Consider the following 72089-nt stretch of genomic DNA (forward strand, 5'->3'; position numbering starts at 1 on the left):
GCGAAGCCCCAGAACAAAGAGAAAGAAAGCTGGAAGCCCTGCATACAGGCAAGAAACCCAATATAAAAGGAAATGTATACAGTAGCCAACCTCTAACAACGAAAGTACCACAGAAACAACAGGATTCGAACCCACAGCCAGTGAAGCAAGAGTTAGAGAACGGAACCACTAGGCCACGGCAACTGAGAGTGAGTGAAAAGGAGCTCAAGGAAGCTCAAGACACAGCCCATCGACCTACAAGAGGTGAAAAGGCCCCAAAAACGCCAAAGGAACACATCCAACTTCACAAGGCACTAGTCGCGAAGTCACCGGCCGGACCTGCCCCGCCGGAGCCCGGACACAAATGTGGGAAAGTGTGCTCCCCCGTAGAAAAAAACCAGACTGGAACGGCGCACGTGACCTGAGGGGGAAACGGAGCACCGCCAACAGCCCACCGCCCTGCTGTACTTAACACAAGCACGGGCAGAAACGAGGGAAGCGAGGAACGGCACCAGGAACTGCCCTTGTACCGGACACCAACAGAAAGGTAAGGCCATGACCCGCGAGGGCCCAACACAACACATAGCCCCTCACAGAAACCTGCGCGTGACCGAGAGCTGCCTGCATCCAGCCTGCGACGACACAGAGGCTTAACGCGACCTTAACCTACAGCATCAGGTATTCCAAGGCTAAGACAACGGCCTGCTAAGTCTCCCCCCCCCAGACATGACATGCAGACTCACCGGAGCCATAAGAGGGGGCGCGGCTGCGAGAAACAAGGGCACCTTGTGTGTGCTTAACACCCAGGCACCCTCCTTCGTAGCACTTGTGGGAGGGAAATGGGAGGGTCCCGAAAAAGACAACCAGGAAGCGGAGGCGCACCCGGGGACTGTAGAATGGACCGCTAGGCGCCCCCCCCCACACACAGCAACGGGTGACACGGGGAAGTAGTCCGGGGGTGACACGGGGAAGTAGCCCGGGAGCGGGGAACACAGAAGAAGCAACACAAGGCCCCGGGCACCATCAGAACACAAAAGCACACTGCCCACACGGATGAGGGGTCAAGAAAAGGGCCGCTAGGCATAGCCCCAGATCACCTCGCCCGTCCCCCTGTAAACCCTCGTCTCGCTAAGGCAGAGCCTAACCAGCCCTGAAAGACACCGGGGGAAGGAAGGAGGAGTGTCCCAGAGTCCTAGGGCCCGCTAGAGCAGGGCCACCAACCATGGGCCCATATACCTGCTACAGCAGGAACCACTCACTTGAAAAAGCGCATCTGGAGAGTCAGCGCAGAACCAAAAAAACAGGCTGTGGGTTGGGCCGGTCTTCCTCTTATAGAGGCCAAGGGTGACATGGGTCGGCCATGTTGGGAAGGGATGGGAGGCATGGGAGGCTAACTTTTGCTTTGGAGGGTTCTGGTGTGGAGCTGAAGCTCACTTCGTTATTCAAGTGGCGAGGAAGACTTACGAGGAGGTAATAAACAATAGGAAGGTGGAGAAATACTACCTGAATTACAACATGAGCAGCGGAGGTGGTGCTGATTGACACTGTGTCACTGAGTCATGCTGAGGTGGTGGTGCAGCACAGGTGCTGAGGTGATGCTGGGTTGAGGTGATGCTCTGCTGATGCTGAGGTGATGCTGCATGGGTGCTGAGTTGATGCTGAAGTGGTGGTGGTGCACTGATGCAGAAATGGTGCTGTGCTGATGTTTATGTTGTGCTGTGCTGGTGCTGAGGTGGTGCTGCACTGATGCTGAGTTGGTGGTGAACTGATGAGGAGGTGATGCTGAGGTGATGATGAGGTGGTGCTGAATGATGCTGAGGTAGTGCTGAGTAGGGTTGAGGTAAGGCTGAGTAGGGCTGAGTGGTGCTGAGTGAGGCTGAGGTGGTGGTGCTGCGCTGGATCTGAGGTAGTGCTGAGCTGGTTCTCAGGTGGTGCTGGATGATGAGTTGGTGCTGTGCTGAGGTAATGCTGCGCTGATGTTGAAGTTGTGATGCATTGGCGCTGAGTTGCTGCTAAGGTGGGTGTCGTGTAGTCAGTGGTTACAGAACACAAGTTTGCCACTAACCTCGGAAAGCAGCCTTCGGGAGCGATGGAGCGTGATTTATCCCCCCTCGACCCTGAGGCGCAGACCCTCACAGAGCAATAACTACACTGCTGCGCGGGAAAGCCCCCCGGGGAAAAGGGAAGTTGATAAAATAAGAAAAGGTTGCTGCGATATCTTCTGATCCTGCGTCTAGGAGGAATTCTGTGTCTCAGCAAGGGACCTCCCGAGAAGGAACTATAGAGGGACGAGAAGCAACAGAGAGGTCAGTACGCGCTGCCCACCCCCTGTCTTATTCAAAGCTCTAAGGTATGTTGTTCTCCTGACACGCGCGACTTACTAAGGATTGCAGCAGCAGCAGCTATAGGAAATCAAGTTCAAAGGAAATGTACTGCAGACCCAAAGTTGAGCGCGAACTAAAATCTCAGGACAGTGCTGTAGTATAGTTCTTTTCCCCCCAACCTGTTACATCACAGTAGGAAAGGAATTGCAATACAGCTTCCAAGATCACTGTTCAGTTGAACTCTGAAAGGCAGCAGGCTTCTGGGCATAAAGGAAGGACCATGCGCAGGTCTACAAACAAACGAGTGCAGCAAGACAGCAGGAGACAAAGCAGAAGAGGAGTTCTCTGGCGGGTCACGGGTCACGGAAACAGAGGGAAGCAAGCCAGAATCCTTGTACACACTCTACTCACAGTACGGCTTCAATCCGAGAGGCGCCTCAAACACCCCTAGGCGCCGAGCGAGCTATCGGGATACAGAAAGGTAGCGACCTTGGAAACGCGACGTGGAATCTACAACTTGTCAAGGTTTTACCGGTCCACAGGTGCTGAGCTTCGTCGTCGAGCAAAATCCAGCGGGGAATACCATCCGCTACGAGTCCGTTGGGAATTCATTGACAAGCACTGAACCCTGGGAAAGGGAAGTGCTTTATCAGATTCCGACTACACCGCCGAGTACTACTTCCGGTCCTTGTCTGAGGGCATGCTGGGAGTTGTAGTGTTCGGTGCTGTTGCGTGCCGCTACTACCCCTTACGCGCCCTGCATAGCCAAACGCGCTCTGGACTCTGGACGCGCTGAGGGATGAATGCTTGGTGCGCGCCTCGCCCTGGCCTTTCCCTGCAGCAATCGCGACAGAGCCCCCTCTCGAAGACTGCCGTCTCGGCGGTCGGCCTGGCTTCCCGGGATTTTGAGCATGAAATCGTGTCACTAACAGGGGGCAATGTAGATTACTAGCAGGTTCCCAGGTTCGATCTTCCACCCCGTAACCTACCCAGTCGATCAGGTACTGCACCCGCCCTCTGACTAAGCGAGAGTCCAGTATGGCTCTCACTTCGTATTCTTCCTGACCCTCTACTTCAATAGGGGCTGGGTGAGAGGGAATTCTCATAGTGCTAGGACATGGTTTCAGTAAGGAGACGTGACTGCTTTGGGTTCCTGTGGCCAAGATCTCTCTTGGCACCTCGCTTAGGACCGCGCTGGTCGCGCGCTTGTTTGCTCTGTATTTTTAAAAAAACCTTCGTTTTTGGATTTTGTTTCTTTTACTTTTTAGCCTGCTTCCCTGCCTCTAAACCATTTCTGGCCCTTACTTGCACTCTAACTTTGGTGAACTCCACCGCTGTTGGGCGGATCCGGGTTACCGGGAGGGTTTGGGCTGAGCGCCATCTTGGAGTGGGGAGTAGTGCGAGCGCCATCTTTGAGCGTCCAGGTCACCTGGGACGCCGAGACGACGCTATTTAGGGCGAGCCAGCTGCAAGGTGAGCCTGCTTTGGGTTCCTGTGGCCAAGATCTCTCTTGGCACCTCGCTTAGGACCGCGCTGGTCGCGCGCTTGTTTGCTCTGTATTTTTAAAAAAACCTTCGTTTTTGGATTTTGTTTCTTTTACTTTTTAGCCTGCTTCCCTGCCTCTAAACCATTTCTGGCCCTTACTTGCACTCTAACTTTGGTGAACTCCACCGCTGTTGGGCGGATCCGGGTTACCGGGAGGGTTTGGGCTGAGCGCCATCTTGGAGTGGGGAGTAGTGCGAGCGCCATCTTTGAGCGTCCAGGTCACCTGGGACGCCGAGACGACGCTATTTAGGGCGAGCCAGCTGCAAGGTGAGCCTGCTTTGGGTTCCTGTGGCCAAGATCTCTCTTGGCACCTCGCTTAGGACCGCGCTGGTCGCGCGCTTGTTTGCTCTGTATTTTTAAAAAAAACCTTCGTTTTTGGATTTTGTTTCTTTTACTTTTTAGCCTGCTTCCCTGCCTCTAAACCATTTCTGGCCCTTACTTGCACTCTAACTTTGGTGAACTCCACCGCTGTTGGGCGGATCCGGGTTACCGGGAGGGTTTGGGCTGAGCGCCATCTTGGAGTGGGGAGTAGTGCGAGCGCCATCTTTGAGCGTCCAGGTCACCTGGGACGCCGAGACGACGCTATTTAAAGCTCGCCAGACTAGCGCAGCGGTGACGCGCAGCGGTTGCGCCATCCCTGCGCCTGAGTCGTGCCAGAGTCCTGCCCGTCTGCGCTCGTCAGCGTCTCGGAGGCGGCCGAGGCGGGACTCTGGCATCTTGGGTAGGTGTGTAGGATGATTAGGTATAGTGCGGCCGCTTTATGTGCGCTCCGTCCCCCCAAGAGCGGTTGTAATTGTCTTTTCCCTGGTGGTCGACACCTGGCTAAAGGGTGCCCTGGATGTTCTTGGCGTCCCATATCATCTCCATCTCGCGCTCCTCTCTCCCTCCACTTGGAATGTCAGTGTGCCTTGTTAAATACCAGATCCTTGGCGCGTCATTCCATGGAAATTTGGGACCTCCTTACGCTCTCGAAAATCTCCTGTCTTTTTTTGACAGAGACTTGGTTGGGGGCTGGCTCGGAACCTGACATCGCTAGTGCCCTTCCCCCCAACTTCACCATCTTAAGGAGGGATAGAACTGGAGGCAGAGGTGGTGGGGTGGCCTTAGTTGTTGACAAGTCCCTTGTCTGCACCTCTTATCCTGTAGATAATATCGCTGGTTGTGAAGCTCTGGGCTTTAGTCTCCAGCTGTCGGCTTCACATACCTGCACAGGAATTTTGATCTATAGACCTCCAGGGCCTCTAGGCTCGTTTTTCGAGGATTTACAGGTGGCACTGTCAGTGCCCTGTGTGCGCTCGGCACACTGTGTACTGCTGGGCGACTTAAATCTGCACATGGACTCGACAACTGACGCCGATGCATCTAAATTACGGGACATTACCGAGATGCTCGGACTGACCTCTTTCATCGATAGTCCAACGCAAGTGAAAGGGCATACGTTGGATTTAATCTTTTCCACTGTGCCAATTAAGGTGTCCTCCCCTTTGCCGGTTCTATGGTCCGACCATTATTTAATTAATTTCGTGTTGTTAGCTGAGCACCAGACGAGTCAAAGAGCTCATAAGGACGGGTCTCGTCAAGCTAGAGCCTTTCACCTGGTGTCAGCTGATATGCTCGCTGACGCACTCCATGCACATCCTTGCATTACGACTGGGAACTTAGAAGTCGACCTGCCGCTAGTCCAGGACTGGCTTCGGACAAGATTCGAGGAGCTTGCCCCTCGGAAACCGGTCAGGACAGCCCCCTGCCAGGATTCCGCTCCTTGGTTCACTGCTACTCTGCGAAAAGCGCGCCAGGACTGCAAAAGATCTGAAAGGCTCTGGCGGCGCAGATATGCGCCTGAGGAGAAACTGAAGTACAGGGGTGCGATAAAATCCTATCACAGACAGATTGCCGAAGCTAAAAAGATCTACTTCGAGCATAGAATAGACCAGGCTGATAACACGAGCCGGGAACTATTCCGAATAGTGAAGGAATTCGTAGAGCCGGTGGCGGCTGCTAGGGTTCACTCCCATACTGAGGAGTGGATCAAGCAGCTTGCTGACTTCTTTGTGGACATGATCCGTAGGATTCAGGACTCTTTCGATCGGGTGGGGTCCCTGGAAGTGGCTGCAGCTGTGGAAAGTGATCTGAAGGTCCTTCCATCCGCTGCAGCCGAGCTGGCGCCCACTCTTTCGACGTTCCCCCCGCTATCCTGCGAGTCATCTCTGGAACTGCTTTCCCGGCTGAAATCTGGATCCCCCTTGGATGCGTGTCCAGCTAAATGCCTGAGCTCGGTGGCACCAGCTATTAACAACTTGCTGAACCCCTTGCTCAACATGTCTCTGAGTTCTGGAGTGGTCCCTAAAGAATGGAAGCATGCTCTTATTCTCCCGCTCATTAAGAAACCTCTGCTCGAACCTTTACAGTGGGCCAACTATAGACCAATCTCCCTCCTCCCTGCTCTGGCGAAGGTGGCGGAGAAACATGTTCAGCATACTCTTACCACCTTTATAGAGAATAACAAACTGCTGCATGACTCCCAATCTGGTTTCCGTGCCAATTACAGTACGGAGACAGCTCTTGTGGAGGTGACCGACGCCATCAGGGAAACGCTTGATCTTGGGGGAAAGGCTATGTTGGTCTTGCTGGACCTGTCGGCGGCATTCGACACCGTCCCACACGCCGGCCTCCTCCTAAGACTCAGGGAGGTAGGTCTGCGGGGGACGGTGTTGGACTGGTTTCAATCCTTCTTAACCGACCGTCGGCAGGTGATCTGGGCTCCTCCGTTCTCCGCGGAAATGCCTTCGCTAGAGTTGGGGGTGCCTCAAGGATCCATTCTGAGCCCCACCATATTTAACATTTATGTGGCCCCTTTGGCGAAGGTCGCTGAGGCATTTGGAGCCCGGGTCATCTCATACGCTGATGACACCCAGCTCCTGTTTACCTGCAGGAAGGGAGAGGTTTTTAATGGCGACAGAATCAGAGACTGCCTGAGTGCTGTTTTTGCATGGTTTCAGCACCAGAACCTGAAATGTAACTCGGATAAGTCCGAGTTGCTCTTTTTTGGCTGCGCTGAGGACCCTGGCTGGAAATCGTGGTGGCCTTCCGACATGTTCCCCCCTGAGAAACCATCTGCCCAAGTAAAAAATCTGGGTGTGGTATTTGACGACAGTCTTTCTTTTCGTCCCCACATCACGGGCCTGGCGGGGAAATGTTTCGGTATCTTGAAGATGGTGAGGAAATTTCTCCCACTGCTTTCCCTTCAATATCGCAAGAACATCGTGCAAGCACTTGTGGGCTCGCGTTTAGACTACGCTAACGCACTTTTCTCTGGTCTGCCTAAATATCTGGTATCCAGATTGCAAGTTGTCCAAAACTCGGCGGCCAGAGCCATCTTTGGCCTTCCACGGAGAGCCAGTGCCTCTCTACTGCGCGGTAGGCTGCATTGGCTGTCTATCCCTAGCAGAATTAGTTTCAAGGTCCTCACGTTGGCGTTTAAAGCCCTCCACTGCATTGGCCCAGCTTACCTCAGGAAGCGGATTGCTCTCTACGTTCCCCGGAGGAGTTTGAGATCTGCTGACCTGGCTAAAGTAGAGGTACCAGTGATCAAACGCGTGCGGATGGGAGGCCGGTCTTTCCAGTTTATGGCGGCCAGTTTGTGGAATGAGCTCCCTCTGTCACTCCGCAAGGCTAACAATCTTCTGGCCTTTAGAAAGGAGCTCAAGACGCTCCTCTTCTCCGCCTAACCAGTGGGCCTACAGTGTTTCTGCCGCTGGGTTTTTCTTGGTTGTGTTCAGGACTCTCTGCCAAAGCGCCGGGACACCCGTTCTGGGTAGCCGTGCGCTCAAGAAATATAGTTCTAACATAACATAACATAACAAATACTGGGTGTAAATGCCAGGCACGGGGAAGTGCCAGTCGTAGAGCGACTGGGTTAATGATTTCCTCCACTTCGTACGGCCCTATGTATTTGGGTGACAGCTTACCCCCTCCCTTCAGATGTAGGTTCTTAATAGACAGCCAAACCCTGTCTCCTATTTGATAAGGTGGCTCAGGACTTCTGTTCTTGTCTGCGAAGCGCTTGTGGGCGTCTTGAGCCTTCTGTAATTGGTTCTTTGCTTCTGTCAGCACTGTTCGAAGATGAGCATGATGTTCTTGAATGGTAGGATGTTTGGTAACCACAGGCCAATCGAATGGAAGCATGTTTGGATGAAACCCTGACAGACAGAAGAAGGGTGAACAACCCAGGGTGGCGTGTTCAGCGTTGTTGTATGCGAACTCCGCTGTCCAAATCAGGGGGTACCAGTCTAATGTGTTTTGTAAGGTAAAACACCGCAGGTATTGCTCCAAAGATTGATTTAATCGTTCTGTTTTGCCGTCGGTTTGTGGGTGGTAACTGGTGGACAACCACGCATCTATCTTCATGGTGGAGCAAAGTGCCTTCCAAAAACGCGAAGTAAACTGAGTGCCCCGGTCAGTGATGAGAACTCTGGGAAGTCCATGGGCACGGACAACATGTTGTAAGAAAGTGACCGCCAGTTCAGAAGACGTTGGAAGTTTCTTCAGCGGAATGAAGTGACCCATCTTAGTCAGGTGGTCTATGAGTACAAGAATGACGGTGTACCCTTCGCAGGGAGGCAGTTCTACAATAAAGTCCATAGAGACTGTGTGCCACGGAAGAGGAGGAATAGGAATGGGTCGCAAAAGGCCTGCGGGTTTCGAGTGACACGCTTTGCTTTGAGCACAAACTGAACAGGTACGTATGTATTCTTGCGTGTCTTTATGCAGTGAGGGCCACCAAAAGGATCTTTTCAATGTCGCTATCGTCTTCTGTTCTCCCAGATGCCCTCCGAGGGTGGAATCATGAACCCAAGCCAATGCCTGGTTTTGAAGGGTGACCAAGGGAACATACAAGGCATGCTTGTGATATGCCAGATGTTCGTGGAGTAGTCGATTTTCGGGGTCTTCGTCCATCCATTGTTGAAGATTCACGTTGGCCAAGGCTGTTTTGATGTCTTCAAGAAAGGTCTGTGACAGGTAAGTGGCACCGAGCATCTCAGAAAAGGCCTGGTGGGGTAAGATAGTAGGAGGTTCCGTTACTTCTGTTGGCCCCTCTGCTGTTTCGTCTTGCCGAGATAAAGCATCCGCCTTACCGTTCTGAAGACCGGGTTTGAATTTGATGACGAAGTCATAATCAGAAAAGAAAAGAGACCATCAAAGTTGTCGGGGCGTTAAGGCTTTGGCTGTTTTGAGGAATAACAAGTTTCTGTGATCCGTATACATTTCTACAGTGTGGTGAGCTCCCAGAAGATAATGCATCCACTCTTCGCAGGCCCTCTTGATAGCTAGGAGTTCCTTGTCCGTGATTGAGTAGTTTACCTCACTAGGGGTGAGTTTTTTCGAATAGAAGGCTACCGGGTGAAGTTGTCCTGTTGTCGGATGACGCTGCGACAATACCCCACCCAAGGCATGTTGTGAGGCATCTGTTTCGAGAATGAAGGGCAATCGGGAATCCGGATGACGCAGGATGGGTGCCTGAGTGAATCTTTGTTTCAAATCTTCAAATGCTTGGTCTGCTTCTTCGTTCCACACGAAGGGAGTATTCTTCCGCAAAAGACGGGTTATGGGGTGAATTACTTTGGAGAAGTCTTTAATGAACCGTCTGTAGTAATTTGTAAAACCAAGGAAACTCTGCACGGATTTCACATTGAGAGATGCCTTCCATTGGGTTATTGCTGAGACCTTTGCCATATCCATTTGGAAGCCCCGGGCGTTAATGATGTACCCCAAAAAAGCTACTTCGGGCACATGAAAAATACATTTCTCTAACTTGGCGTAGAGAGAGTGTTGTTGAAGGCGTTCCAGCACAGTTCTCACATGCACGACATGTTCTGAGAGGTTTGAGGAATAGATGAGAATATCATCTATATAGACGATGCATATAGAATCCAGTAAGCCACGCAAAACCTCGTCCATAAAAAACTGGAATGCTGCTGGGGCGTTGCACAGTCCGAAGGGCATCACTTGGTACTCGAACAACCCATACTTGGTCCGAAAAGCGGTTTTCCATTCATCTCCTGTTCTGACTCTTACCAAGTGATATGCCCCTCGAAGATCCAGTTTGGTATAGACTTGAGCCCCCTTCAATTGATCGAGTAACACTGGTATCAATGGTAACGGATACCTATTTTTCACGGTGATTTTGTTGAGGGCTCTATAGTCGATGCATGTTCTCAACTCGTCACAGTCCTTTTTAGTTATAAAAAAGAGTGGGGACGAGGCAGGGGATGAGGAGTGTCGTATGAATCCTGATGCTAGGTTATCATCCAGATATTTTTTGAGATACAAATTTTCGGGTTCGGTAAGGGCGTAAACTCGACTACAGGGAATGTCAGCTCCTGGCAATAAATCTATGCGGCAATCGTACGGCCGATGAGGTGGTAGTCGGGTGGCCTTTTGTTTGTCAAAGACGGTCTGAAACGCCAGGTACTCCTCTGGAAGTGGGGCTGAGTAACACGGGGCCACTGTTTCCACCCCTGATGCTAGGTACTCAGCTTGAGTATGTTGATGAGTCTCACCAGACGTAGTAGGTTTCGTGCAATGATTTCCACAGAAGTCAGAGGACAAGGAAATAGTACGATGAGCCCATCGTATAACAGGATCGTGCAGCGTTAACCATGGCATGCCCAAGATCAATCGAAAATGAGGGGCGTCGATGAGATCGAAGCTTATGGTTTCGAAATGTTCCTCGGTGATCTTCATCTCCAAGGGAATAGTCTGATAACGGACAGGCCCCGAAGTCAACGCCTTCCGATCTACCGCCCTTACCAAGGTAGGAGTCGTTTTCTGAACATAGGAGACTCCTATATTTCTTGCGTATTGCTGATCCATGAAATTTCCAGTAGCTCCTGAATCGAGCAGAGCAGGTACTCGTAAGGGCGACTCAGACGTGACCCACAGCGTGACGTCCACGTTCATGTGGGCAACCGATGGTTGTATGGTGTTAGCCAAAACAAAAGGGATCGTACTCTTTTCAGAACCCAAGACGGAGATCCCGTCCTGACTTGGGTTTAGGAGTTTTCCGCTTCTTGTTGGATGGAGGCTTGTGACTTGAAGGCAGGCCCTCTCTCCGGACCCTTGGTTCGGGCCCTACACTCTCTTATAAAGTGTCCTCCTTTTCCACAATACAGGCATAATTTTTGTAGTCTTCGTATTTCTCTTTCTTCTGGGGTCAATGGACCCCGGAGTCCTCCAATTTGCATGGGTTCTGACCCGTCTGTGCCTTTGGGACGTTCTTCTGCTGACGGCCGAAGTCGAGGTAAAACCACACGAGATTCTCCTCTACCTTTATCCCCTTTTCTCTCTTGTAGCCTATGGTCCAGTTGTACTGTTAGTTCGATTAGCTCTTCACACGTTGGGGGCAGCTGGACTACTTGAGATAGGACATCCTTTAATTCTCCCCGAAGCCCCTGATAGAACAACGAGGTACGCTTTTCTTGGGGCCATGTCGTTTCCACCAAGAGCCGGTTAAAGGTAGTGATATAAGTGAGGAGATCCTGGGACCCCTGTCGTAGTGTCATGAGTTCGTGATCTAAGGAAAGCATATGAGTTTTTCGATCAAACAATTTTCTCAATTCACCACAGAAATCCTGGAAATTGTGAAGCACAGGATCGTTCCGTTCCATTAAGGGTATTGTCCAGTTTGAGGCGTTCCCTCCCATATAGGACATCATAAACGACGTTTTGGCAGTGTCTTCTTGAAACACCACTGGTTTACACAAAAAATGGAGTCGGCACTGATGTATGAATGTTTCGAATTTCTTAGGATCCCCATAGAAACGTTCTGGTGCGGCTAGGGGGATTCCAGGGTTTTGAATTACATGGACTGTTGGGATGGGGCTAACACTGGCTGGAGAAGCTGCTGGTGAAGTAAACGTGCCTGTACCCTTGGGCCCCTCCCCTCGGGAGGAAATGGGCGGGGGTAGAGTCCAATCTTTAATATAGGAACCTCTCCCTGTTGTTGCGGGGGTGCTAGTTCTGGAGAGCCCCGCCACTTCTCTACGTAGTGTTCCCATTTCGCCCCTAAGCTCTTGAGTCTCCCTACGGGATATCTGTACTTCTTGCTGAAGAGCGTTGAGGCTCTCCAGCAGTGAGGACATGACTGTGGCCGTGTCCATCGCTCAGGCAGGCTCGTTCCTTGGGCTTGTCAATCTGTCGTGTTGTCAGTGGTTACAGAACACAAGTTTGCCACTAACCTCGGAAAGCAGCCTTCGGGAGCAATGGAGCGTGATTTATCCCCCCTCGACCCTGAGGCGCAGACCCTCACAGAGCAATAACTACACTGCTGCGCGGGAAAGCCCCCCGGGGAAAAGGGAAGTGGATAAAATAAGAAAAGGTTGCTGCGATATCTTCTGATCCTGCGTCTAGGAGGAATTCTGTGTCTCAGCAAGGGACCTCCCGAGAAGGAACTATAGAGGGACGAGAAGCAACAGAGAGGTCAGTACGCGCTGCCCACCCCCTGTCTTATTCAAACCTCTAAGGTATGTTGTTCTCCTGACACGCGCGACTTACTAAGGATTGCAGCAGCAGCAGCTATGGGAAATCAAGTTCAAAGGAAATGTACTGCAGACCCAAAGTTGAGCGCAAACTAAAATCTCAGGACAGTGCTGTAGTATAGTTCTTTTTCCCCCAACCTGTTACGTCACAGTAGGTAAGGAATTGCAATACAGCTTCCAAGATCACTGTTCAGTTGAACTCTGTAAGGCAGCAGGCTTCTGGGCATAAAGGAAGGACCATGCGCAGGTCTACAAACAAACGAGTGCAGCAAGACAGCAGGAGACAAAGCAGAAGAGGAGTTCTCTGGCGGGTCACGGGTCACGGAAACAGAGGGAAGCAAGCCAGAATCCTTGTACACACTCTACTCATAGTACGGCTTCAATCCGAGAGGCGCCTCAAACACCCCTAGGCGCCGAGCGAGCTATCGGGATACAGAAAGGTAGCGACCTTGGAAACGCGACGTGGAATCTACAACTTGTCAAGGTTTTACCGGTCCACAGGTGCTGAGCTTCGTCGTCGAGCAAAATCCAGCGGGGAATACCATCCGCTACGAGTCTGTTGGGAATTCATTGACAAGCACTGAACCCTGGGAAAGGGAAGTGCTTTATCAGATTCCGACTACACCGCCGAGTACTACTTCCGGTCCTTGTCTGAGGGCATGCTGGGAGTTGTAGTGTTCGGTGCTGTTGCGTGCCGCTACTACCCCTTACGCGCCCTGCATAGCCAAACGCGCTCTGGACTCTGGACGCGCTGAGGGACGAATGCTTGGTGCGCGCCTCGCCCTGGCCTTTCCCTGCAGCAATCGCGACAGTGGGGCTGCTTTGGTGCTGAGCTGGTGGTGATGCACTGATGCGGAGATAGTGCTGTGCTAATGCTGAGGTAGTGCTGCCCTGGTGCTGCATGCTAAGGTGGTTCTGCTAAACTGGTGCTCGTGTGGTGCTGAGCTGGTGTTCAGTTGATGTTAAGTGATGCTGATGTGGTGTTGTGTTGAAGTGGTAGTGCACTGATGTAGATATGGTGCTATGCAAATGCAGAGGTGGTGCTGTGCTAATGCTTAATTGGTGGTGCGCTGATGAGGAGGTGGTGCGGAGTGATATTGAGGTGGTGCTGAGCGATATTGAGGTAGTGCTGAGTGATGCTGCAGTGGTGCTGAGTGATGATGAGTGGTGTTGCGTTATGCTGAGGTGGTGGTGCTGCGCTGGTGCTGAGGAGGTGCTGAGTGTTGCTGAGTTGGTGCTGCACTGATGCTGGTGCTGAAGTGGTGCTGTGTGGGTCCTGAGTTGCTGAACTCTTTTTGCAACTTTAATATCTCCTCTAATCTTTACTTTGCAGTACATGCTGTTCTTTGATGACAATTATAAATTCACTGTTCTATTAGGATTTTAATTTATAAGCTGCAAGTAACAGAGGAGCAGTAACCCATTGACCTATTTACATTTTATGCACTTTGTAATCCACATGATACACTTTCTTCGCAGCTGGCATATTAACCCTCTGGCTACCTTGCAATGAGTTAAAACTTCTTCCATTAGACAACTCTGATCTCTCCAGCAAGAACATCAAGCACCAGAGTTATCTTGCCATTTTTATTTTCTCGAAATTGCAGGCAGGAGGCCAGGAATGTGTGGAGTGCTTTTAAAAGCAAAATAAACTCGAAACATTGCCCCTCAGAGGTCAGTATCCAATTGCACTGCACTTGTGCTGATCCTGTGTTCTTGTTCTGCTTTTATTTAATGTAATACATTCAAATGCACATCATAAAAGGGAAATTTTTCCATAAGGCAACATGTTGGCCTCAGCGCAAAACAGATTAGGAGAAACTTCCAACTCCTCAGCCAGCAGCTAAGAATGCTGCAATAAAATGTAAGAAGTTACGTCTGAGCACCCACATTGTAACAAGAGGTTGAAAACATAATAAAATAGTCCCCCCCACAAACAGATCAACAGAACAAAGTGTAATGATATTGTACTAAGTCCCTACTCCTTGGAGGACAAGCATTGGCATAGCCAATAGGTCTCATCTTTGGGACCTTATATGTGTTGAGTTATCCAGCACAAAATCCTTGGTGCAACAACATCAACTGTTGCATGGCTAAACACTTATAAGGTCCCCAAGGTGAGAACTATTGTCTATGCCAATGCTTGTTCTTCAAGCCTACAGCAAAAGCTCCTGAATAGACTTACACCAAACTTGGCATAAAAGGGAACTTCACTCAGAAAACGTGCTTTTATTAGTTTGGTGAAAATCACTTCAGTAGTTTTTCAGAAATAACCGTTTGAAAAAGGTGCTGGTTGGTCTTGAAATGGTTAACACTTTTGAATATCTCAGACATTTAGAGTAGCGCAGTGATTCATGAATATTATCAATTAGAAATTAATTTTTGGACAAATGTGATTAGCTTATAATGATCTCTCCGTATCTCTAAATTGGTTAAGATTTAGGATTTGTTTTCCATGGAAAAGACAAGGCACAATTAAAAGTGCCAAACCCCAGGGTGGTGGTGGTGGGGGAGAGGGTGGAGACACAGAGGCTTGAAAAACTTAAGTAATAGAACAGGATAAAAAACATAGAAAATACACATGCACACATATAAATACTGTTCAGACTGAAAAAACAGCTAAATTTGTCTCTACGCATGCTATCAGAAACCCGCAGCTTTGTATTCCGCTTTGCGCATTTACACTCATCAAGTGTCATCAGCAGCACAGTTTCACTGAAGGCAATCTACTGAAGACACTGTCCGACATCAACTGACCTCAGAAGGAAATAGCTACTTACATCTAACGTCCTCTTACAATGACATTACAATAAACACAAACCTATTGCCTCACTAATCTTTTTCCAAATTGTGTTAATGTATACATGTCCCTCAAAAATATTTAATTTTTGCAGTCTGATAAAATTAAAATACAAACAGGCCAAACATTGCACTACATAAAAAACACAACAAAAAAGATATTTGAATAATTAAATAATCAAGAAATAGTTTCAGCTCTGCTCAAAATAGCATTTTACAACTGCCCACTGGAGCATGGGACAAAAGGCGGAACTAGGGGGTGAGAGCAAGAAGGGGATGAGTCTTAAAGGGCGGATGGGGAATTGAAGAAGGGTTGGGAAGAGGAGGGAGATGGGAGCTAAACCAAAGACAATATTGAGGTGCAGCTAAGGAACAGTGTGAGGACAAAAGAGAGAGAGAGAGAGAGAGAGAAAGAGAGAGGAAAGACACATTTTCAAATACTAGACTTAGAAAGACACCCTACAACTGCTATGTTTTGTTGGATTCAAAATCGGCAAATTGTGCATAAGACAAGACATTTTAATGCAAACTTTGCAGCACAAATGATTAGATGCCGGTACAATAGAAAGACATGAAACAATTAAGCATTTGAAAAGATTAACATAGACATTAAATATTTGTGATCTTTATCTTTACACATTTATTATCACGTTTTTTTTTTATCAGAATGTAATTTACCACCAATATTCTGGTGAGCTAAAGTATAACATGGCACACCTTACACAGAATTAAAAGAATATTACACAGGGGGAGGTATCGCCGATCTAAACGCTCACACATACTTAACCTTAATTTCAGATGTTGCAGTTTCTACTAATTGCACAAAATGTGATGTAAAAGGAAACAAAGATGTCCCTTATTTCGGTTTAACATAACACAACATCTAGGAATCAGAGGGATCTGCAGTGTGCCTGTGGTCTGTATCACAGTACAGAGGGGAAATTTCAGTCAAATAGATGAATGAAGCAAAACACCTCTTCTCTGCCTCACTCCCCGTGTGTAACATTCCATATGAAGTTAAAGAATGGAAAACCAGCCCTCGGGGACTCTTACCTTAAATCTAAGTAACCACTTAATGCATTAATGAAGCAAATAAAAGGCAAGGAAAAAAAGCATTGAAAGGTTAGTTGAAACTTCAGAAAATGGAGAGGTAAAAATAAAATAAAAACAAAGTTACGCATTTAGCACTGACAATAATAATGTGTCGGTAGAAGAGTGCGAAAAGCAGAATGTATTAAGACAGAAGAAAAGATTTCCAGATGGGTGGGAGGGGCGAATAGGCATCAAAGTCAAAAGAAACGCGTGGCAGCAAAAGTGAACACGACTGCCATCTGTTTCCAATTAACGCAACTGCGAGACAGGCAAATGTAAACAAGTGTGGGTGCGATAATTGGAAACAGATTGCTTCGCTACTCGCTCCCGCAAGGTGGATGCCGTACATGCACAAGGGCTCATTGGAAACAGTACAGTACATGCACGAGTTTTTGAAAAAGTACATACCGATTCCAAGAGGTCATCTCCTAAGCAGCGCTTGCGCGCTGCGTTAGGCTCGACCTAAAAAAGGAGGGACAAAGAGGCAGGATTGGCGACTAGTAAGCAAGGATTTTTAAAGGACATTGAAACAAACAAATGAGAAGCAAGGAATGGCATTTGCCCCACAGAGATATATGTGTACTAAAATATGCAAGAGGTTGTAGGATTACGCTCGAACTAAATGTATACTAAAGTATACAAGAGGTCGTAGGCTTACGCTCAACCTAAAAAGGGATTATTGGTTTTAGCTTAAATCACTTATTGGTACTGCAAAATACAAGTCCTGTATCCCATCGCTGAACACCAATGAAACATTGAGTTATTAGTTGAGGTCTGTCATGGCAATAACTTGCAGATTAAATTTACAACATGGCATCTTTGACTAACATTAGTTTGACCCAGTGGGAGCATTGTACATTGCCTTGTCTCCGATGCCCCACTGCGTTCAACTGAGAGAATGTCGAAGGGAATGGGAAAATTATAAGAGAGACAAGAAGAATAAAACTTGCACGAGGCGTTCCTTCACACTGGACAAGTGCATTTTTCAAGACACCTTTAGTAAACCTTCTGAACTCTGAAGCTATCTTGAATTGCTAAAAAAAGAATATTACCAAGTGTTTTGCTCAGTGGTCATAAACAACAATCCTAAGCCTTTCAGCTGTAAGATTTATTTCTAGTAATCTCCTGTCTACCTTAACATCATTCAGGGCCAGATGCACGACCATTTTTAGTGTTTGCAAATGGTGAATCTGGCCGTTTGGTTTTAAGATGTACCAACCCTATTTTACGAATAGGGTTTTCGAGTCAGTATTGGGAAGGGGCATGCCAGGGCATCCCACTTCCTGATAGCGAGTCACAGGGGCATGTATGAATGTTTTGCGACCGAAATGCGGTCGCAAAACATTCATATTTTACTGACTCCGTAAAGGTGGTGTTAACCCATTCGCCTGCTATTAAAAAATTAAAAGTTAACTTTTCATTTTTATTTTTTAAATGCATCCTGTTTCCTTTAAAATAGATATATTTAAAAAGCAATCACATACATGGTGGTTTGCTGACCACAGCAGGCCACCATACCTGTGATTACAGGTCATTTTCAATCGGTCACAAATTGTGACCTTCCCCATGAATATTGATGAGATAGGTCGTTTGCGACCCCATTGGGAATCGCTAAATTACATTGGTGCATCGCATTTTGCGAATCCCAAATTGTGAGTTGCAAAAAAAAAATCACAATTAGAGACCAGGCACAGCCGATGTGCTTAACTAGCGACGGTGCGGGCGAGTGGGTGGGCCAAAGGGGTCGCAGGTGGGAAAGAAAACGTACCTGCAACTGGTTGTGTTGCGCTCTTCTGCTCCTCTTCTCCAGGTGGCACAGGCTCCCATAATGCCCTGTGGCCAATCCTGAAGCTGCTCTCACGCATGTGAGCAGCTTCAGGATTGGCCCGAGAGCCCTCTATTTGCACTCCAGGACAGACTGGGAGTCTGTGCCTGCTTTCTCCAACCTAGCTGCTTTGCTGGTTTAGAGAGAGCTTTCACTGCGCATGACGGTTTGGCCAGCCTGAGACTGTCATGCGCAGTGAAGGGAGTGCATCTACCACTCCCCTCAGTGCCTGTCACCCCCCAGGTCCTGCCCCTAGGACTCGGCAGGAAAGCAAAACAAGTGTTTATTATCATTTTATTTTTTCCTTTCCTGCTGTTTTTCCATAGCGGAGGATCTGCCGCTGTTAGAGACTCACAAAATGAAATGGCCCCAAATTCTTAAGCACTCATGCTCTCTCTTTTGAGTCTTTTGGGTTTTTTTAAAGAGAGGAATAACTTTGTCTCTCAGTTTTGGCTCTGATGGCTTGAGAGGAATGTTCCTCGTGTCTCTCAAACACTGAATGTCTTACAATTTACTTTGCAGTATTTTTGAGAACATGCAGTTTTTAGTTTAGAGGATAAATGTATTGATTAATGGTATCCACAATGTATCTGTGCTTTCCAAGCAGTTTCAGTTTGCCATATCGTCAGAACATTTAAAAAGAAGTGCTTCATCTGAAACTCGTGGAATGTCATGTTATTCTTGGCTGTTTGGGAATGTTTTTTCACTTATCTCGAACTTCGCTTTCTTTCTCATTCAGGATCTGGATTGCAGGAACTGCTTGAGAATTTCTCCCAACGTGACGGCTTGGCTCAGGATTCTGGGTGCTGGATTCAAATGCTGGTTTCAGGTAATTTTAGGATTCCTCAGGAACTCTTGCCTTAATGGTTGCACCATTGCCTAGCAAGTGTGTGGCTGTTAAGACATGGTAGTTATAGGCCAGGGATCCAAGGTGGCCTCTGGAATTTCCAAATCTTGTACAACTATTTCTAGAAGTTTCCACATTCACAAGGTGGTTTCTAGCTAACAGAGTGCTTTTGTAAATACACACAGGTGTATTTACTATTCATGAAGCTCAATGTTGTTTTTAGGTTTACTCACAGCTCTCTTTCAATGCTTTCCCGTTCAACTCTTTTGTTCAGCATCATGCAGACCTTTGGTGTTTGGAACCATGAACCTGCTTCTCCATGCCCTCACTTTTGAGGTCCAAATATGGTTGCATTGAGGATGGGCGTTCAACACATAAGACCCAAATGGCTTTTCGTGAATGGGTTTGGTGAGCTTCAGCAGCCCAATTGTGACTTTAATTAAGTGGGCTAAATATTCGCTCAAGCAGTGTCAGCCCGTGCAGTTAAGCTCAGTGTGGATGTGGCGGGGTGGGGGGCTGGAAATCGACATATGACAGGATAGTGAACATAAAATAAATATATAAATGAATAAAACCACTTACCTTGTGCTCGCTGAATTGCCGAGTCAGTTGTGAGGGCTTAGGATGTGTGTGGGATGTGTATTATGATAATTCTAGTGACCTCCCACATCAAACACTAAAATACAGGTTTAGGCAGTTCTTGTACCTCCCACAAACTCAGAGACAGAAGCCTGGTAGAACAAAGCTTAGCCCCTCAGTGACCAGTCAGTCAATACACAAAAATGTTTTGCCATTCTGTTTCTCTCCTTTGAAGTGCGCCCTGAACCTTATATGTAAATCCTATCAGATCTATCATACCAGCTTTGACACTGTAATGTCAAAAAGAGGCCCACTGTGATTGTGGCCTCCCTGGCTGGTATGACAAAAGAGGGCCTTGCCCAAATGTCAGCTAACATTTGCCTGTGATAGGGGAGGCCTATTTGAAGTGCACCTCAAGTGTCATATGAAAACACCAGCAGACCTGTCAAGCAGGTCATGACATTCAATCTGGATCTGACACTGTGATGGTGGCTGGTTTGGCTGCGGGGACAAGGGTGCAGTCAGGGGTTGTCAGAAATGCATCGGGTGCGTACACTGACAGGCTGAAGCAGTGCGAGTACGGCTGCTCAGACAACATGGGAACTTCAGTTCCCAGCAGAACTTGCGTTGAAGACGTCATACGCAAGGTAGTGCGCGACATCAGGAAACCCGGATATAGCTGGGAAGACCTCAGACGGGGCTGCCGTTTATTCGTTTTCCTGACATTGATGGCATATTTTTCCTGGTCCAGTAAGGGTGCTGGATGCACCGTATCTTTTCTTTAATTCTCGAGGTAAGGTCTGTTCATTCTTTGAATTACACTGAACTTTGGCATGTTTGATCTGATCACTGAGTAACTCCCCTCGTTGGCGAGTCCGGGTTCTCGGAGGACTCATGTGGGGGAATAAGTGATTTTGCATGACTTTCATGAAGTGAGTGCTTCGTTGCGCAACATTCTATCTCGTATTTCTTTTGCGAGAATAACGTTCTTGATCTTCCCCGTTGGCGAGTCCGTTTATATTACTCATGTGGGGAAGAGTTTATATGATGGAATTTCTTACCTGACATTCAAAGAGGTAAATGGAGAGTGATGGTAACTCTCAAAGTGCTACTGCATCTCCTATCTGTTTGAGATACAACCATAACATTTTGTGCAGTACTGTTTGCGAAAGAAGGTGCTCATTGGCTCGTATTGTTTGGAGTGGTGAAACCAATCATTTCAGAGCGTAATCCTTTTATTCATCATCATCATCATGGGTCTTTATTTCGGCAGTATTTCAGCCATAAAAGATACAAATAAAAACATAAGTACAGAAAAAACATACAGCATTGAAACAGTAACTATAATTTCAGAACTGATAAGAACCACTATTTGAGATTAAAAAACTCCTTTTAATCCACATAGCATGCAGATACTTAGAAAGGGCAAACACAATGTGTCCTGCAGTGTCAGATTTAAATATTCTCAGTGCATCTGAGCATTTCCGAAAGCCCAAGTTTTTACAGATTGGGGACCGCGCCTTGCTTCACAGCCACAACCGCCACGCAGCGCCACGCAGCAGTACTTACCTGGCTCCTGGGCTCTGTGGTAGAGTCCCCTTGACCCCTTTGCATCGTCGCTGGCAGTCTCCCTCGCCGCCTCTCGCTCCATCGAGGCCGCTGTAGGGGGGGACTACAGCCCCCAGCATTCAACTTCGGACCCGCCCACTTCCGGCGGAAAGCGCGCCTGGAGGCGCTACTTGAACCGAGGCTCCCCCCGCGTCGCGGGACACGCGCGGGCGTCGCCGGGCTGAGCCCGGGCAGAGGGCGGGCCGTCTGTGGCCGTCCGGGGCTGGACGAGGCTGGGCTGGGCCACGGACCTTGGCCCATACTTTTAAGGCTCTGGACTAGCAAGTAAGATATTATATAGTCTAGCGGTGTATGTTTGTAGCCTCAACTGGGTGTATTGTTTGCATGACAGTGTATACTACCTGGTGAAGTCATTGTTGCTTAACTTATCTATAGCTAGTAGCAGCAGTCCACTTCATGTCTAAGCCTAGGTCTGTAAAACTATCCGCCACAAATGATATTAGGACAATGGATAACTATCTTGTCAAAGTGGTAAACAAGATTAATAAAGACAGGAGACATTCATTTGGCAGATCGAGTCCAGAAACGTCACCAACAAGGTTAACCTTGTCCACTACTCCAATGCTCCCTTTAGATAGTGGCTGTGTTAACACTAACAATGTAGATGTAAATAATGACCTGGCCATTTTAGTAAGCCCTGAAGAGCGTGTAACCCCAAATGACCCTGGTCCCAGCCAGAGCACGGCCACCTGTCTAAAGGACATTTCTACCCCGTCTCCTGTGCGGAGAACGGTGCGTGCATGCAGGAAGGTTCCGGTCAAGAGGGTGGTGACCCGAAAGCCTAAAAAACAAGGTCCAGCCCCGCTAAGCAGGGGGGATACCCCAGAGTCAGAGCCCATTAATAATGCTGAGGGAAGCACTCTTCACCCAGCACACATAGAATACTTGGCATCTATCCTACAGTCCAAACTAGAGGCTCTGATTAGCCCACTGTTGGAGAAGCTAGATTTAGTTTCACTAGAGGTTACCAGATTGAAAGGTCTCCTAGATTCTCATTTGATTCCGCCTTCCTCCCTGTCGTCCCCTCAACCAGGTCCATCGGGCTCCACGGGCCATAGTTTATTGGAACCCGTATTATACACCACTGTTAATACCAGGGAGGGCGGTCCTGGGGGCAGTAGTCAGGCACCTCGGGCTGTAAATGCTTTGATTACCAACTCACCTATACAACCATCAGTGGGGACCCTACCTGCACTAGCACCTACCTCACGACAATCATACATAGCACAAAAAAGCCACCAGAAGAACTTAGTAGAGGGGGAAGTTGCTGGGATCATTAAACCCAGGAGGAATAATGTAGTCAATAATGTTGTCAACCTCCCACCACAGTGTGTCCCATACACAGTGGTATTAACTAACGTGCCCGAGGTCGACTCCTGCATGGCTAACCCTAGGCTGGAAACCCATGATGCTCTGAAAAATAAAACACTTGCTTGGCTGAATAAGAATTGTGGTTTTCCGCTGGCTTTCTCAAATGACTTAATATCCACTCGTAGAGTAGGTTGGATCGGTAATGGTAGGAAAAACATAAGAGGGGATTGCATCATTGTTAACTTCAAATATCCACAACATGTTGCTACTGTCCTCCTAAGAGCTGCCTCTCTACCCATCCAGGATAACTTAGTTTGTGCTAGACCTCTTGGATATTTTTATAGCCATTTGACCAGCACCCAACTACGATTACCCCAACAGCCAGAGCATCATGGATATGGTCCGACAAGGGGAATGGCTAGTCGTCTTTCTAATCTGCCTGTGAATGCATCTGTGTACCATAATGGTGGGGATTCTTATGGTCATCAACCAGTGAACAGGCAGATGGACAACATTCTTTCCCTTTATAATCGCTACACTGCTTTGTCCTCATTAGAGGAAAATGATTGACTTTCCGACGTCACGACGAAGCCTACCCAGTTACCAGCCTCATTTCTCAAAATAGCCACCTGGAACATTGCTGGTATAAAGAACAAAATTGGGAACCCGGAATGGCTATTGACACTTAAGGACTTTGATATCATTGCTTTACAAGAGACCTGGGATTTGACGAATAGTTTTTCCATGGATGGCTATAGCCACTTTTGTATCCCAGCCACCAGTAGCATGGCAGGACGACCCAAGGGGGGCCTTTTGAGCTTATTTAAATTGGACATAAAAGGTAAACTTTCTCAATGTTCATCTGGCTCGGAAAACTGTCTGATTGTGGAACTTGTTTCGCTAGAAAAGGCCAAGATCCTTTTTATTAATTTTTATAATTCTCATGCCAACGATTGTACCAGTCAAAACTTAGAAGTACTGGACAAATTCCTGTCAGTCTATAGTACCAATGTACATACTTTTGAATTAATATTATTAGGGGATTTTAATATACACCCATGTTCCCTACCATGCATTAGTCAGGATGTTGATGCTCCCCCCCTCTCCTCCTTAATGCATTTAGAACATACTAGGCGAGGTGAACTTCTTGAAATCTTCCTAGCAAGATGGAATCTATATGAATCAGGCTGTGGGGATGGGAAAAATAGATCCCCTACTTTTAAGGGAAAAGACAGGGGTACCATTATAGATTATATTTTTTTGACTTCTTTTTTGTTAAATAATGTGATTAAATATTATACAGAGGTATCAGTTTTTAGCGACAATAATCCTGTTCTTTTAGAATTGATGCTCGCAGACGTAATCTCCCTAAAATCAGTTAAAGATAGAGGGGGAGTAAATCTTATGGTTAAAGACCAAAATCGTAGGTTGAAATGGACAAAAATAGTCCCTGAAACTTTTTTACAGGAGGTTCTGTCTAGGACCGAGGACGAAGTTGCAATATGTTTAACAAATAGATCCCAGTGCAACAAGGTCATAGCGGCCTTTGATAACATTTGCATAGAAATTGATCGTAGCCTCCAGAATAAATCCAGCTCGAAGGTGTTAGTGGGTAAAAGATGGTTCGACAAGAAATGCTCTAAGGCTCACGGTGACCTACTTAAAGCCCTGAAAGCCACTCCCAAAATCCGTGCGGAGATAGTGAGTGCAAGGACTGTTTATAAAAAAACAATTCTAGAAAGAAAGAAAGAGGGTTTTGAAAGATAATGCTTTAGCGCAACTTTTAGAACCAGAAACACTAAAAAACAGTGGTCTATTCTGGAAAACAATAAATCAGCCCCTCTTTTTAGAGGACTCAAATACTCCTCTAGAGGCAAATATTCCTGATGAGGGCTGGATTAAACACGTTAGTGAGATATATACAGAACCCAATAGCACTGTTATTATCGCCGCCCCCACAGAAGCGGAGGATGGGGAACTGAGTACTGCTAAGGCCTCTGTTTCCTTTGTACCAGCAGAAGTGGAACAGGCAATAGATTTGACCCCGAAAAACAAAGCCCCAGGCCCTGATGGGGTTCCACGGGACGTTTTTAAACATGCACCTAAGTTTTGGTCTAAAATTTTATGTAATGTTTTTAACGTCCTTACAACTGACAAAATCCCGCACTCATGGGAAAAATCCATTATTATACCGGTCTTCAAAAAGGGAAACAGGCAAGACCCATCCTGTTATAGACCGATTTCTTTGATCGATTCATCGGTGAAAATACTGGGTAGGGTCATTTTATCAAGACTGAATGATTGGTTAAATGAGAAAGGGGTTTTGTCTAATGTTCAGTACGGTTTTAGACCGAAAAGAAGCACAATTGATCAAGGTCTCAATCTGCACTTACTGGTTGAAAAATACACGAGGGCTAGGGAGGGGTCCATGTACCTGGGGTTCATGGACCTCTCGTCCGCCTTCGACCTTGTAAATCGTTCTAAGCTGTGGAATATTTTGCTTAACATAAGCTTGGACAGGGCTCTTGTCTGTCTTTTAGCTGACCTTCATTCTGATCTAATAGCTGCGGTTAGAGTTACCTCGGAAGGGCATTGTACAAGTAACTTTAAGTCAGAAAGAGGGGTGAGGCAGGGGTGCATTTTGGCACCCCTCCTCTTTACTGTTTATATAAATGCCCTGGAACCTTCTCTAAAAGAGGCAACTCTTGATGTTCCGCGTATAGGTGAACTTGGTATTCCAGTTCTCCTATACGCGGACGATGCTGTTTTGCTCTCTCGAACAGGTGTGGGTCTTCAACGGCTACTGGATGCTTTTGAAGTCTTTATGGGTACTCTGGACCTAAAGATCAATGTTAAAAAGTCCCAAATCATGATAATGGGCAAGGGAAAAAATAACAAGTTAATAAAAACATTTACATGTGGGAAACAAGAGCTCTGTAGAGTAGCCACTTTCCCCTATTTAGGGATAACCTTTGATGAGAGAGGTACCTGGGGTCCCCATATAAAAAATAGAAATATTGCTCTCGCCAGATCTTCTTCTGCCCTCCAGAGTTTTTCTAAAAAATTGGGAGCAAGACCAATAGTTACTCTGCTAAAAATTTATAAAGCCAAAAGCCTGGCCATTGATACATATGGCAGTGCTATTTGGGGCTATTGTTCTATGGAAAGTATGCAGATTACCGAAAATAAATTTTTAAGATCAGTCCTTTCCGTTCCCCAGTCAACTTCTACATACATTGTTCATTCTGAACTTGGCATGGGATACATCTCAGACCTGATTAAAGTGGCCCCTGTTCTGGCCTGGCTTAGGATCTGGCTGAATCAAGAAATTCCCCTTAACCATACCATCCTAAAAGACTGTTTGAAGCTAGACAGGGTAAGTAAAATACCGTGGCTGGCCCATATTAAAAACAGCCTTTTTAAGGTAGGGAGACCAGATCTCTTTTTATCCCCGTCCACAATAACTGTAAAAGACATAGTCCTGATTAAAGGATTGATGGGAGATATGTTACGACTAGACAGGGAACAAGTAGAACTTGAGAAACCTACGGTAAGGTCGGGTATTATCCTGTGTACTCATGTTGGCCCGGAACCATACTTAACCATTGTTAACTTGCCTTACCATCGCTTCCTCTTAACTCGTTTTCGGTTGAACCTGATCCATTTATCTTTGGGTCACTTTCCGACTTGGTGTTCTCCCAATAACGCTTTGCCGTGTAAGTGTGACAATTTCTCGATTCAGAACACATTGCATTTTTTGATGTTCTGTGATCACTTCACGGCCTTAAGAAGGAAATATTTAATTCCGATCCTCAAGGAGGCTGGGTTCATACAGGTCAAACCAGCACTGTTGTTTCTCCAGCTATTACAGACCCCAAGGATAATATCCCATGTTGCTAATTTTCTAGTGGGGGCTATTAGGGTTAAGAAAAGGTTGTTGTCTGACAATCCTGTGTATTTGGGTCCCTAAACAAGATGAACCGTATATTGCCCTTTGATAATGGTTACTCCATGAACATTTTTTATATTGATGATTTTATGTGTATAGCTTGTTTTATCTTAACTGACCTCTTCTTAATGCTTCTTAGGATTGGATTTTATAGCAAGTATATTTTTTTGTATTATTCATATGTAAATAGTAAATGTATGTATATATATTATGAATTTACTCTGTACTAATTACATTTTTGATCGAGTGTATATATATTGTTCCTCTGTCTTTTTATGATATTGATTTATCGAAATAAAGTATTATGACTGACTGACAGATTGGTACAATCCAGTGCTTCCGAGCTCTGCTATAGAGAGGGCAGAAAAATAAAATATGGCATTCATTCTCTTTGTCCGCACCACAGCCTGAACACTGTGTGACCCTGGACAATGACCATTTACTGGTAAGGCTCGCTATTGGAAGGGAACCGAACCTCCATTGTATATAAAGCTTCCTGGCCATAGCAGGGTAGATCACATACAAGTAGTCTTCAAAGAAATATGCAGATTTAATCTCTAAGAATGATTTTATCATAGTGCCATTCTGCGAGTCGTGCAGCCATACACTGCTGCAACGTAATCTATAGCGCTCCGTGAGTGATTTCCCTGTGATCTCACTACAGGCCTTTGCCGGATTATGCCACAAGTCTGCAAGGCCCATTATCAATAGTTCTTGTTTGACATAAATGAGCCAGGGAATATGCACTGCCTTGCTTGAGCTCAGAATTTCTTGTAATTCGATTCTGTACTGCAGGAGTTCAGGGGTTATCCATAGCCTTCTCCAGAACCTGAGGGGTTTAATGGATAATTCCTCCTGGATAGGGAGTAAACCCATATCGAGCCTTAGCGGTAGAAGGGGTGTACTTTGGGGAAGCAGCAACAACTGTCGCAGAAATCTATTCTCTACTTTGGTGATTTCAGGCCTGAGTGCATGCCCCCATAGTTCCCCTCCATACAGTGCCGCTGCTCTCGCCCTAGATTTATATATTTCAAGCCCTGGGCTTATAGGCCTAAATGTAGAGGCATTAGTCATTTTTAGAATTCCCCCCACAAGTTGGGTCAATTTGAGTTGGGATTTGGCAAGATGAGGACCCCAGGAGAGGCTTTCGCTTAGTGTAACACCTAAATATTGAAAAGTCTGGACTCTCTCTAATCTAACCGAATCCAGAACAGGTGGTGGTCTTGTGTGTAATGAGGGATTAAATATCATAAATTTAGTCTTGTCTACGTTAATCTGTAAACCATGATCACAGCAAAAGTTGTTAAAACCGTTCAATATGTGCTGTATCCCCATGGGTGACTTGGATAGTAGAAGAGTGTCGTCGGCAAACATTATAGCCGCAACTTTCTTGCCTGCCAACCTAGGTGCATCATTATTTGGCACTGTATCCAAGTATGATATCTGCCCGTTTACATATAAACAGAACAAAGTGGGGGCCAGGACGCACCCTTGCCTGACTCCCCTATTCACCGGAAACCTAGCAGACAATACTCCTCCTCTCGCACACCTAACTTGTGCAAAAGTCTGGGTGTGCAACCTGACCAGTATCCCCAGTAGAGTATTAGGAACTCCCATATCCCGAAGGACAGCCCATAGTTTCCCCCTGGGCACAGTATCAAAAGCTGATCGGAGGTCTACAAACACCATGTAGAGGCTGCCACCCTCTAATAGCACAGTCTTCCAATACAGCATAACTAGACGGAAGATCTGATCCATGGTGGATGTCTTGCTCCTAAAACCAGCCTGATATGGGGAAAGAATATCATTCTCATTGATCCACTCCTGCAAACGATCTAAAATGAGTCGTGCGAATATTTTTTGGGGGACATCGATGAGACTTATGGGCCTGTAGTTAACGGGGAGCAGAGGAGAGCCCTTTTTATAGATTGGTATAATCTCTGCTCCCACCCACGAGCCCGGAACCTCTGCACCATGCAATATGGTATTAAATATAGCACATAAATATGGTGCCCATATCTTCGGTTGTTCTTTGAACATATCCCCGGGGAGTTTATCAATACCTGGTGCTTTACCCATCGTCAGTTTTCCAAGGGCATTAGAAACATCCTCTAGGGAGAATTCCAAAACCTCGGCGTCCCCAGATATAGGTATATGCAGGGGCAAAAGATCTAAGTCAGAGGTTGCTGCATATAGGGATTTAAAGTGTGATTCCCACACCCCCGCATCTAGATTGACTTCAATCGCATTGCGGGGTTCTGCACACCCTAAGTTCACGATGGCCCAAAATCTCCGTGCTTCGTTATTAGCAAGCGCGGAGGCTAAATTCTGCCATCTCTCCCAATCCCAATCTATTTTTGCCTGTTTCATTACTTCTTTATAGGAAAACCTAAGAGCACGGATGATTGACCTATCAGTGCCATCTTTAATTACATTTATCAGATCGGTTTTTGACCTCCTGCAAGTGCCATTATACCAAGAAGAAGGAAGGGGGACCCTGGTCTTGTTGGATGAAACAATCGGGTTAAAAATACCTGCTAGAGTGTCCACCAAATCCTGGTGAACAGTAAGCAGGTTTACAGATGCGCCTGGGCGCAACCTTTGAGCCCAGAAGTCACTTGCCTTTGTAAGAAGGGGGAGGATTAGTGTGTATAGACTGGAGAGTGCATCCCTCCTCTCACGCAAATTCCCCCACTTAACCCGCCTCCTGTTATTAGTGGTGACAAGGCCAGGGTCATCAGTCAGTTTATTATGGCTTTTTTGGGTGTGGGGGAATTCCATCTTCATCTTCAGGGCGTTATGGTCGCTGTCCATTCTATTCAATACCTCCAGATCCACTATCTTTGGCCACATCCTGGTCTCGACCATAACATAGTCTAAGTGGGATTCATGATCTTTTTTATTGTAGGTACACTTGGAGGGAATATCTGAGGGCTTCCGGCCATTTACTGCCCTGACCGAATTGTGAAAAGTTAGAGTCATAATCTGCATGGCCAAAGGAGACCATGCCTTTGCGTATGGGGACTTACAAGGTGGGATTCCCCAAAACTCATCTTCTCCCATCAATGCCCCCTCATTCAACCCTTGCAGGGGCTCATAGTGACAATTAAAATCTCCTGCAATCACATACTGAATGTCGCGACTTAAGGAGTCGAGAAAGACTGATAATTCTCCAATGGTGCTAGACTCCTTTGCCAGAGAGGTCGGTCGAGAATAAACGTTTACTACTGCCAATTTATATAGAGTGGGCCATGTCATAAGGACGCATAGGATATCGTCCGAGTTAGTCTGGATCGATTCCGCCTTGCAACCCAGGTGAACTCCGACCCACGTTGTCAGGCCACCAGAGGGGTGCCCTTTACCTCCCCAACGGGCCATGGTGTTAAAGGCCACGAACCCCAATCTGTGAGCTTCCTCCCTGGCCCAGGTCTCCTGGAATAGGATCACATCAGAAGTGTCGACAAAGGTACCCCATTCTGGGCAGGCTAACTTGCTTTTCAAGCCCGCCACGTTCCATGATGTTATTACCATGTGCTCAGAGTGACACTGGGTATGTGGTAGGGGGTCTGATGGATAGGTTGGGCACCCCTGCTGAAATATTTCAATAGACCGTGATAAAGCAACACTAGTACTTTCTGGATTGGCTGGGGGTGCTGCTCACTAGGGATCCAGCTAGTGATCTCTGGGGGGGAACTAGTACTGGTCCCTACTGAAAGAATGGGGGTCCCCAGTATGCAAGAGGGCGAGTTAATTTCCATTGTTGCCTCATTTGGCTCGAGAGCCAGATTGTCACCCACAGTATTTCCCTGAGTTGCTAGATTATGCCTGTCCAGTCAGTCAACCTGATCTAGGTACAGTGGCGGCTGGTGACATTTGAAAGAGGTGGGGCGTAACATTGTCATACTGCACTGCGGCGAGCGAGCGTAGCGAGCGAGCTCGAACAACCTATGGGGGGTTTGGGGGGCTTACACCCCCCAAGAAAATTTTGAAAAAAGAGTGGACAAACGGTGCATTTTTAAGCAAATTTGAGGAAGCATGAAGGTTAATAAAGCAATTAGTGCTGGGGCTAATAAACAGATCGGTCACTGCACCTCCCCTCCCCTCACTTCACACAGCTTTGCTCTTGTACCTTCACCCAGCTCCACAGAGACCCATGCTCACTATATGTGTACACACACCTTTCTACTGGGGATTGCGAAGTAGACAGACAAATGCACAACTAACAAGCAGACACATCTCAGTCTTGAAACTTTAAAGCAGAGACACCCAAACGGATCTTATAATAGGAATTATAATGCAGACAAATAGTCAGACACTAAGCCCCCTCCCCCTTCCATCTCAAATGTTCAAGCTTGTACCTCTGAAACACCACACTGCTTTCTAAAAGCCGGGAAGTAGTTAGGGGTATGAGGCATTAAAATGTTTAAATAAATACAACCATTACTTTTCCATTAACATATTGTACGTTTTATAAAATGGTGCACTGTTAAACAGTCAATAAAGGTATAACCCCTTAAGTCTGCCTATTTCCTGCCCATTCTCTGCTACAGGGTTATACCAAATCACTCCACAAACACTGGCAAATATGAAACATTATGCGATACGATTGTATCAGGATCACACCTTGCATCAATGGGGACTGAGATGGTGTTGATGTACAAAGAGGAGAAAAGGGAAAGCAAAGCACTGTGTCCCTTACTCCCATATGCTACGTGAGCCTCCGTGCTTCTGCTGTGACACAAGCACTGCAATTTTGGAGCAGCTGCAATGCCCACAGATGACTGCTTCTATCTTTTCTCTGTATACTCCCCCGTCCCTTTGATCAGAGGCATGGGCTCAGGGGTTTATATCCTTTTACCTCATGCACTTTTGGAGGACAGATTATGCTGTCGTGTTTTTGGGACATCGCTCAAGGAGCCTTATTAGCATGGTTCGTGCGCACAGGTCTCTGTGGTGGGGAAGAGACGTCCACGTGACACAAAGCACAACACTCCTACCAGGAGGAGAGGTCTCGGCGCCGCTGCCCCATGAACACATTCAGGGCTGGATGGAGACGCCAGGTGCTCCTGCCAGAGGAAGGCGAGAGTGCTAACCGGTGCTGCATGTCTCACACATTAATAACTGATAGAAGCAAGGCGTGTCATGTAACTCTAGTCTGCACCGGAATTCATGCTTTACATGCATGCAGACCTTTCACCTAGTGGCACAGATACAAGCATGCTATGGTGGTGTTTTCACATATGGATTTTCGTAAATATCCCATAAAACACTGGATTTTAAAATAAAAACTAATGTGAGGCCTACTTACAAATGAGGGGCATTTCAACATGACACTGAAATCGTTTACACTCAGGGGGAAAGTCTGACACAACGGGCAGGTTTACAACAAAAGACTAACACTGGGTTCTTAAACTGTCGTGCTAATGCCGTTGAAATAGCACAACTGATGATACCAATTCGCTCAATGACGGAAGAACAGCGTGTGTGAGTACAGAAACAGCAACGACGCCTTCAACTTGGTTAAAGGGATTTTTGTCTGAACCTAGTCCAACAGTCACGCTCCAGGGAGCATGCAAGAAGAAATAAAGTGCTATATGGCTATGCTACCAGGTTCAGCAACCTGCTGCCAGTAAAGCAACCCAATAAAAGTCCTGCTAACTAACCCTGCACCTCACCACAGCAAGAGCCCGGCCACCAGAAGCAGTGACCACTGTGCGAGATGCTCTCCGAGCCAGCACCCCAGAGAGAGGCATGAAAGCCCTGATACAGAGTCTAACAGTCCGTTGTGTGGCCCACGACCAAAGCTATCAGTCAACAAGTGACAAGATACCGGGTAAAGCACCCCAACAATTCGCCTGCTCCTATGTCAACAGCAAAAGGCCTTAAAGCCATTGTGACCACTGCTACTGGGATTAGCCACAGAGGAGCAAACCCTGCTATCAAACCATCAGCAAGGGATAGCTGTAAAAAGGAACCAAGCGCTCAGAGCCAGGATTAGAAGCACAGGAGTCTGGATTAAATTACCAGCAAACTATAGGGAATCCTGTTACCGTGACCAGCAGCTCCCAGGACGCAGGAAGCTCTGCTACCGGAACCGACTGCCTATATAAACAAACACCAGGTTACAGTGGCAAACTGTGCTCTACTTACACTAAACGTGTTAAATCAATCTCACATATGTTGCTGGCAGCTGTCTTTAGAACCGACAGGTTACATGCACAGCACCCCATGCAGCCTGCGCACGAACCCACGCAGCTACTGTTTCACGATCCCAACCCGTAAAGTGCAGTAAAAGACACAGAAGCGCGAACACAGTCACACTCACACATGTCTCTCCTGTTAAGATTGTGCCCTGGGTGACACCCGCAAGATGCAGACAGCCCTCAGCAGCTAGTGCACGAATCCACCGAGCTATTTTTCAAAGCTGTACCTTGTCCTGTACACAGAGAGACGATGGTATCGGGCACACCGACCCCCGGCTCTCTTCCACAGGTTCAAACTCCTGCCCTGCAGGATGCGGACACAGTTCTCCACAGTTGGCACATGAGCCCACTCTGCTGTCTGTCATACAAGCACAGCACACAGACCTATAATAACTGCAGGTTACACATGGGTCCCTCCAGCAGGCACACTAACCGGCCCTGCTACTTACCAGGCTCGCCCACCCCCAACTAAAGACACGGATCTTTACACTCTCTGCACTGCAGACCTATCTTAAACCGGGTCGAACACGTACCCTGCACTGCACGTGCGTGCACGCACACACACCTCTGCAGCTGGAGCAAAAACCCCCTGAGCTGCTTGTCGTCCACATTGCCCAGCACTGCAGTTTGCCCCTCCGGTAGAGTTTTCCGCTGCCCGGGTCCCGTCCCGGACATAGTCCATGGGGGGCACGGGTGGGCTCCTCACTGCAGACCCACAGGGGGCCCCCAGCCCCAGGCAGACCCCGTGTACAGACTCAGCATGGCAGGCCCTGTCAGCACCTCGCACTGCTGATTAGCAAGAGAGCTGTACTATCGGAGGAGGGTGAGGGGGGGTTGGGGGCCAGGAACGTTTAAAAATAAATTATAAGAAAAGAAACTTACCGGTCTGCTTGACGGCTCCTCCTGGGCCGGGGTCCCGCGCGCGCTCTTCAAAGAACAGGAACAGCCGCGACATCACTGCCAACGAGGAGGTCGCCGGGGGTGGGGGAGGTGGGGGGGGGGTTCCCGTTGGCGCCTCTTCTAATGATTGAACAGCACTGGTTGGCAACCCCTTTAAGCCAATACTGACGCAGCGCTGCTCCAGCAGCGCCAGCATTGGCTTAGAGCAGGGTGACTCACCGCCCGCCTGCCCATTAGGAGACCGAGGTTTGAGCCTTTGCTCAACCCTCGCTCTCCTAAGGGGCATGCGCCAGCCACAGCAGACAGTAGTGCGCATGACTGGGCACGGAGCGAAAATTCGCCTCCTTCACCCAGCATGCGCACTGCTGCCTGCTGTGCACTCTGCGCCACCCCTGGTCTGCTGCATGTCAGTCACTCATCAGCATGACGTCGGACCGCCCTCCCACTTCAGAATCTGAAGGGGGTGGGCAGTCCGAGTTCATGCTGACTGTGACTGACATTGATTGCGACGCCGAGGGAGCTGCCGGTGCGTGCGGCTTGTGGGGCAACGCCCCAGCGCCCTTAATGGACGCACCGCCACTGTCCAGGTAACTAAATCTGTTTGAGCAGGGGGTGTTAAACCGTGTCAAAGTGAAGGGATCTCGTCTAGACTTCCCACCTTCTCCCCAGCGCGAATATGGGACATAGGTCCAACCTTTTTCCTGGGGCCTCGAATGTTCGCTAGGGTAAAAGAAGGTGAGGGGACGTGCTCCTATTTTTGTATCTGAACAGGGTATATCCCACTTGCAGATGTAATCTGCTGTCTTGGGATCCCTGAAATTGACTATGACACAGTCACCAGTTAAAGTTTTAGGGGTGCACCCCACCCAACCCACCCTTCTAACCATGAGAATCTCGCTTCTGACGTAAGGAGGCAGGGGCCTATGATTGCTCAGCCATTGTATTGTCTTGTTTTTCAGGGATGTAAAGTCCTCTTTGCTTGAATCACTAATTTCAGGTACCCCCGTAAGAACGACCAAATATGGGCTTGCTTCAGGGGGGAGATCGAATCTCGGAGTGGACCTAGGGGCCTCTCCCTTACCTCCCTTCCGTTCTATCCTCCCATTGTCACTATCTTTGGCAGGGGGAGCCATTCCTATGGTGTTGTAATCTGAGTGCTGGTTGTCAGAGAGCCTGGCTTCATGTTGTAGTTGTGGGGAATAATGTGTATTAGCAGGCACTACCTGAGGAGTGACGTGTGAGTTGGTGAGTGGCCAAGCCTCTGTACGTGTAGAAGGAACATCTATCGCTACCCCCCCAGCCCTACTAATAGGAATACAGTTGCAGGAACAGTGTGGGCGTTCTTTATTAACGGCACTACCTGAAATACCCTTGATTTGTTGTTCGAGCTTTGTAAGGTGAATCACTATGCTATCAAGCCTTTTTTCTAAAGGAGCGAGGAGAGTGGGCAACAGCGCATCTATTTGCAGAGTTAGTGAATCCCCGTCTACTTGTGGCAATGTAGTGGATGGAGCATATGCCTGTTCTGAAGGCTCCCCAGGGGCCTTTAGATGTATGGACTCTGGGGGCAGGATACAGCTTCCAAGGCCCTCAGTGCCCGTATTGGGAGCCCCGAGTACTGTGTTATTCCGACGTTTCACTAGTTTACCACCCCCAGGTTTTGCTCTAATTACACTTGGGGCTTTAGGCTTTGTTTTTGGGATCGTCCCCAGTGGTTTACCCTTTTTATTTCGCAAAATCGGTCCATGTCTGATCACTGGGGGCGTTGGGTCTCTCGGGGTCGTCGGCAAGTCATCACAACTCAGAAGGTCGCTGTGAGATGTATCATCTATAAATTGAGTAAGGGGTAGGGAAGTTGTTTTAGCACCGGTACAATTAGGGGCACCCTCTGAAACTTTAGGGGTACGAGCTGCAGCATAAAGGCCCAATGAAGATCTCCTAGCCAGGGCAAGATCCTGCGAGACTCTACGTTCCATGAGGACTATGCCCTGGTCGATCACAGAATTTGCTCTTACTATGAAATGGTCTAAAGTACCCATAAGGTTACCATTAGAAGCTACGTTCCTACCCTCTTTGGTTGCCATTTCACATACAAAAAATAATATTTAAAATCGGGTGTAGTTACACACCAAATTGATACTGCAATCAACCTGTATGAAGCTGTATCCAACAATAATATCACATATGAGTTAAAAACAATAGTAAGAACACATACAGTTTGACCCACGGATTAAGGAGGGGGGGCCCGGTCCGGTCTCTATCGGTCTCGAACGGGCTACAACGGGCCCGCCCTTGGCCTGGGCTTCGCTCGGGACACGCCCCGGACGCGTCCCGCGTACGCGTAGGTGTGGAAGTAATTATAGTGGAAAAGGAGGGAGGGAGGGGCCGGGAAGAGCCACCAGCTGCAGCCAATGACCAAGAAGGCAGAGGGGCCTCTGGTACTCGCAGTCCTGGATAATCTTTCCACGATGTCCTCAGCGCTCCCGCACCATGTCCGAGCAACAATCACCTCCGGTAAGTATAGGATCCTGAGCGCAGCCCGCCTGCCAAAGTCTGTCTCCGAGCGGCACCCGCGAGGCGGGGGCCGCGGGCGGCTTTGAAGTGAGGGAGGGAGGGGCTGGGAAGAGCCACCAGCTGCGGCCAATGACCAACAAGGCAGAGGGGCCTCTGGTACTCGCAGTCCCGGATAATCTTTCCACGATGTCCTCAGCGCTCCCGCACCATGTCCGAGCAACAATCACCTCCGGTAAGTATAGGATCCTGAGCGCAGCCCGCCTGCCAAAGTCTGTCTCCGAGCGGCACCCGCGAGGCAGGGGCCGCGGGCGGCTTTGAAGTGAGGGAGGGAGGGGTTGGGAAGAGCCACCAGCTGCGGCCAATGACCAACAAGGCAGAGGGGCCTCTGGTACTCGCAGTCCCGGATAATCTTTCCACGATGTCCTCAGCGCTCCCGCACCATGTCCGAGCAACAATCACCTCCGGTAAGTATAGGATCCTGAGCGCAGCCCGCCTGCCAAAGTCTGTCTCCGAGCGGCACCCCAATCCTTTTATTACTTTGGTGGTACTTTGATGTTTTCTATATTCATGGAATATCTCAAGACGGATTTCATCAGCAGTGGCAATTCTTTTGTTCATTTGACAGGGGGTGATTGGATTCCAGAGGCTCCTGCTCTTATTGGTTCATCTCAGCCTGATACACAGGGTAGGTGTGCTGGTTACTATTAACTCTGGGGTTAAATGAGCTCCCCTAACAAAAGGCGGTGTGTTTACGTTCTTACTTGTTTCCTCCTTTACAGTATTGGTGTTGAGAAATCAAATTCACCTGCTCACCTCCCCTGCTTACAGGGTTACATCTTTTTTCTATTACAGGTAGTTATGTAGGTGGTTATAACCTCTATTATTGGTTATAATAGATATTTCTCTTATCCAAGAGGGATTACAAGTTTCTCTCTCTATATTCACAGGTCTCCCTCCCTGCAGTCCCCATCCTTTCCTTCCCCCGCTTGACCATCCTTAAGTCTGCGTATATATATTTATTTCCAGACTTGGGGCTGTAGAGAGACGGACCGCTCTGAGCATCGGTACGACCCTGAGGATGCAGAGGTGTTGGCTGCATCTGCATAAAAGAGGTTGACTTTTTTTTTAGTTAATCAAGCTTATACATGACTATAATGACACATTTCTCGGAGCAGCTCCAGTTGTATTCCTGGTGACCTGCAAATAAAAACTTTATTGATAATGTGCAGTACTGCACAAAATAGAGCTACATTGCAAACAGATGTGTATAACATTGGCTGTACTGGGTCTGCAATATAGAAAATACATTTTCTGACATGCTCTTGGCAGATACTCTTTTGAATAAACAGTAACATAAGACTGTGGTTTCTTAGTGTGGCCTGGCATATGCTGTCCACTAGTTATAGGGGACACCTTGCACCAGTCCAATTCGACTCTTTAGGTGATAGGTTAAAAGACAACCTTTAAAGAAAGCTATCCTAGTGGTAGCTGTGGAGAGCAGCCTTCAGGCTAAGTCTTGAAGGAGTGTTAAGCCTATTGTTTTACCATGGATAACCTCTTGAATGACCAAATGAGAGAGTAGTCCACACAGGTATATAACAAATCCCACTAGTCTCTTGTGAGGCTGGAGGTAAAGATACAATTCAATAAAGCATTTATAACAACAATAAATAGCACTGGAATCACAGGGCCCCAGGGGGGACCACACCATATATTAAAAAAGTGGTATAAGAACCACGACAGTTCTGCAGACAGTGCCTAGGGCACTTAGGATCGCTGGCCCCTTACGAAACCACCCAAGGTAGTGAGGAAGGGGACCCACGGGAGACGGGTGCAGTGTTTAAACTACAGTCGGGATCCCTATCAAACCCTATGGGAAATGTCGCGGTTGGAAATTGCAAGAATCTGGACACTTCTAGCAGGAGTTCAAGATCAGGAGTTTAAAGTTAAGCTCTTGGAGGGACCACACCCACGATAGTACTGAGGTACCACTGTTACCAGCCCCAGGTAAGCCGGGTGCATAGGTCGTTTTCGGTGTCGGTCGATGTCTCGTTTTCAATGGAAAAACGTGAAGAACTGCTGCTGGCGTGAAGCGTCTTCGATGTCGTGCAGATTGAAGATGTAGATCTTGAAGGAAAGGACCTGAAAGCAGAGGGGACAGAGTCTGGGTCACTAGCCAGTGACCAGGGGCCTTAGAAGAAAGAGCCCTTCAATGTCGGGTGTTTTCAGGTTGAAGACAGGTAGCTTGGATCAGCAGGCACGGGGTCCAGGAGGCTTCAAGGAAGGCCAGCTGCTGGAGGGCAACTGTCTCACAAAGAATGAAGGCTGCTGCGATGTTAGTGTCCGGATTGGATCCACTAATCCTTGGCAACCGCAACCCACGCAAGGATCAAGAAACAGCTATGGTGCAGACCCACGAGGTCTGAGCAAGGTCTCCAGTGAGGAGACTGTAGAGCAGGCCTGGAGCAACCAGGGGAGCCCTTTAAAGTAAGGGTTGACCTCCGCTAGGGCCCACCAGTTGAGAGACAAGGGACCGCGGGAGGCAGCAATTTGGAATGCGTAAAGATGTGCCCACGGGTCGCCAGAGTGGGCTGGGGCACCGTCCTTTGGCACGGGTGATGCTGAGAGGTTGGCTCAATGATGGGCCAAAGCACAACTTCCCCACTGGTCGGGTTCGTGTGCTGTGCAAGAGGTGGCCGGTGTCCTGGGGTATTGGGTATCTCGGCACCCACGGGGTCCAGGGCGCTAAGCTTTGCTGTGCACACTCACTGGCCTCTGAGATGCTTGGGAACCCACCTTAGGGTAGGCAGAAGTCTTTTTTGTCCGTAGGAGCAGTAGAGTTCCAACCGGGTCACTTGCAGTGTTTCAGGTGGCTGCCAAGCAGGGGTGTAACTCCTTTACCCCAAGGGAGATTTCTTCATTCAGCTGAGCGGCAGCTCGTCGAAGTTTCAAGTCTTTGAAGCAAAGTTCTCGTCCAAGATTGATCTGAGGCTCTGGGGACCCTGCACCCACCTTTATCCAGGGATTAGGGGAGTGTCTGAATCAGAGCCCACCAACGGGAGTTCAGGCGGGAAAGGGTGGCTACACCCTCTCCCCTTTGTGTGTTTCCCACCGGGGCAGGGGACAGGATGCCCCTGAACCGGTCTGAGCCGGTGTATGCAGAAGTAGGCACTGGAGAAGCCTACGTGCAAGTTTTAAAGACATCCTAAGGTGCACCCACCCAGTTCCAATCCACATAGTCTGTCTGGGAAGGTGGGGACACCTCCCTGCAACAAGATCCCTATTGTCTAGCTGCGGTGGCTGGAGTTCTGCCCAGCAACAGGCAGCCAGAATCGTGTGGGTGGCGGGTAGCATCCATTTTGTACTACGTGTGCTCTTTTAAATTGGTGTCTAAAATCTGCCGCTTTTACCATATCCCCCTCTAGCAGGGGGAAATCATGCCCTCACTCCCATGGCTGGATTGGGGGTATGATTCCATGATGTTTGACACCAAACATGACATGGTTCTATGCAGCCACTCTCAAGTTATCACGCTTTTGCGATTACTTATAATGCGGTTAAGAGTATATGGTATGGGTGCACTACAAACAACCTCGCAATAGTTTTAACGAAGGTTGCAGAGGGGCCCTACTCAGGTAGGGGTTCCCCCTCACACATATCTCAGCACCCTGCCTTGTAGGATTAGCAAGGCCTGCCTTAGGGGTGACTTATGAGGATATATGTGTTGTATTTAAGTCGGATACAGGATGCCTATATCCCTGTAAGGGGTGCAAGCACCACCTTACCCAGACTACAGTAGTGGTCTGGTGGTGTCAGTTTGTATGGCTGTCCCAGGGGTGGCACAATAAGTGCTGCAGCCCCTGGTAGGCCTCTGAGGGACCCATGCCCTGGGTACCTAGGGTACCATCTACAAGGGGCTCACAGGGTGTCCTCAGTATCCAATTGGTATGTACCTATAGTACTCACATCAGTTTAGAGAGGAAGCAGATAGGCTGGGGTCCTGGATAGCAGGGCCACAGCCTGGCTAGAGTCAAAAAACAGTAAAAACATCAGCAAAAAGTTGGGGGCAACTATGCAGTCGATGCCACTCTCCTACATAACCCCCCCCCAAATGCAGGGACATTAAACTAACCTTGACCAGTTGAGTCTTCATGTTCTAAGTGGAAATATCTGGAGAGGCCATCTGCATTGGCATGGCTGCTCCCAGGTCTATGTTCCACTGTATAGTCCATCCCCTGTAGGGAAATGGACCACCTGAGTAGTTTGGGGTTTTCACCCTTCATCTGTTTTAGCCATAGGAGGGGCTTATGGTCGGTTTGAACAATGAAGTGAGTGCCAAACAGGTATGGCCTCAGCTTCTTCAAGGCCCAGACCACAGCAAAGGCCTCCCTCTCTATAGCTGACCAACGTTTCTCTCTGGGGGTCAACCTTCTGCTAATAAAAGCTACTGGCCCTCTTCATTCAGTTGTGATAGTACAGCACCTACCCCCACCTCAGATGCATCAGTTTGAACTATGAATTCTCTGGAGTAGTTGGAGCAGAGCACATGGCCTGTTTTAGGTCATCAAAAACTTTCTGGCAGCTGACAGTGCACTGAACCTTTTTGAGCATCCTCTTAGAGGTTATGTCATTTAATGTAAATGTAAATGTTGTAAGCTTGTAAAGCGCGCAGCTGCCCACCAACGGGGGCGTCCCGGCGCTGTGGACCGCTGGGGAACCCGTCCTGGCTATCCCTGTGAGATGGTCCCTTTCTGGGTATCTCCAAGGTGAAACCAGGCATCCCCGGCATCTGTGGGGGGCCGTTGTAGAGATGAGGCAAGCTTAATGCCCAGAGTTGCCGAGTGTGTTCCTGGTTAGAGTAGGTACCGAGGCGAGAATTATCAAGTCCATTTTGACCCTGGTCCACGACCCTGCCGCGTCGGGAATTGAACCCTGGTCCATGGCCGATTCTCTGCTTACGGGTCTGCCGCCTCTACCTAGTGAGCCACACCTCTCCACATTTAAGGGGGTCACAATGGATCCATATCCCTTTACAAATCTTCTGTAATAACCAGTCAGGCCTAAGAAAGCTCGGATCTGAGTCTGGGTGGTTGGAGCACCCCAGTCCATGATGGTCTGGATTGTGCTCTGTAGTGGTTGAACCTGGCCTCCACCTACAAGGTGGCCCAGGTACACAACCTGACTCTGCCCTATCTGGCACTTGGTAGCCTTGATAGTGAGTCCTGCCTTTTGCAGGGCTTCCAAAACTTTCCTCAGGTGGATCAGGTGATCCTCCCAGGTGGAGCTGAAGACAGCAATATCATTTAGATATGCTGCACTAAAGTCATCTAGGCCTGTGAGGACTTGGTTCACCAGCCTTTGAAAAGTGGCAGGTGCATTCTTCAGACCAAAGGGCATTACAATAAATTGATAATGCCCACCAGGGGTTGAGAATGCTGTTTTGGCTTTTGCAGCTTCAGCTAACCTTATCTGCCAGTAGCCTGCTGTCAGATCAAATGTGCTCAGATATTTGGCTGAGGCCAATTTATCTATGAGCTCATCTGCTCTGGAAATGGGATGTGCATCAGTCCTAGTGACTGCATTGAGTCCCCTGTAGTCTATACAGAACCTCATCTCTTTATTGCCACCCTGGGTGTGAGGCTTGGGTACCAGGACTACTGGGCTAGCCCAAGGGCTATCTGAGGGCTCAAAAACTCCCAATTCCAACATCTTTTGGACTTCTGTCCTTATGCAGTCCCTGACATGGTCAGGTTGCCTGCAGATCTTATTCTTCACAGGCAGACTGTCCCCAATGTCCACTTCATGAGTGCACCAGGTGGTCTGACTTGGAGTCAGTGAAAACATATGTCTGATTGACTGGAGAACTTGTCTGCAGTCAGACTGTTGCTGGGCAGTGAGGCTACCTGCCAAGGCTACCCCATCTTCTGACCCATCATCAGGGTTGTGAGAGAGCAGGTCTGGGAGAGGGTCACTCTCCTCCTCCTGTCCCTCATCAGTTGCCATGAGCATGAGCAAGCCCATGTCAGCCCTGTCCACATATGGTTTCAGTCTGTTTACGTGAAGTACCCTGTGGGGACTTCTGGGAGTGCCAGGGTCCACCAAGTAGGTGACCTCTCCCTTCTGTTCCAATATGGTATGGGGTCCACTCCATTTGTCTTGGAGGGCTGCTGGGGCCACTGGCTCCAACACCCATACCTTCTGTCCTGGCTGGTACACCACCAGTACAGCCTTTTGGTCATGCCAGGCTTTTTGTAATTCCTGACTGGCCTCAAGGTTTTTTTTGCCTTCTTCATGTACTCGGCCATCCTGGAGCGGAAACCAAGTACATAGTCCACAATATCCTGTTTAGGGGGTTTGAGAGTGTAATGACAAATTTAGATCTCCCCTGGACCAAGGAATGTACCGTCACTTTCCCAGGGAGAGAATATCAGTTCCAAACTTATGGAATATAACATATACACAGCACTTCCTAAGGTGGGCAAACTTTCAACACTCCCCCAAAGGCAAGGCAAGAAAACAATATATACACAGACTTTGCACATCACTTGCCAGGATTAGACCAACTTCCTATAACACAATTACCTGCTAGAAGGGAATTCACCCATCCTTCTACAACAGAATACTTGGCCAAGAAGAGTCCACACCTCCTGCTACAAGGAAAAGACGAATTGGTATATCTGGGATGTATTTATTAGTAAATAGCACCACACAGTAAGCCAAATGCACCTAACATAGCAGACTCTAACATATCAATAGTATGATTGAAACACAATCAATGCAAATATATATATATGTAGAAATATATATATGTATGGATATAAGAATCAGAAATAAGAAGGAAAGGAGAGAATCAGTAAAGAATCAAGAGACAGTTAGTAGCAGAGACACCTCACCCAATGCTCCTTCATTTCACCCCACTTTGTTCAAGGGGAGTCCATTGCTTGAACCGGGCGAAAGCTCAGAGGTGAGACCAGCCTCCACTCTTCCGTGACAGCACGTCTGCTCCACGGATGAACTTCCACCAGGCCAGTGTAGACTCCCCTTTTTAATACACATTCAAAGACAGCGAAGCTTCTAGCAAGCTCAGCCCCTAGTTCTCATGAGAGCCCATACCAGCTTGCTCCAAGGTCACAGCAATGGTTGATCAGGCCCTTGCTATGGCTACGAGTCAAACCATGCACATTCCTCTGATAAGAACCAGTTCTCTCTAGTCAGAAAAATGCGAGGAAAGCAAAACATGCCCTCTTCTTCGTGCAGGCACAGAAAATAGCTTCAGCATGAACATGGAGTTAGTTAAGCCATGCACACAAAGGCCCAAAGCAAGATGGAATCAAAAAAACAAGGATGACATGAAACCATGTCAAATGAGCACCTATAATTCTCATCCACACAACTTACAAGCACCACTGTGCACACAGAAAAGTTTGAAGCAAGGTAAAGTCAGAAGGCAGAATGACATTAGACCACGTCAAAGCCAATAGGTCAAAGTCATAATTCACCTAACCCAAATAACATTATACACTTAATCCCTCAGTATACAACATTGAGCACATGTGTGCACCACCACCCACAAGACTGCACCTCAACATCCCATACCTTCTATTCTTGGAAAGACTATTCTACTAAAAGACAGAAGAAAAGCAGGCATATGCAAACCCATCCTACATTAAGGCTAAGGTAACATAACACACTTAAGTCAGTACAAAATGGTGGTGGTTGAGGGTCATCATAGGGTGTCAGACCACAAAAGTGGCTCATTCACTACAGAGAGGTAACTCCCATCCCTCTTCACTAGACAGAGTGGCCCTCTGACAGGGTGGCCAAACAAAAGTTCAAAAGGGCTGTAACCAACCCTCTTCTGTGGCACCTCCCTGTATGCAAAGAGAAGACAGGGCAGAAAAACATCCCATTTTTGCCTGAGCTTTTCTGGGAGTCCTTTGATGATACCCTTGAGGGTCTTGTTAAATCTTTCAACAAGCCCATTGCATTGAGGATGATAAGGGGTGGTGAACCTGTAGTTAACACCACACTCCTTCCACATTGCCTTGAGGTAACTACTCATAAAGTTTGTACCTGTGTCAGACAGTACCTCCTTAGGGAACCCTACCCTGGAAAAGATTCCCAGGAGGGCTCTTGCCACCACAGGTGCTGTGATGGTTCTAAGGGGAATAGCTTCTGGGTACCTGGTGGCATGATCCACTACCACCAGTATAAACCTGTGCCCAGATGCTGTTGGTAGGTCAAGGGGACCAACAATGTCAATCCCTACCCGTTCAAAGGGAACCCCCACCACAGGTAGTGGTATCAGGGGGGGGGGCTTTGTGGACTTACCTGCCTTGCCACTGGCCTGGCAGGTAATATAAGAGTTACAAAAACTCTTGCAGTCCTCACTCATTTGGGGCCAATGAAAGTGAGAGACAATTCTTTCCCAAGTCTTATTTTGGCCTAGGTGTCCTGCTAAGGGAATATCATGGGCTAGTGTGAGCAGGAAACCCCTAAACTTCTGAGGTATGACCAAACTCCTGGCTGCACCAGGCTTGGGGTCTCGACCCTCAGAGTAAAGGAGCCCATCATCCCAATATACCTTAGGGGTTCCACCAGCATTCCCAGCAGCCTCAGCAGCAGCCTGCTGTCTGAGGGGTTCAAGAGTGGGGCAGCGTTGCTGCTCCAGGCTCAAGTCTGCCCTAGAAGCTCCCACTGTCCCCAAGAACTCAACCTGATCAGGCTCAAGTTCCTCTGCGACAGTTCCTTCTTCAGGGGTCAGATCCTCTTCTGCTACAAGAGTCTCTTCAGACTGCTCCTGGGGGGAAGACACTGCCTTTCCCCTGCTGCTCCTCCTCTTGAGAGGTCCTTGGTCCATTTTTCCAGGATCCAAGGCCTGTTCAGTTTCTGTCAGCTTAGCTTTTGACCTTGTCAGGGCAAACACTTCTGCAGGGATACCCAGCATTGCTGCATGGGTAGTTAGCTCCACCTCAGCCCATGCTGAGGTCTCCAAATAATTTCCTAGCAAACATTCTACTGGTAGGTCTGCACTTACCACAACCTTCTTTAGGCCAGTTACCCCTCCCCAAGAGAAGTTCACAACTGCCAGAGCATGGTTACTACTGACATTGCTCGCATTGGTCACTTGGTAAGTTTCCCCAAGTATGATTTGGCTAGGGTCCACAAGGTCCTTAGTCACCATGGTGACACTAGCCCCTGTGTCCCTGTATGCTAGAGACTCCCTTCCATTTATCCTAGGCTGTTGTTTGTATTTGCCCAGACCACTGGGACTCACAAATAGGGACAGGTCCCCATCACAAACCAGCACAGCCTGAGTAGGTGCTCTGACTAAGCCAGAGTCCTCTCCAGATCCCAGGGTCAACCCTACTATACCCTTATTCTGGGTTCAACCACCTATAGCTGAACCAGGGGGAACAGATGCCTTAGGGGCAGGTGGAGTGGTAGTTGTGGAGTCTTTGGCCTTGTTACAGTCTGAAGTCCAATGGGTTTTCTACTTACAGTTTTTACACCATGGCTTCCTTGGCTGTTTAGCTTTGTTAGATTGGGAATTTTCAGATGCTGCTTTTTGGGGGCCTGTTGAAGACTGCTGGTCTTTTCCCTTTTCCCCACCCTTCTCAGAGTTTTTGGCATCTTCCTTTTTAGTTGCACCTCCCAAGGGCTGGACCTTTTGCTTGATCATGGTTCTGACCCATTTGTCTGCCTTCTTTCCCAATTCTTGGGGAGAGGTCAGATCTGAGTCCACCAGGTGCTGATGCAATAGCTGATTCTGACAGTTATTAAGGATCTCCTCCCTCATGATGAGATTGTATAATCCTTGGTAATCATTTACTTTACTGCCATTTAACCAACCCTCCAGAGCCTTGGTAGCACAATCTGCAAAGTCTACCCAATCTTGATTCTGAGCTTTCTGGGTATCTCTGAACTTTAACCTGTATTGATCAGTGGTTAGACCAAACCCATCTATTAAAGCACTCCTCAAGATATAATAATCATCAGCATCCTCTTCTCCAACAGAGAGGAGCTTGTCTCTTCCTTTGTCAGCAAAGGAGAGCCATAAGATTGCTGCCCACTGCTCTACTGGAACCCTTTGAACCTTACAAGCCCTTTCAAGTGCAGTGATCAACTTATGGATGTCATCCCATGTCTGATAGGGGGGCACAATCTTATGCAGGTTCCTACTGTCAGGAGCGCTCTCTATAACTCTAGGGGTATTATTACTGCCAGCAGGGGTCCCTAGACCCCACTTCTTTGAAGCGTTCTGAAACTGCAGGGACTCCCTGTCTAATGCTAGCTGTTCTCTCCTGAGCTGAAGCTTGGCTTGCTCAAACCGGATCAGTCTGCATTTCCTCTCTTCAGAGGACTCTCTTCTCTGAGAAGAGGCAGAGGTCCTGTTGGATCTCCCAGAATGGGCAGACCCCCTTGAGGGTGATCTGTTCCTCCTGTATGGATCCACCACTCTCCCATTAGGGATGGAGGGGGTACCCCTTGGGTCTCCACCTCGATGTTGTGAGTGGTCTGGTTCTTCCAGGTCGAGTTCATTGTCCTCTTCCTGGTCCTCATCAGAGTCCACTACCTGGGTGTCCTCTTCTGTGGGATGCCCACCCAACCTGTCTACCCCATCAGACACTAGAGTCTGCTTGAAGTCTGCAATGAGCAGAATTTCTCTGAGACGTTGTGTGTTGGCAACTTTGGTTGTCTTCAAATGTCTAGCAGTGCACATCTCCCTAAGCTCAGCAAAAGTGAGATTGTCATACCTGTCGACTGGGACCTTTTGAGGTCCTTCCAGGGCCTTATGGGCTCCTGATCCTGAAGACATTTCTAGTGTAGTGGATTGTTGCATCTACCTACACTAGGTGTGGCCTACTGAACCCTTTCTTGAGTTGTAGTCAAGGTGTGCTAAGCCCTCTACACACAACTCCTAAGTTCAGTAGAACTTATTGTATTCTATGCTGAATTTATATGTACCTTTAGTACCAAAGTGGCTTTCACTTTAGAAATTCAATTTGTTATCTGATAAAACAATGGCAAGCTTGAATCCAACCGCTGCACACCAATGTGAGAAGTTGGCCTGGCATATGCTGTCCACTAGTTATAGGGGACACCTTGCACCAGTCCAATTCGACTCTTTAGGTGATAGGTTAAAAGACAACCTTTAAAGAAAGCTATCCTAGTGGTAGCTGTGGAGAGCAGCCTTCAGGCTCAGTCTTGAAGGAGTGTTAAGCCTATTGTTTTACCATGGATAACCTCTTGAATGACCAAATGAGAGAGTAGTCCACACAGGTATATATTCAAAATATATGTATTTATTCTAAGAACAAATCCCACTAGTCTCTTGTGAGGCTGGAGGTAAAGATACAATTCAGTAAAGCATTTATAACAACAATAATTAGCACTGGAATCACAGGGCCCCGGGGGGGACCAAACCATATATTAAAAAAGTGGTATAAGAACCACAACAGTTCTGCAGACAGTGCCTAGGGCACTTAGGATCGCTGGCCCCTTTCAAAACCACCCAAGGTAGTGAGGAAGGGGGCCCACGGGAAGCGTGTGCAGTGTTTAAACTACAGTCAGGATCCCTATTAAACCCTATGGGAAATGTCGCGGTTGGAAATTGCAAGAATCTGGACACTTCTAGCAGGAGTTCAAGTTCAGGAGTTTAAAGTTAAGCTCTTGGAGGGCCCACACCCACGATAGTACCGAGGTACCACTGTTACCTGCCCCAGGTAAGCCGGGTGCATAGGTCGTTTTCGGTGTCGGGTCGATGTCTCGTTTTCAATGGAAAAACGTGAAGAACTACTGCTGGCGTGAAGCGTCTTCGATGTCGTGCAGATTGAAGATGTAGATCTTGAAGGAAAGGACCTGAAAGCAGAGGGGACAGAGTCTGGGCGACTAGCCAGTGACCAGGGAGATCAGGAGAAAGAGCCCTTCAATGTCTGGTGTTTTCCGGTTGAAGACGGGTAGCTTGGATCAGCAGCCACGAGGTCCAGTAGGCTTCAAGGAAGGCCAGCTTCTGGAGGGCGACTGTCCCACAAAGGATGAAGGCCGCTGCGGTGTTAGTATCCGGATTGGATCCACTAAGCCTTGGCAACCGCAACCCATGCAAGGATCAAGAAACAGCTACGGTGCAGACCTACGAGGTCTGAGCGAGGTCTCAAGCAAGGAGACTGTAGAGCAGGCCTAGAGAAATCATGGGAGCCCTTTAAAGAAACGGTTGACCTCCGCTAGGGCCCACCAGTCGAGAGACAAGGGACCGCAGGAGGCAGCAATTTGGAGTGCGTAAAGATGTGCCCACGGGTCGCTGGAGCGGGCTGGGGCATCGTCGTTTAGCACAGGTGATGCTGAGAGGTTGGCTCAATGATGGGACAAAGCACAACTTCCCCACTGGTCGGGTTCGTGTGCTGTGCAAGAGGTGGTTGGTGTCCTGGGGTATTGGGTATCTCGGCACCCACGGGGTCCAGGGTGCTAAGCTTTGCTGTGCACACTCACTGGCCTCTGGGATGCTTGGGAACCCACCTCAGGGTAGGCAGAAGTCTTCGTTGTCCGTAAGAGCAGTGGAGTTCCAACCGGGTCACTTGCAGTGTTTCAGGTGCCTGCCAAGCAGGGGGGTAACTCCTTTACACCAAGGGAGATTTCTTCATTCAGATGAGCGGCAGCTCCTCGAAGTTTCAAGTCTTTGGAGCAAAGTTCTCGTCCAAGATTAATCTGAGGCTCTGGGGACCGTGCACCCACCTTTATCCAAGGATTAGGGGAGTGTCTGAATCAGAGCCCACCCATGGGAGTTCAGGCGGGAAAGGGTGGCTACACCCTCTCCCCTTTGTGTGTTTCCCGCCGGGGCAGGGGACAGGATGCCCCTGAACCGGTCTGAGCCGGTGTATGCAGAAGTAGGCACTGGAGAAGTCTACGTGCAAGTTTTAAAGACATCCTAAGGTGCACCCACCGAGTTCCAATCCACATAGTCTGTCTGGGGAGGTGGGGACTCCTCCCTGCAACAAGATCCCTATTGTCCAGCTGCCGTGGCTGGAGTTCTGCCCAGCAACAGGCAGCCAGAGTCGTGTGGGTGGCGAGTAGCATCCATTTTGTACTACGTGTGCTCTTTTAAATTGGTGTCTAAAATCTGCTGCTTTTACCATATCCCCCCTCTAGCAGGGGGGAATCATGCCCTCATGCCCATGGCTGGATTGGGGGTATGATTCCACGATGTTTGACACCAAACATGACATGGTTCTGTGCAGCCACTCTCAAGTTATCACGCTATTGCGATTACTTATAATGCGGTTAAGAGTATATGGTATGGCTGCACTACAAACAACCTCGCAATAGTTGTAACGAAGGTTGCAGAGGGGCCCTACTCAGGTAGGGGTTCCCCCTCACACATATCTCAGCACCCTGCCTTGTAGGATTAGCAAGGTCTGCCTTAGGGGTGACCTATGAGGATATATGTGTTGTATTTAAGTGGGATACAAGATACCTATATTCCTGTAAGGGGTGCAAACACCACCTTACCCAGACTACAGTAGTGGTCTGGTGGTGTCAGTTTGTATGGCTGTCCCAGGGGTGGCACAATAAGTGCTGCAGCCCCTGGTAGGCCTCTGAGGGACCCATGCCCTGGGTACCTAGGGTACCATCTACAAGGGGCTCTCAGTATCCAATTGGTATGTACCTATAGTACTCACATCAGTTTAGAGAGGAAGCAGATAGGCTGGGGTGCTGGATAGCAGGGCCACAGTCTGGCTAGAGTAAAAATCAGTCAAAACATCAGCAAAAAGTTGGGGGCAACTATGCAGTCGATGCCACTCTCCTACACTTAGGAGCTCTAGGACAAATTAATTCAGGAAGTAAAGTAGAAAAAAAGAGTATCCATTGACTCGTAATGTGGCTAAATTCTGAAAAGATGCTTTTGACCACACTATTTAAGTATTTTGAGCATCATTCAGGTAGATGCTTATATTAAGAACAAGAAAAAACAGTATTAAAGGACCCTCTCAAAACTGGACATATTTGATCCCATAAATTGAAGACAAAGCTGTGTCAAGTCCTTTGCATCAGGAACCATGCTAAGTATAGTCCAGAGTTGAGACAGCAAAAGGGGCTCTGTTTCTTATCAGAAATTCCCTCTTATAGGGAAAAGTCATAAGCCATAGAAATGGTCAAACACTGGCCAACAACAAAAATATTGACTTGAAATAATTCTCTCGTGATGAAGAGCAGATGTTGGCTCTGTGGGATCCTGATTGGTTTCTAGGAGTAAACGTATCCAACTAATCTCCCACAGAGACGGAAATTGCAGCCGTAAAAAAAAGTATTGTGTCCTTTCTTTCAGATATGACTGTTTTGAGAACAGGTAAAAATGTTTCAATCTTTAAAGTAGACTCAGAGAAGCACAGATACCACTGGTCTGAGGAAACACCCCTCTTTTTAACCATCTCGTCATTATTTGATTGAGATCCCACCCAAATCTTTTGTTTTTGAGAACGCCATCTTCAAGGAAATTTTAAATGCAAAAAGATATGAAAGCATCTTCATTTTAGAATTGGTGTAAAAGAGTAGGATTGCGGTTTGTAATAAAGCAAGTGACATCCTCCACTCTGCATGCACTACATATGAGCGAGCGGGGATGGATCGGTCGTACCAAAAGGGACATATTTTGTCCTAATGACGGGGTGGAATGGTGATTCACAGCTAATAACAATCACAATTGATTAAGGAGTACATTGTTCTGTATGCAGAGATTGTTATTCACATTTACACCTTATGGTTAGATGTCTGGTGACACCATTTACGAGAAGAACACTGCTCTACTGCGCAAAAGATTCTGATATTAAGACCATTAATGGGTTTTAAAACTGTGTCCAGCGAAATGACTATGGAAAATTAGGGTTTAACTCCCATTATAAGAATAACATAACAGATTTGGGTTTAATGTGGTAACACATGTAGTTTAAGTGCATAAAAGCCAGACAAAGAAACGAACGACAGGCCATAATGAACTCTCCATTGCCTTGTACAGAGTCCTGTTTTACTTCCTGTGTAAAATAAAGGTCGGATGGCAAGGGAGCCTCCATTATAATAATTTGTAGTGCCTTTTACATGCCTCTTGACCTTCTTTTGACATAGAAACAAACAAAGGACTCTTTTGAATGCAAGGGAGCCTAACTTTCTAAGAAATGGAAACATAATATCCTCTCTCTGTGGCAATTGTGAGACGTCGTCAGAAAGGAGGAGTGGGCTAAGGCACTGAGAGCAATAGCAGGCAAACAAAGAGTAAACATTTGGAGGAGGAAGGAGCAGGAGGGAGGGAGATGTGAGATAACGGCTTGCAGGGAACAAGGTGTTCACAGGGAAAGAAAGGACGGCAGGAGGGAGGGAGGGAGATAATGGAAGGTACCGGGCAACCAACCTCATTAATGTTCATAATGTAGGTTGGATTCCAACCCATTAAAATTTGGATTTTTTAGAACCAATTTATTAGTACATAGGTCGGTTCTTAACAGTCTTTACAGGCCACATGAGTACTGGTAACAAATTGTGATCAGTATTTTGGGACCATCTATTAGTACTTATTACCTATGAGCCTATTAAATGAGCTGTGTTTTACTTTCTCAGCAGACAACGTTTTCCTGCTTTCACAGCTGTATACCTGCTCACTTGAATTGAGGTAAGGATTACTGACACCAGAAGAAAAGTAACACCCTTCCTGAAAATGGTTTATTTCCTTGATAAAATAAGCACAAGGAGAGATCGACTGACTTTCATTATAATGTATTGAGCCATATCATTTTGCAGTAAGCATGCAGTAATGTGATATTACACTTGCACTGCCTTTTTTGTGATCATGTATAAAATTGGGTGGGTGAACCACCGTACCCAGCCTCTTCACCAACACCCAACTCATGCATATTGGATGGTGATCCACCATACCATTCCCCAACACATGAATACACAGTGGCAATCTATCATATTAAGCTACCTTACCAGGGCCCAACTCACATATACAGAAGGGTGAACAACCCTACCAAGCCACCTTTCCAATACCCAACTCATGTAGATAGGAGGGCGAACCCTTAAACCACTTTTATTCCCAAGCTTCTTGACATGTATGGGCAACAGTTTTTACTTTGCAAGAGAAAGTAAACTGCTGTTGCATGGAGAAACAGTGGTGCATAATATATGCAGTGCAATCAAGATACTGCTCCGATCTCCAAACTCAAAGAGTGTATTTTTACTTGTTACCTACATTACTGGCTCTGTTTTATCAATTTTCCAGTAGCTTTCTCTTAACCTAAAGAGCCAAGTCGCGGCAATAACCTATTGCAATAATAATCACCTTTCATTTTGCCACTTAAACAGTTCATCAACTTAAGCATATTGTAGGGAGAACTGGGTGGTACGTGTGATGAGGAGATGGTCTTCATGGACCTTTATCGTCCGTAAAATCTGCAGAATTCTTTTGATATTATTAAAGGAAAACCAAATGACAACAGTGGTTTACAATCTTGTATTCCTGCCATTGTAGATTAAATGCGTAGCCTGATGAAACTTCTAAGATTTAATTTTCACCTCTCGTTTATCACCATCCCTAGCTGCAAAATAAACCAGACATTGTGAGTTAAGAGAATGTTTTGCATTCAAGCCAGTTTACGGTTGTATTAGTTTTACAGGAGTTAGTCAACATATACCTACTCCTTGCTGCAAAATAAAAAATGTATCGGCAAAACCAATAGGTTTCGCCTATGAGAGAGCTATTTGCTTTTTTTAATGTTTATTGATCATGTTGTACATCAGCACGGCTGCTGTGAAGCATGCCAGAGTTTAAAAAAAAGTGCTATGATGCAGCCAACGATAACTCTGTCATAGCCCTTTTTAGGTCTCGGCCTGACGAAGGCAGCACGCATGCGCTGCCTCGTCATACGAAGCCTTTTGGAATTGATACAATTCCAAATGCCTCGTCCCAGCTCTGCCTTACCTTTTCATTTGTGCGCGTCGTTGTGCATCACGAATTATGCCAAAGCCAGTGCAATGATTGCGCTGTAAGCATGTCACTCACTGCTTGTTGCCACCCTGTCTCCTTTGATCCATGCCCAGCGGGATTGGATCTCTTACCGCGGCGTGACACCGAAGGTTTAGTATTAGCCTGCCGCACTTTTTTTGTACTTTTTTTTTATGCTTGTTTTTGTCATGTGATGGAGTGACTCAGGTACCTCATGGCTTTATGCATCACGTGACACCCCACAAGTCACCGCATCTCTCCTTCTGGGGTGTATTTGTGTAATCTGCAGAGGATGCATGAGGCAGAGGTACAGGGGGTTGTGGTGGCATGATAGTAATTAAGGGGGTAAATTCCCCACATGCCTATATATTACCTGTATTTACCTACAAGGAAGTTAATTGACAGACCGTTCCTCTGAGCCCAGTTTCCTGGATTAGTGAATATTTTGCATTTATCTGCCATGTTGTTGGCCACCGTCCCCTATTCTGTGCCATCAACAAAGGATTGCTTCCTGCTTCTCTCCAACCCATGGGTCAGGACCGAGGGTGAGAGGGCGTCGGAGCCTTTCATTGCACCTCGTAAGTGATGTGGGAGGTGGAGCCAGTGCGGCCATGACAGCGCCAAACGGGGCTCGCGAAGGAAAATGGGGTCAGGTTAAGGGAAATTTTGACAACAACAGGTTATTGATTTACTGTCTGGCTGACAGCGGACTCTACCCCCCACCTTATTACAAGTGCGGCAGAGTCCTTTGTTCCCAAAGTCACTGCATGTTTGTTAACTAACTCAAGCCACGGTCTATTGTGAGCATGTCACTGCTGCCTTCATAACGGACCTGCAGTGGTGCTGTCCCTTTAAATAATGTCTGCCAGGCCTTTGTCTACCTGCAAACGTTTTGCAAACATCCGAATAGTCATTCTTTCTGCTGTTTGTGAAGTTTACAGAAAGTGAGATAATGTTCATGCTGCGAGATCCAGGCAAGGGGGATGGGAGGGGGCTGCGTGAGGGGGTTCAGGCTACCTCTGTATTTTTCCGTAATTCCAAAGGCGAAAATGTGTGCAGGATTTTTCTCTATAAGTTTACAGATGTGCAGTGGCCCCTCGGGGGCAGCAGAGGCACTGCGGGGGCAGCAGCGGCTACTCGGGGGCAGGCGAACACTGTTTTCGCTGGAGTTTTCTTCTGCGGGACCCTTTTTAAATGTAACAAGCATTAAAAATGCAATAGGTCTCGCCTTTCATTAAGTTAAAGCCATTTGCTTTGCTATACAATACCATTAGCAAAGCAAATGGCTTTAACTTACTCAAAGGCAAGACATATTGCATTTTCAATGCTTGTTTTACCTCACCTACTGTAACAACACCTAATGGTAAAACACTAACTGGCAAAAAAGTTTGTGGCAGGAAAAAAAGGCACATCAAAATGAACAGTAACAAAAGCCTAAATACGTCGATAGTAAAATGCCAGTTTTTCAAAACTTGAGCCCCACATCTGGAATGACCCACCTTCCGACACCAGTTTTCCCTCAAATTTTGGAAACTCCTGAAGACCTGGCTTTTTAAGATGGCTTACGATTAATTGTAGTATTGCTTCTGTAGCTCTAGCGCAGAGGGGCCTTTCGGCAGATGTGCGCTTTACAGAATCTGGTAACATAACATTGGCACATCTGGTGTCACGTACAGTTCATGCGCCACTGAAAAACCATTAGACATTCACATTTCTAAAATGTAATGTAATGAATGTTAGTTTACATAGAACTACAACAGGCCCAAATACAACCCCACCCTTGCCAAAGACATATTATCACTTTCTTTGTTTTGTTTTTTGTTTTTTGTTTTTTTGTCCTCATTTGCCTATTTGCCGCCCAAAACTCTAACGAAACCACCCTGGGCTTTTCAACCTCATTCACTGGAGATAATTTGAGAGGGAGACAAAAAGAGGTAAGGGAGTAGATGCAAAGGAGAACGGCCAAGCTGAAGTCTAAGACCACAGGCTCCCCTGTCCCCAAACCCTCCTAGTCACCCAGAAGGCAAACCTTCACCAGCCGAGGAGGGCTCAGGCTTAATTATTGGACTTTTACAGCTTACAAAACAAAACACCCTACACTTCCCCCAAATAAGCCAAAAAAGGAGTCCAAAATGTATATCTTTTCTTTGTCTGATCCGAAATGTCCATTTTTGCAATATATCTCATGGAACACAACCAGGCATGCTGTGTTGGAGGTACCGGAGAAACCCATTGTTTGCATATCTCTCTACGAGCCAAAAGCACGGCATAAAAAATAAGCTTAGCATTGTTGTCTGTGCCCTTACCTTGCAGATCAGCTCTTCCTGATATGACCAACTCTGGGCTTACCTGAATCTGGGCCCCCAAAATACTTGATAAAAAAGAACTCACAGCCTCCCAGAAAGCCTGGATCTTCGGACACCGCAGAAACATATGTAAGTCATCTTCGCTCGGGCTTTTGCACTTGGGACACACAACCACACCTCCTGAGCTGAACTTGGAGAGTCTTAGAGGGGTCCAGTACGCCCTGTGCACCGTGAAAAAAGTATTTCTCCTTAAAAATGCAGGTTTTGCAATTTTATAAAGCATAGACCTTGTTACTTGCCATTGATCTTCTGTAGCAAACTCCGGCAAGCAGTCTCTTCACAAGGTCTCTGGGAGCGTAAACTGGCCATCCTCCATTTCAAGCAGCAACCAGTACCATAGGGCTATTTCCTTATTAAAAGCACGAGTCGAAAACAGCTTCTCCTCCAATTCATTATAGGAACCAATTTGATCACACATTCCCGCCGACCAGCTCTGAATCTGTAAATACTTGAATCTAGAGAAGCTAGAACCCCACTCCTCCTCACACTGACCCCATGTGATTAATGATCCATCGGGGAATAACTGCTCCCATCTCTGAAGACCCTTCTCCCTTAAAGGACAAGCCAGCAAATCCTTAGACCACGATGGAGATCCTGGGGCATCCCAGATTGAAGCCTTCTGGCTATAATATGGAATCTTAACCACCCGCCTGATTCTATACCAAGTCTCTGCGATGTCTCTTAAAACCTTCAACCTAACCTTTTTGAAAAATTTCGGATCAGCAAATTTGTACATGAATCCATTCTCATTATAGTCCTGCTTCTTGAGCATAGCTTCACACATTCTGCCAATTGTCGAGTTCGTCGGGGTATTCAGCAACATCCTCATATTTTTTAACAAAAATGCCCACGAATATCTGGAACCGCCAAACCACCCTTCAACAACCATCTCCTTAGCTTCTTCCAGGAAAGACGCGACCCCTTAGATGCCCAAAGAAAAGTAGCAATCTCACTCTGAAGTTTTAAAAACCCCTCCGTCTTAAAAGACAAGGGCACTGTTTCCCAAAAAAATTTTAACTTTGGCAGGATCATCATTTTGACCAAATTAACACGGCCAAACAAGGTCAGCGGTAGATGCGACCAACCCCTTAAATTGGCACTAATTTCCTTTTTAAGCCTAAAAAAATTGACCTTAGTAAGATGTAGTAGGTTATGAGTAATCCTTAATCCAAGGTACCTCATATCTTTTTTACATTCAATTCCCTCCGTATTCATATTCCAAGCCATTACTTCTCCAAAGATATTCAGAGAGTGCATTGGGATCCTTTCAGGCTGAATCCTAATCGTGCTAAACCCAGGAGAATTCTGATAAATTTTATGTCATTTACTTTGAAAGAAAAGATTCTAGCAATCGCTCTTAAGAGGAAAACTTTGGAAGCAGCTGGTGCTAAAGTTGAAATTAGGTCAGATTTATCTACGGTTACGGCTAACAGACAGTGGGAGCTTGGTAAAAGAATCGAGGAAATTGGGGGCTTTGGTTCAATTAAAATTTCCTGCACTGTTAAAAGTGATGTGGAATAATACGATGCACTATTTCCGTTTTGTACAAGATGTAGCCAAATTTTTGGACCAGTGTCAAACGGGTAGCCTCTGAGTAGGGAGTTTTGGGGTTCTTGTGGGATACTTTGGATGCTCTTGGTGATAGGTTAAGACTCTATTAACTCTATTCATTGTAGTTCTATATTTTTTCATTGCGCCATCCGTCAAGGGGCTCTCATATGGCTTTTAGCCATGGGTATTAGGAAAGGGTTTTCCCGGGTAATGGGGTGGGTTGTTGGGTTTTGGTGGGTTTGGGAGGGAATGGGTAGGAAAATCCTCTTTTGCACTTTTGCTGCTACTGGTAGGGAGGGTGTGAGTACATTTTCCGGGAGAGATGAGTGGGGGTAGTTTAAACGAATTGAGGATTTTATCGTGGAATGTGGATGGGCTGCGTGTAAAGAGAAGAAGGGCACTGATTATGCAATATTTGAAGGACTCTCCAGCACAAATTATTATATTACAGGAGACTCATTTGACTGCTGAGGAAAGTAAATTACTGTTTTTATCTCAACGTTGGCTGGCTCATGCAGTCTACACTCCACAGACAGCAGTAACTAAAGGAGTGGTAGTCTTAGCTAAACAAGGTTTGAATATCTCAGTGGTGGGCAATGTGACAAATGTGGGAGGTAGATGGGTGATTGTCAAGTTAAAGATTTGTCGACAAGTGTATGTTCTAGTGGGTTATTATGGTCCGAACCAGGATGATGTCGGTCCTTTAGATGATTTGGAAAGGGAACTGTTACATTTTCCTGGGCAGATTATAATGGCTGGTGATTTTAACACAGTGCTAGATCACAAACTAGATAGATCACAAACAGTAGAGCAGTGGTAAATCCTAAAATGGCAAATAGAATCAGATTATTGATGTCTCAGCTGGGGCTGTGGGATATTTGGAGAAGGCGGTCTGGTCATTTATCAGGATTTACATTTTATAATAAAAAATACAATCATAAATCCCGGATTGACTATTTCTTGGTAGATCATAGGTTTGTCGATTACGTGTCGCTGGTTGAGCATATTGGTGTACCTCTCTCGGATCGCTCAGCCATTTTGCTTAGGTTGACACTGGGTGATGGCTCCATGGCCTCGGCCTGTAGGTTGGATCGAACGATACTCTCTGAATTGGAGATAATGGAGAATTTGAAACAGGAGTCAAAAGAATTTTTTTAGAGTAATCAGGGGTCGGCTAAGACTGAGATTGTCTGGGACACGTACAAGGCGTTCCTGCGTGGGAGGTTGGGAGCTTTGGCAGCCAGGAAAAGAAGAGTATACTATAAGACTGTGTCAGATATTGAAGAGAAGATTCGTAAGCAAGAGGCAGGTTTAGTGAATTTAGCTAACTCGGAGGTCAGGGACAAGATTTTACAAGATTTAACGAATTTAAAAGCAGATCTAGCAGGAATTCTTAGAGCTAGAGTTAAAGAGAAGTGGGATGCTAGCCAGCCTGCTCATTTGGAGTGCAGCGAGGGCTGCAGCAAGCTTTTAGCTTGGAAGATAAAGAGTGAGCAAGTGCGTAATCTGATTAAAGAAGTGAAATGCGACGTGACGGGATTAATATCTAGTGATAATAAAGGTATAGCTGCAGCTTTCTATGACTACTTTGAGAAGGTTTATCAGGAAGATCTGGTGGTGGATGACCAGGAAATTTTAAGATGGGTGGAACTTTTAGTCCCTTTAAAATAAATAAATAAATAATCAGAGCAGTTTAAGGTTGTTCTCAACCAAGAGATTAAGGAGGCAGAGGTTGAGGGGGTTATGAGATAGGGAAAGCAAGGCAAGGCTCCTGGTCCGGATGGTCTTTCGGCGGAAATTTATAAAGCCCTGTCTCCAGTTTTAACTCCTATTTTGACACAGTTGTTTAATGGGATTTTTACTGGTGACACTTCTCTTCCGCCTTCATGGAACGAGGCAAATATAACACTTATTCTTAAACCAGGTAAATCTCCTAGGAAAGTTGAATCGTATAGACCTATCTCCCTCTTAAATACTGATTATAAGTTTTTTGCTAAAATTATGGCGGCATGGTTGAATACGGCGATTTCACATTTAGTCCATGAGGATCAAAAGGGTTTTTATTAGAGGTAGACAGTTGAAGGAGTTGACCTTTTCCCTTATTGGTTCCATAGATTTAGCCTCTTCGTATGATCTTCCCTTGGCGGTTATCGCATTAGATGCCGCCAAGGCTTTCGATCGAGTTAATTGGGCGTATTTGCACTCTTTAGTCAAACATCTAAATTTGGGTACAAATTTTTGTAAAATTCTGTCAGCTATTTATCAGGCCCCTACAGCTAGAGTGCTCGTGAATGTGTCATTGACGCAGCCAGTAAGGATTAGCTGAGGCACTAGGCAGGTGTGTCCGTTGTCTCCGCTCTTGTTTGACTTATATATAGAGCCTCTTGCCTGTATGATAAGACTTTCTGGGAGGATTGTGCCTTTTGAGGTGGGAGCTTGGTCGAAGAAGATCGGACTCTATGCAGATGATATAATAATTTACACTGCTAAATTACAACAAACTATGACTCATTTGTTGGATATTACAAAAAAAATTGGGGCTGTTTCGGGCTATGATGTTAATAAGGAAAAAACCATATTATCACTTTCGAAGGGGATAATGGATTGGTCATATCAGAGGTGACAAGGTTGTCCACTTGAAACCCCTCTAAACTGATGTGAACCCCTAAGACTTAGTCATTCACCCTGCCTAGAGACAAACAAGTAAATTATTATCTAGCAAGCAAAAAATATGTTTACCAATAACTTAATGTATACTCTTTTGCAGAAGTTATGAACTTCCATTGCTGCCATGGAAAGCTTGTTATGTGAGCCTATCCTGGCTTTATTTTCCACAGCATACTGCATTCTGGTATATGTAGTCTTACTAAAATTGGCTCTAAAATCTGAGAATACAAAGTGTTGTTTGCTAAAAAATATCCCATATGACGTGAGTCCACACTACCAGTGAAAAAAACTATATAAAACTTAACTGTGCCTACAATATGTTGTTCGAGATTAGCAATCAAACAGCAGAACGAGTTTCACATTTATGGCACATGTGGTAACCTTCATTCAGTCTGCCCACCATGTGTGACACTGAGCCTTCCCTTGTCCAAAGCCATAGACATCTGGAAGTGGCAAAACGCATCTGTTGATTGCCATAGCTTGCCCACCTCCTCAATCTCTACAAAGTAAACTGTGCCAGTGTGAGGCACAAATTTACAAAGATTAAAAGGCCCTCAGTGGAAGGTGCTTTATTTGTGGCAGGCGGTGGTAGTCTGCAGGACGAGGGGTCAGTAGTGGCTGGACTCGTCCCTCCAGCAGCCCCTGACTTACTGCTGAGGAGGGCAAGGCACCCTTCTGGGGGTCAGTGACCTCATGAAAGCATTCCCAGGGTGGCTGGTGTCTAACATTAAACTTAAGCATTTGCAATGCAATCGGACCTATTGCATTGCTAATGCTTGTTTTAAACCCTGAAAAACAAACACACGACTTACGACCAGTGCGCACATGAGCAACCACACATAAACAACCACACATAAACAACTGCACACACACACACAGGAAAACACGCCAGTTACTACCCGCGCGCACATATAAACAACCATGCATAGTCACAGTAAATAACCGGTCACACTGTCTCACACACACACACACACGCACAAACGCACGCACAAACACACATACCCCAATGCAGGACCCACACACACTCATTATATGCACAAACACTAACATACACAAGCAGACACACCCAGTCACCACTACAGGCCACACACACACAAAGACACACATATACATGGGAAGACACTGCTGCAGGAGCACGCACCCATCACCCACACAGGGACAGACACCACTGCAGGCCACAAACACCCATCATACACACACATATACGCACATCCGGGGGCAGACACCGCTGCAGCCGCACACACTCATCACACACACAGAGCCACACACACAAGGACAGACACCACTGCAGGCCGTACGCACTCATCTTACACACAGGAGCCGACACCACTACAGGCCTCGTGCCCTTATCACACATACACACAGAGGCCTGCACTCCTCACTCCAAGGCGCTCTGGACATTGCAGACAGGCAGAGAGAGCTCTGTGGCTCAGTGACGCCACACCTCAGTCACCCTGCAACACACAGCATATGGCCCTCGATTTATTAATCCCCCTCACTGGGTCACTGTGGGGCAGTCCCGGCCGGGTAGCAGCACCTGGTTTGTGTTATGTGAGTGGGCAGCATGCAGCACTGCACAAACACAATAATCATGTATATAGCATGGAGGGCTGTACTTTAGGGCCAAGGGGCAGCACTAGTATCACTCAGCACTATTAAAAGAAGCATTAAGGAGGTTCATTTAAATGAACAGCCTAACATAAATCAGTGGGTTGGTGCGCTTGCAACACCTATTAAAGTAGAATCGGAGGCTCTTAGGTTCACAAGAGCTTGCATTACTCTTTATGCTAATTAGGCACTTTAAAAATAAGATTATGATGATGACGACCCCGCCTATCATCCTTCCAAAATGGACAAGACGTGTCTTTGAATTAAAGAATATTACAGCTACTGAACATAACCCCCGGCTCTGCTGCACCCCCACCTCCTGTCCCACACACAGTCACCCGCATTCCTTCTCCCCCCCCCAATGCCCCGAGAGACCGCGTGAGTCCAGGAGGGATGCTGGCCATAACACCTCCTGGAGATCCCCCCTCCCCCTTAATCTCCGGGAGGATTCCGCCCAGGGGAACAGGGCTCATTGTTTCAAGCACAGATTGTGCAGAAACATCAATGACATATCCGGGAACAGCAGTCGCTCCATGTGGGGCTAAAACGTACGAAGCCTGACAAAGACGCAAAAATAAGCGTGGCGTGAGGGGGTTAATTTAAATGAACGGCCTAACATAAGATCAGTGGGTTGATGCGCTTGCTACGCTGATTAAAGTAGAATCGGAGGCTCTTAGGTCCACAAGAGCGTGGATCACTCTTTATGCTAATTAGCATGAAGAAACCCCATTCTGCCGGGGCTAGTAGGTAATTGTTTCCGCAGGTCAGTTTCTGCTTGGGTGCAAGCGTAGAGCAACGCGGTTAGGGTGATATTAAAAACTGTCATCAGCCATGTGGGTGATCTTGAAATGGCGTCCGTGGTATTGAAGAAGCCGGTCTGAGTTCTGATGCTTCCCTGTCATTGTTGGTTGGAATGCGTGGCTTTGAGGCAGGGCACTGGCCGGGGGAATCGGCATGGGCTGCAGCTGCCGGTGTCAGCTGCTTGACCTATGGTGTAGGCGGGAACTCACCTTGTGCCCAGTCCTTCGGCCACCACACGTATCTTGGTGTCCCTAGCTCCTCGCAGACCTGGATCGGCGCTCTCTGGTTCCAGAGCGCCTCACACAGACAGAGGTCAGATCTCTCCAGCGGGTCCCATACTCCCTGCACGGCCAGTCTCAGTCCTGGTGCCACCGCGCCTCCGCTGAGCTGTGCAGCATGGCGAGCATCAACAGAGGGGCTGGGAGAGCCTCTAGGGGGCCGGCTGGCTGGCTAGGATCCATGGCGCGGTCACTAAAAAATAGTCTGTGCAGGGTGGGAAGCGGGCACATCTCTCCTTTGGCAGCAGGAGCAGGATCCTCGTGCACGGGGCGGTTCAGTGTCCCCTCAGGGCCCGGATCGGTCCCCTCTATCACCGGTGTGGGGAGGAGCTGCCTCGGAGGAAAAAGGGGTGTCTGCAGCCCCTAACAATCACGGGCAAGTGGACCAGCATGTGTACGGAGGAGGTGCGTGAATATGTGTAATTCCCATGCACTTACCGTATACAGTACCACCACAGTTCTCTGTCCCAAACCTTCATCCAACGCATGGAGCAGCGGCTCACGGACAGACGCGCAATTCAGAGGAGGAGGAAGGAACCGGCGATCGCAAAAGAAAAAAACCAAGCGCTCGCCATGACGTATTTGCTTCGATTTCTCGCCTGCTAAAAGGTTTCTTGTCTTTATGGGGCCAGGTGTTTGGCCCCATAAAGATAAGAAACCTTTTGCGACTAACGCAAAGCAGGCGAGGCCATCCAAACGGGAACGGCTCAGAAAGCCGAGCAAAGACGTCACCGACACCTCTTTTCCAATGGCTGGCCACCGTTTAGCATAAACGGTGACGCCAGCCAATGGAAAAAAGGGGCGGGGCTTAATGCCCCTTACAGAAAATACCATATCTCATTAAATCTCGCCAGCGAGACTGCGCATGCGCGCAGCCTACGCCAGGCGAGACCTAAAAAGGGATACATCTGAAATAAATAGTCACACATGATTTGATTCAGATCCTACACACATCTTGAAACTAAGATTAAAACCTTTCATGAGGGAGGCCTTTAGGAAGGTTGCAGCTTCACTCCCCTCTGTTCCTTTATCCCTGCTCTCTGGCTTTCATGTGGTCACATATTAATGCTCTGTGGGACCTTGTTCTGACCCTGGTGAGTCACACTTTTAAACCATGCTCGCACCCAGTCACAAATTCGACTCACTTCATAGTATTCCTCCATGGACTAATGCATCTATTATAGAGATGTGTGTGTCAAATCCTGTCAGGCTGGCTCAGCCTTTCATCCTCATCAGTTGGTTACATGAGTACCATTCAGTTTGATACTAATCAACGCATTTTATCAGCAGCTAGTGACGAACAAATCATAGATTTGGCTGCATGCATCAACCTATTGTATTCTGTTTACTGTTGGCATGCACGTAAGAGCTAGAAAGGAGAAGCAAAGGTGGGAGTAATGATGTTACGAGAAGCGATATTCAGTACAGCAACACTCATCTAAAGCTGTAGGGCCCAGGGTTTTACTGGCACACCAGGAAATAGGCTAACAGGACAGGTGTCACTAACATCTTACCCAGGAGGAGCACAGACTGAAATGTACAACACGCATTGGCATAGCCAATAGGTCTCGCCTTTGGGACATTATAAGTGTTTAGCCATGCAACAGTTGCATAACTAAATACTTATAAGTTCCCAAAAGCGAGACCTATTGGCTATGCCAAGCGGCCGTGCGGCCGCGAAAGTGATCGCGATCAAACATCAAAGCGGCCGCAAAAGTGAAAGCAATCGCGGAAAAGCGCGGCGCACGCACCCGCGCACATGCACTGTAAATCTAGGCTGGCCTGGTAGCACTTTTTGGAGCCCTCTCAAAAAGTCTCGCCAGACCAGCACATGCGCTGGGTCAGGCAAGACCTAAAAACTACCTTAGCGACAGCTGTCAGTCAATCAGGAATGTAGTGTCACAATAACAAGAACAAAGTGAAAACTTGTGCTGCCACCAGAAAAAGCAACCGAAGACATAGAAAACCGAAATAGACTCCAACAAGAAACAAGCATTTGCAATGCAATAGGTCTCGCATTTGCGAGAGTTTGAGCTACTGGCATTGTAGATGACAATGCCTTTTAATTATGTGCTTTGAAAACCTAAAAGCAGTGCGTAAACAAGTTACTTTGTACTCATAGTCCTTGCTTACTAGAAGCAAGGCTGGCAGTAAAAGAAGTGCAGTTACTGCCAGCCTATCAGTACAAAGTGAGTGTGTACACACCGCTTGCAGGCTTTCAAAACATATAAATAAAAGCCATTGTCATTTTACAATGGCAATAGCTCAACCTCTCGCAAATGTGAGACCTATTGCATTGCAAATGCTTTTTTTTTTACTAAGCTCGATACGAATGCAAGAGGTCTTTAAAAAAAACCTGTGTGAAATAATGACATGGGGTGAAATAAAACCATATTTCAGTGCGATTACAAAGATAGTGGTGGTAGCGTGAGGTTTTCTGCTTCATGGCGCCCTTACCCATGTACGTGTCATAGCATTAAAGTGTAGCAATACACGTAACAGTGTGTGCTTTACTAAAATGCTAATCCATTTTTTTCTATGCAGCACTTTACATTGGGGATTGGCACGTTTCGAAGAACTCCTATTTTTGGATAAACTAAATGGGACCTCTTAAGATAAAGTCATTTGCCCAGGCACACACTATTTGTCAACTGCGTGAGCTGGGATTACCAAGATCAACGTTTCTTAACTATATAAATTGTGAAGACCACGAAATGCATATAATTCCCGGGTGAAACGTGTGCCAGTAATGTAACTTGAAATGTTGGGAGTCCGAGATATGGTGATGACCTAAGAACAATAGCTATAACTGGAGGTGCAGTGGACCCCTCAGTCAGCTGTGCTCCGGTGTCGCTGCACCTGCTGCACTATTGATAGCTACGCGCCCCTGATGCTACCTACTCTACCAGCCACAATAGGACCATAAGTTGCAATAACACTGCCCGGTAGGGGCACTGGGGGGCTGCCAAGCCTCCACCCTGTTCAGGGTAGCGCCTCGCAGCACTGGGGCTGCAGGGACATATGCTATGCCCGCGGGGATGCCTGTATGAATTCCAACAAACATGCTCGTCACAATGGTCAGAACTGGATCTGTCCTATTAATACTGACCCTTCTGCGCTTCTATGCAAGCAAAGGTTTTTAGAAGATATGGACAGAAATTACAGCACCTCCTCTGGACACTACTGGCCTTCGTATTACCATTTCAGACACTCACACAAGGTTTCTGAGCTGCCTAAACACTCCAGTAAAAAAAAAAAGCGCAGGCACGCACTAGCATGTGCAGTGAAACAGCATGCGGCTTCAATTACAGCATAAACAGCATTATTACACTCAGCTGAGCAGCAGCAGGTCCCTTGTGCATTGAGTCCACTGAAATAAGTGGGCAGAACGACCTCTTAACCTTAACCAGGGAAAACGCTGCTAACTATTGCCAATGCTTTACTTGGTTCCACACGTTTTAATGACCAACGAAATAAACCGAACAACGAGTGCATTAAGATTTTCACATTTAATTATGAATCATAAATGGAGATATTCTAAAATCCTGACTAATGTCTATTTGAAAATCATGGAGAAAATATATAAACAGAATTTGTCTTCAGAAATGACTTTTCACACTATTTCTGTATGTGTAAAGAAAAACACAGCAAGGTGGTAATTAAGCCCTGGGTGGGAACGGTAGTAAAGGGTTCCGTTTCCCCCTGTTCAGTCTAAATTCGTCGTTATGTCTTCCATGGGTCAAAAAAGAGGAAGTGGCCCAACGGCTACAGCGTCGAACTTGAAGCTGGACCGCGTTCGAGTCTTGGCAGGAACGCTCAACATCCTGTAATTCTGGGCAAATCATTTCATCTCCCCGTGCCTACTCAGGAATGTGTTGTCTCTAACGTATTGGTGCTTATGTAAAGCGCTCTGATACCATGGGTTCGAGTTCGCGCTATATGTGGTGTTGTGGGCCCTAGGCCCACATACTAATCAATAACTGACGCAGACACTGTGTTCCTGGTTACTCAACTGGCCACGAGCACGTGCACTCGGGCCCCTTTATTAGCCGGGTCACGTCACTCGTGACGCCGGTGATGGATTGGTGTGGGGTGTGTGTGTGCCCACTCCCATAGGGGAGTGGCTACTAACTCTGTGCATGTCGAGACACTAGAACGTGTCTCGCAGGACACAACATTCCTCCCAAATTTTAATAAAAACAAAAGTTCCCTAGTCCAACCTGTAGGGAGAAATAACAATGAAATATACACCACAGGGTCCATCAGTTTCTTGGGTCAGACATCCAGAAGACAATAGACCAGGACTGGTGATTCCAACTGTAGCAGGATGATCTCGGCGAGCCTTCATCGTTTAACCTGTGTGATTCAGGACACAAATGTTTGCTTGAAGATGTCCGCGCCACTTTAGTAACGTGTCTGTGGAATCATGCCCTTTGGTCCCAGATGGCTTCCTTTCGCTGACCTTGAGGATGGTGTGTGGTGATTAACAACAGTTCCTCAGCTGGGTGCGTCAAAATCAGGGTTGGAGTCCATGGTGAAAGTTCACTAGATTATTTCTGTATAGCCGGAAGTCTCTCTGGGGCTGTTTTGCTGTGTCCGGTGACCTGTCGGTGGGGCAATGTCTCTTCCAGCTCTCCCGCCTGGGGAGGCCCTTCTTCGGGCTTGCCACGGGACTGCTGATAGGCTGCAATTGGGGCTGCGTATGTTCCGGCTGGGGGCAGCTGCAAGCCACCGAGGAGCCCGTAGCCAGTCTCTCGCACAAACCTCAAGGGTGTATGGATCTTGGTCAGGACATGCTCTCACTGCCGCAGTTCAGGTGCAGACCAGGTTAGCAGGTAGCCTCTGAGTTTTCTTGTTGGCTAGTTTGGCAATAGCATAGGACTCCGCTCCATGTGTCTTCGAGATTGTGTCGGTTGACGCACTTGATGAGGACTGGCATGGTGGCGTTGCCAGCCGTGTGGTGAATCTGGACGATGGCGGGTGACGACTTGCCTTGATGGGTGCAGGCATCTAGTCGGGAGTCGATCACCTGAGGCAGGGAGTGGCCAGGTACCTCCATGTTCTCTGGGGAGGCATTGGCATTTGTGAACTTGTGCTTCTTGGGCTGTTGGGACTTTGATGACGGAGGAGTGATGAACACGCTGAGGAACGTAAGGCTTGAGACTCGGTTCGCGCAGGCTGTGCGGCTTACTCTCGGACTCCCGCTGTGCGGCTGCCAGTTCCTTCTTGAGCTATCATCCTCTTCCCTTGCTGTCGCTGTGTCAGGACTCACTCCTGTTGTTGCTTGGGTTCTCTTCATCGTCCAGCCCTGCCAATCGTGACTTCCCCTTCTGGCCTCCGTTGGTTGTCCGATTCTTGGTGCGGACCCTCCGGTCACACTTCCACATTTCTTGCTGAGTGCGGTGTCATGCACACGGCACTGGTGACATAGCTGCCATTGGGCCTAGACGACAGGTGGTGACGATTAACTAGGAGATGAAGCTTCTGGATGGACGTCGTAGCCACAGGATTGCCTCTTCTGGATCTTCTCTTTCACCTCTGGCATTTGCGGTCAGGAGCAGGGATGCCACTCAACTCCAACTGCCGACACTTGGGGCTAGACGGTCTCACTGAAGCGATGGGAGCAACGCGGTTTGCGATTGCTGCGGCTTACGTGTGGTTCTCCCTTGGTGCTGTCGCCAGGGCCGTCGGCCTACCTTGGTGGTTGTCTGGTGTCTCTGGAGGTGTTCTTGGCTTGTGGTGCTTTGAGTCCTTGTGCTTCTCCTCTCTTGGTCTGACATGCCTGCGTTTGTCTGGCTCTTCGGGGTGACACGATCGCCACTCTTCTTCTGCTTCTCCTCCGGGTGCAGTGACAGGCACCATGTTCTAACAAGGCCAAGGGCCTACTAACTTCAATGGTCTCTTGACCATCCAGTTGAGACTTCAGTCGCTCTTTTCAGCTGCATGGCTAGCAGTCGCTCATCTTTGGTGCTCCTTCTTCAGGCAGCTTCTTGACGCCCCTACTCCGGGCGTTCCCTCTCCAGGGAATGACTTCCACGGGCAGTAGTGAGCTAGTGGTGGCGGCTGTCCACGTGTGGTGTGCGACTCTCCTCTCGTCAGCCTTGGGTCACTGACGACTTCAGCGTGAGGGAGAACACTGTTCTGCGTTAGGCCTCTTCCAGGCTTCGTTGAGGCGATGGAGATTCTCCTTGATGTCTTCGGCATTTCCCCTTTTCTTCGAGGAGGTCTTGCTCTCCTAGGCGACAGCCCATGCAATCAAACTTCTGGGTGCCTTTGTCGCGCCCCTCGGACTTGGAGCTATTCTACCCTCTTCTGGGTATTCGTGCTTCTGTGCATCTGTGCAACCACTTCTCTGTGCTCTCTCTGGTTGCATCGCTTCGGCGAGATTCTAACTGCGCCCTTCGTTTGCTTCATTGCTGCTGTGGAGATGTATGGGATCTCCCTGCTGTCTCCAGCAGTGCTTCTTCTCTGTGGAGATGTCTCTCTCTCCTGGGCGCCTGTCCGTGTCGTGAGGCTTCTGGGTGCATGCGTCACGCACCTCGTGCACTTTGACCTCTTTTTTGGGCGTCCTCTCCTAGCTTGCAGTGGTGGCTATTCAACACTGGGATAGGTGGCTCGCTCTTCTTGCTTGCGGTGGCGTAAGACAGCCACTGGGGTTTGCGTCTTCTCTGCACATTTTTCTTGCATCTCGTGTGAGGCTGGCTGCCTTCTTAAGCTTTGCTGTTCTAGGCTACTTGTCTCGTTTCTGGGCTGGCGCCGCTTTGGGCTTCTGGAGGGGGTCAGCGGAGTTGTGCTGCTCCCAAGAGTAGTAAGTCCTTGAATGGGGCCATTCGCGTTCCTAGATTCTCATTTGCACTGTCACAATGGGCTTGGCAGGGGATTTCTGCAGAGGTTCAGTCTCTCCCTCTCTAAAACCCTTTGGCAGGATGTGTGTGTGTGGCTCTCCTTTTTTCTTTTGTTGAGAATTGTCCGTTTCTGTTGCTGCCCCAGCCTCACATGTGGGCTGCTTTCGTAGCTAGTGTTGCTCCCTCCCTCTCTCTAGGGGTTCTTTGTCTCTCCTCTGGCGTTGCCTTATCCTTGTTGAGGCAGCTTTGGGTTCTTGGAGCTGAGACAGGTAGTGCAGGACTAGGAACGCCATGTGAGGCTTTGGTCAGAGCTTTACACTGGCTGCTTTCTTCACTTGCAGGCAGTGTTGTGCAGTACTGGTGCAATGGTTGAACATGGCAGCGTTTTCCTGGGGTGGCCCTCTCAGGCTGTTCTCGTGATCAGGGCTGGAGGGGGGCACATTTCCTTTTGCATCATCCCTGTCTGGGTAGCCTTTACTGTTTTTTCATGCAAATGTCACTGTTACCTTTCTTGCTTGTGGCCCACTATCTTTGCCTCTCCTTTTCCTGGGGGGAAATGTGTTGCGTCTCCTGGCCAGCTCTTGCAGTGTTCTCGGGCAGGCTACAGCGCTCAGTTGTCTGTTCCCTACAAAGCTAGCTGCCTGTACTCGGCACTGCCTGTTCTCCCAGAATGCGTTGCCGCGAAACGGCCACCAGAGGGCAGTGCTGCTTTAATTTCGGCAGCCCTGGCAGCTTCGTTCATGCCGCTGCGTTCTTGCTGGCTGTCCCTGTGTTTCCTTCGATTCCTTTCTCCCTCCGTGTGGGGCCTTCCAATATGTAAAACCAAGTAAGCGTTGGGGTATGAGGGAACACACGACCAGCCTGGACAAGTCCCCCTACTGACAATATATATACGCAGAAGTCCAGGGGTATGGAGAAGCAAAAAACTAAAGAAACAAAACAAACAGATATGCAGTGAAAGTCACAGACACTGAATGAAGATTAAACTAAAACCTAGTCAAGAAGTCCTCATAAAGAGGACGTAATCCCATCGTCCACCGTGGTGGCATGATTCATCATATGGGATCTCCTCTTAACCAAACCTGGTTTGGCTAAGGAGCTACTACTCCCAGAATGAATCTAAGGGAGGAGCTCACGGATGTTTTTAAACTACGCTGATGAAACGAGATCTCCTACAGATCGATGAGGCTAGCCTAGGTTAGGTGAGGCCCTATAGTGCAATGTGAAACTAAGTGAAGTAAAATTGACTACAGGAACAGAAAGAACTTTAATTGAAAATATCCCTGTGCCAATATTAAAAGCAGAGTAGTAGCGCGGTCTGAACAAATTAACGAACGCACTTACAACAATCCAGGAAAAGGTCTACATGTTTCAGCCAAACACGATCAGAGAATTGTGATCAAGGCTTTCTTCAGGACCAAATTACAAAACTACTGCAACTGCAAGCTAGTGCACAACTGAGCACTGGCGTGAGCTAATGTCTAGATATAGGCAAGTGGAACGATACAACCAACCTTGTACCACAGGATCAATTACAGAAATTTGAAATCCTACAGGTCAAGAGGGTACGTGCCTGTATTAATTAGACAAAACACAAAGAATGAAAAAAGAAATTAATGACTAGGAAATGTGCTTCAAACATGTCTATAGCCAACACATATCAAAACATCGGACAGCTAAATGTAAGTCTTACCCGTATTTAAATCGGGACTGTGCCTGCCGCTCCTGGTAGCAACTCAGGGCATGAGGCAACGCTCTGTGGAAGAAGAAATAAAAAACAAGGTCTAGTATAGTGAAAAATGTATGCAACAGAGATGCGACAAGCAGCAAAGCTTATCGCCCTCTCAACTGATTCAAGTTAAGCCCCTCTATAGGAAGGAAGAGGAGTGTATAAGAGATTAACCCTTAAATGGCTCAGCAATGATGTCAGCATAAAATCTTCCTAAATGTCAGGAACATGTGCCCTACATGGATGAAACTAGGGTAATTAGTACTAAACTAGTGCGTGAAGGTAAGTAGCTCTCGTTCATAAAGAGCCTCTTAAACTGTCAGCACTGGAAAAGGCTAGGGCGATGGTTGGGAAAGAAAACACCTCAATATCAATGATGTCAGCGTATAATCTTCCTAAATGTCAGGAACAGGTAACCTTCATAGATAAAACTATGTTAATTCGTACTCATCAGGTGTATGAAGGTGCGTTACTCTCGTTCAAAAAGAGCCTATTGGACCCTCAGCACTGAATCGGGCGGTAATTGGAAAGGAGATCACCTCAATGTAAAATAGGAGGCAACCGCCATAGAACTAAAAGAAGCAACCAAAGCAAACTTAAACACTGTCAGTATATGTAGCAATATCATCAAGCGACAGTCATTAGTGCAGCTCTCCAACAGTCGTGGTGGGAAACTAACGACAGCCCAAAAACAGCGGTGCGAAAACAGGCAATGATTAGAAAGCCAGCAAAGGTCAGTAGGTCAAAGTACCTAGACACGGAGTTTCTTACCTCTCCGTCGCTGCCCCGAGCCTCCTTCCTGGATGCTGACGGCGGCAACCAGAGAACGGAAAGCACCGGGGTAAAGTAGCATTGTGCGCGCCTGGTCGCGCAACAGAGCGTCATGACGTGACGCGTCGTGGCAAAAGACGGGACCGCACATGATGACGTGGCAGAATGCCCAGAAAATCTGGGAAATGTAGTAAGCCAACCTTAAAGCCTCAGGCCGGTTCGTAAAGAGCCCGGCAACACACAGCCCAACACAACTGAATGTTCACGGGCAACAATAACTGTGTAAGAGAGCCAAGCAGTTAGTATTGGTCACGATGTAAGCATGGACAACAGAATAAAGCAAAAAACTCCCAGATAGAACAGTAATATGTAGGGGAGCATCAGTATGTGTCAATCACAATGTTGACATGGACAACAATTACAACAGACAGTGCACACCATACACTGGAC

Source organism: Triturus cristatus, chromosome 1_1, assembly GCF_964204655.1.
Source record: "Triturus cristatus chromosome 1_1, aTriCri1.1, whole genome shotgun sequence".
Lineage (NCBI taxonomy): Eukaryota > Metazoa > Chordata > Amphibia > Caudata > Salamandridae > Triturus > Triturus cristatus.